Source organism: Eucalyptus grandis, chromosome 2 (genome assembly GCF_016545825.1).
Source record: "Eucalyptus grandis isolate ANBG69807.140 chromosome 2, ASM1654582v1, whole genome shotgun sequence".
In the NCBI taxonomy this organism is placed as follows: Eukaryota; Viridiplantae; Streptophyta; class Magnoliopsida; order Myrtales; family Myrtaceae; genus Eucalyptus; species Eucalyptus grandis.
In genome coordinates, this window is record NC_052613.1 from 44,618,539 (window position 1) to 44,690,376 (window position 71,838).

The 71,838-nt window shown below is 39.1% G+C and overlaps 4 protein-coding genes, 1 long non-coding RNA gene and 3 pseudogenes across 10 annotated transcripts; 5 read left to right on the forward strand and 3 right to left on the reverse strand.

Annotated features, from left to right (window-relative positions):
- Positions 1-5,707: 5,707 nt before the first annotated feature.
- On the forward strand, positions 5,708-13,186 carry LOC104434550 (putative disease resistance protein At3g14460). The gene is made up of 2 exons (XM_018862337.2): positions 5,708-5,988; positions 8,984-13,186. Exon 2 carries the CDS (start codon positions 8,999-9,001, stop codon positions 12,848-12,850), a length of 3,852 nt encoding a protein of 1,283 aa, XP_018717882.2. The 5' UTR covers positions 5,708-5,988; positions 8,984-8,998; the 3' UTR covers positions 12,851-13,186.
- A 1,854-nt stretch (positions 13,187-15,040) lies between these two features.
- On the forward strand, positions 15,041-17,007 carry LOC104434473. 4 transcript variants are annotated; one of them, XR_005547661.1, is made up of 5 exons: positions 15,041-15,056; positions 15,529-15,589; positions 15,743-16,046; positions 16,150-16,269; positions 16,484-17,007. It is a non-coding gene; the product is annotated as an uncharacterized LOC104434473 (long non-coding RNA). The 4 variants fall into 4 exon arrangements; XR_005547658.1 differs by having other exon boundaries at positions 15,812-16,046; XR_005547660.1 differs by lacking the exon at positions 15,041-15,056 and having other exon boundaries at positions 15,313-15,589.
- Positions 17,008-26,436: 9,429 nt separating this feature from the next.
- On the forward strand, positions 26,437-27,983 carry LOC104423136. The gene is made up of 7 exons (XM_039307745.1): positions 26,437-26,578; positions 26,655-26,720; positions 26,991-27,050; positions 27,138-27,177; positions 27,271-27,346; positions 27,443-27,582; positions 27,669-27,983. The coding sequence occupies exons 1-7, from the start codon at positions 26,499-26,501 to the stop codon at positions 27,789-27,791; spliced, it is 585 nt and encodes a 194-aa protein (XP_039163679.1). The 5' UTR covers positions 26,437-26,498; the 3' UTR covers positions 27,792-27,983.
- Positions 27,984-30,538: 2,555 nt separating this feature from the next.
- On the reverse strand, positions 30,539-33,667 carry LOC104423147 (annotated as a pseudogene).
- An 18,974-nt stretch (positions 33,668-52,641) lies between these two features.
- Positions 52,642-56,722, reverse strand: LOC108954011 (meiotic recombination protein DMC1 homolog). The gene is given in 9 exon segments (XM_039307744.1): positions 52,642-53,032; positions 53,282-53,360; positions 53,442-53,507; positions 53,586-53,678; positions 53,765-53,831; positions 53,949-54,010; positions 54,291-54,690; positions 55,415-55,874; positions 56,376-56,722. Coding segments are annotated over 7 exon segments (612 nt in total). The 5' UTR covers positions 54,327-54,690; positions 55,415-55,874; positions 56,376-56,722; the 3' UTR covers positions 52,642-52,823.
- A 281-nt stretch (positions 56,723-57,003) lies between these two features.
- LOC104423232 lies at positions 57,004-60,041 on the forward strand. 3 transcript variants are annotated; one of them, XM_039307910.1, is made up of 4 exons: positions 57,007-57,322; positions 58,010-58,190; positions 58,863-58,983; positions 59,036-59,253. In XM_039307910.1, the coding sequence occupies exons 1-4, from the start codon at positions 57,263-57,265 to the stop codon at positions 59,136-59,138; spliced, it is 465 nt and encodes a 154-aa protein (XP_039163844.1). In that variant the 5' UTR covers positions 57,007-57,262; the 3' UTR covers positions 59,139-59,253. The 3 variants fall into 3 exon arrangements, with proteins under 3 accessions (XP_039163845.1, XP_039163844.1, XP_039163843.1); XM_039307911.1 differs by lacking the exons at positions 58,863-58,983; positions 59,036-59,253 and adding an exon at positions 59,929-60,041 and having other exon boundaries at positions 57,004-57,322; XM_039307909.1 differs by having other exon boundaries at positions 58,863-59,252.
- On the reverse strand, positions 60,031-63,379 carry LOC120290976 (annotated as a pseudogene).
- A 3,352-nt stretch (positions 63,380-66,731) lies between these two features.
- Positions 66,732-68,997, forward strand: LOC104423222 (annotated as a pseudogene).
- Positions 68,998-71,838: the final 2,841 nt, after the last annotated feature.

Below are 71,838 nucleotides of genomic sequence, written 5' to 3' on the forward strand. Positions count from 1 at the left end.
TGTTTTACTAGAGTTGAAATTTTTCCACTGATGCCTTATAGAAATAAGAAGAGATATTGGTTTTGGTATGCCATAAGTCAATCCCCCTATATAATCTAACTAATAATAAAAAATTCTTCATTAATAATTTATAAAATCTTGTATTTTTTGGAGTATGTTAGGGCGTGATGACAACCATTCTGTTTTAAATAATTAGGAATGAACAAAATTTTTTATTTATATTTCTGTAAGAGTTCTAAGCAAAAATAACTAGTTTGATAACGATACCAAATTTTTACTCTAAAAATATAAAATTGTTTGATAATGACACAAAATTTCTTCCTTTCGGATGGCGGCGGCGACGATCGACGACCTTTAATATAAAAAATAAAAATAAAAATGATTTAGTAACAAAAAATAAAAAATAAAATAAAATAAATCATAAAAAAATAAAATAAAAATATCCTTAAAATAAATTTATTTTATTTTATTTATTTTATTTTATTTTACGAATAAATTTATTTTAAAATGAATAAAAATTAAAAATTAAAAAAATTATTTGGCAAAACACTCAAGGCAAATAAAAATAAATTTATTTTTAATAAAAATAAATTATTTATTTTTAATAAATTTATTTTTTATTTTTAAATGAATAAAATGAATATATTTATTTTTATTTTTAATAAAATGAGGAGAGTGCGAAGGAGGAGGAGGTAGAGACGTAGAGGAGATGAGGGGAGGACTCACCGAAATTAGGGTTTAATGGGAGAAATTATTTCTAATTTCTCTTCCAAATCAATTTCTGGAATATAAATTTATTCTAGAAATAGAAAAACTGAGTAAGTTTATCAAACATGTTTCTATTCCAAACAGTCTGAATAAAAAAATTATTTCAGAATAGAAATTTTGGTTATCATGCACCCCCTTATTATTAGATAGCAAGGCTACAGCTCAATAGAGATTTCCTCCATGATTATTTTCCTGATAATCTTTGTATATTTTCCATATATTATGCATATTTTCAGTATATTTTCAAACACTTGAAATTAAATTGATTGCTTGTCTCTTATTTCATTCACTGACATCGTGACCATGCCAATGATAGAAGGACTTAATCACATAACTTCATTGTGAAGTTGGAAGTTAGAATATCAAATTACGCAATCCCCACATGATTTACAATTTGAGTATTTTCATACTTCTTTTATTGCTTATGAGACCATAAATATATGTCTCACACACACACACACGCACGCGTGTCTTTCCATATATGGTTTCTTATACTAAATTGGATAAAATTCCACACGTCTTTCCATACATGGTTTCTTATACTAAATTGGATAAAATTCTTGCACTAAGTGAGATAATAGATGTATTCTTACAACTTAATCCATAGAATTTTTTTATTGTCGCTCATTTTTTTTCATGTTTAACTTGTTTTTTATTGTATGATAAAAAATTGTTTTTAATTTGTTAGTTATTTAAGGGAAATAATCGCTAAGAATATACTAGGTTGGGTATAAGTTAATTCTTGATCAGGTTGGATATAGATCGCTAAAATTGTATTTGATAAAAATTAAAAATGGATCAATTTGGGTTATACCCATTTTCAATCCACTCAAATCCAATCAAACTTCAAAACAAACAAAAGTCAATCTAATTTAACTCATTTGTTTGACAAGTCTAATGATTAGCAACAAACTTACACATTATTGATCGTCATGACCCAAATATCTTTATAAAGAGGTCTGTTTAGTTATAATCTTTTAGATTGCATTTGGTAACTATTATGTTCCTGAAAATAATTTCTACATATAAATAATTTTCTTAATTCTGCTCCATAGACAAATTTCTAAACATGTGAAGGCGTATGATAATTGAACATAAATTCTATTTCCTGAATAGAAATGCATTTAGTAGACCTCTTAAATTTTTTAGTGACTTATAATTTTTTTTAATTTTTAATAATTTTATTACATTTTTTATTTTTCTTTTTCCTTCTCTTCTTCTTTCTCTAGTCGAAAAAAGAAAAAAAGAAAATGATTTAGGCTTGACGCTAGAGTTGTTCTTGATAACAAAATTTTACTAATTGAATTTTCGTTCTTTTTTTTTTATTTCAAGAAAGAAAAGAACAAAAATAATTACTGTTTGGCAGATTATCAACAAGCCTTTAATGGGCTGCGATGACGGACTCATTTATCTTGGACCTACCCTCACGCGTAATCGCTAAGAACTAGGACATAAATTGGGGGAAATTTCTTACAACGGTAGCCTCACCTTCCTTTTTCACACAAGGGAAAAAAAAGTAAGAAACAACGAAATTCAAAAACAAGGACCCGTCGCGGGTTCGGTTCGGTCGACCGAGCCTTTCCCCAAAACGCCCTCACCAGAGCTCGAAATTCACGCCCTCCGCGCGCGCCGGCTAAGGTTTAAAGAGGAGGGCAGTTAGGACTTTTCGCAGAGAGCGCTGGCAATCGCTTTTCTTCTTTTTATCCCCCGGCTCCCTTTCGCTCCCGTTTCCTCTTTTGACCAAAAAGACGGCCACCACCACAGCCGACGTCGTCGTCTTCTAGGGTTTCCCCTCCTCCTCGCGAAACCTCCATCGCCGTCCCCTCCCCTTTCCCCCGCCCGCCGATTTCTTCGAAATTCTGGGCGTCGTTCCGAGAATCGTCCCCTTCCCCTCGGCGAAACCCCTCTTCAGTCCCGAAGTCTCGATTTTTCTTCTCGTCTTCTCATTCGAATCGAATCGATTCGAGGGTGGTCCGCCGCAATGCAAGGGGAGTGCGACGCCGCCCCTCCCGAGAACCCGGAGCCCCTGAGCCCGACCCCGCGATTCCGCTTCCGGCCAGGGCGGCGGCGGCGGTGCCGGTTCGGACGACGATTTATGCCTCGACGTGTCCGGGGAGAACCTGGAGTACCCGCTGCTGTCCCCGGCCTTGAAGGGACCTGTATTTGTATAAGAACGAGTTCAGTTTGCTCCCGAAGTGGGTCGGGGAGCTGCGGAGGCTGAAGACGCTGAAGTTCTTCGCGAACGAGGTCAACCTGTTCCCGCGCGAGCTGGGGAGCTTTGTGGGGCTGGAGCGCCTGCAGGTGAAGATGTCTCCGCCTCGGCCTGAACGGGCTCACGCTGCACAAGTTCGAAGGGTTGAAAGAGCTCGAGCCTCAAGAAGCTCGAGCTAATTTTAGTTTGGCGCTACAAATATATTGATCGTTAATAGGAATATTATAAAATAATAAAGTAATTGAATTTTAAAAGATTTAAATATGTATACAAGTCTGATATGAATGGATGGTCAATTTCACACTCGAAACTAGAATTTGGTATGGTGCTTAATGGTTTTAATCAATTGAAATTGGAAATCAAATTAGTCCTCATGAGAACTATTAGTTATGGGTTGGTCCGGTTCAATCTCCAGTGATTCTCGATTTTTTTACACAGCCCTACTAATAACCTAACCAAGACCTAATTATTCTTTAATTGGTCATTTTTCGAATTGTATATATTTATTTATGGTAAATGGGGACTCGGGTCCCTTGGGCCCGGTTGGAAATTGGGCCACATCTTTGGTCTCACAGGTTTTGGATCTTAAGCTTGGAACATTCCTGGGCTTCCATATCAAGCCCACTTCATTTTAAAAAGAACGTTCAAAGCCCAATTTCAGATACACTCCTGTTAAGCCCATCTTGAAAGACGACTTGCAATAAGCCCACCTTTTAGACGCATCAAGCCTACCTTAAGCCCAATTTTTGGATGGATTAAGCCCTAAACCCACGCTGGTTCTATTTTCCAATATAAAGCCCTATCGTCTTATTCTATATTCTTTGCCCTTCACTTTCTTCTTATGCTCAATTCGTTCACGGAACCATTCCCACAACATGGAAGATCCGAAACTACTACGAACACAAAAAAAAAAAAAAAAATCAGTGCCAATCATCGAGAAACAACTCGGATCTTAATTGATTTAGCAAAGTCAACATGGTTCGGCCTTTAATCTCGTCAAAACAGGGTAGATCAGAAACCGAGGTTCCGTGGTTTGTCACCTATGCTGGGAGAGCAACGAGCATACGAGTTGATGATTGAAGCTTTAACTATCGTCCATGAACGAAACTAGAACTAGCGGAGGAGATTCAGAGGAGATTTGGACTCTTCAGACCTTCCCAGCCAAAAACAGAGCCGAACAAGGTTGACACGGGAGCAGCTACTGACGATGGTTTACAGTGGAGAATAACGGCGAACGGTGCAGGAAATCACTAAAGAGTAACGAGGATAAGCTTTTCGTAAGATTCTCCATCCATTTTCCCTTCTCTCTGTGATTTTTTTTCTTTTCTCTATCGTCCTCTCGTCCTTCTCGCTCTATGTTAACCTCCCTCGAAGTGCTGGGAATTCTTTAATGGATGAAGATGGGCGGTGATGATCTACCGACGGGTGCTATAGTTGTTGATGATCGTGGATCACTTTGAGAGAGGAATTGTGGTCCTTTGAACAGAAAAAAGTTAGCCCAAAGTAACTTTTTGCTTAATGGATTAGTTGGTGATGTGACTCATTTTCTATTTGCACCGTAAGATAAAGCAACTTGCTCGGTGGATTAGTTGATGTGCCTAACTCTTTTTCTTGTTCTGCCCAAAGCACTGAATTTTTGTTCTTTTCATTAAACTGTCAAAATTAGCTATCTTTTTTTTGTTCTTTTTTCTTTTTTGGTAAAGGTAAAATTAGCTATCTTTGATGACTTGTAGATGTATGATAGCCATTGTTAGGTGAATCTCAACATTTATTTTAGTGGGTGCAAGTTTCTTAAAGATGCTTATTTGTTAGTCCTATTCATTGTGGTAAGCTTCATTCAACGCTAGACAAGTCGGAAAGTAACAATATATAATCTACTAAAAATTATACTCTAGGCATTACACTAATGAACAGGAAAATCGTGCAAAGGACCACAATTCTCCTATCAAGTGATTCCGATCATCAACTATTACCTCAGCATCCTTCATCAAATTATTAATGCATACCATGCTGTGAATTTTTAGCACATAACTACCACATAAAAGCCTGCATTGATGGCATTTTCACCAATAATGCATGAAACAAACACGTTGAAATCATAAGGTTACTAAGAATGTATGGATGCAAAAAAAAAAAAAAAAATGGCAACAAAACACTCATAAGTGATAAAAAATTTTATGATAATCTACGTGCACTCTAAGTGGTCATCGACAAAAAGTCACCTTTCGAAATCGTTTCAAATCAAGACTTTTGGCTTGTGTATGAAACATATGACCTTTTCTTGTCGCCATCCAAAAGAGAGGATAAGAGGTGATTTTTTTTCAATGATCAATTCCGAGCGCACACATATTTTCTCTATATAGGCTCAATATCCTTGTGATTTCAATGTCTTTGTTTTTGCTTTATTGGTGAAGATGCGATCAACGTAGGCTATTATGTGACAGTTATAGTGCTAAAGATTTGCATATGTTTAAGAAAATAATTTACTGAAATGATTTGTCTATATTGTGGAAATACAGGAAGTTCCTTGATTCCTCCTTCAATGTGGACAAATAGATAAAGTTAGCTTTGTCCTTATTGAACAAACAAAGTTAGCTGTCTATGATGACTTGTTGTATAACAAAAGTCTTGGTCTTCCTGAGTTTATGATTTATATATGATTGTGAAAACTATAGATAACTAAAGATAATCTCTAAACATTAGGAGACAAGCACCTGTTGACAAAAGACTTTAATTTTGATCCCTCTAACCACTTATGAGCATCCTTGAAAGTCTTGGTCTTTGTTTAATGTTTTTAGTAGGTGAAAGTTTTGGTCTTCTTGGACTTTATAGTTTTCTCTCTTCGTTAGCTCATTTTATCACTTTGCTTCACCATAACCCATGCTCGTCCCCCTGCTCAACCGTGTTCTACTCCTACTCATCCGAACCTAGCGTATGTGCTTGCTGGATTGCTGTGGTTGATACTAATCCCGTTCACCGGACTACTCCAAGAAGTCTACACTTAAAAGGTAAGAGACATCTTGCTTTCTTTTTCCCTCAAATTGATATAGCCAGAACTTCGCTACCTAAAGCATCTCGTGGGCATTTATTACACGAGGGCAACCGCCAATTCTTTCAAAAATCTTTCTATTAATGGAGCCAAAAGAAATATCTTGAGCAAAAGAAGAGGCGGCAGCAGCAACAGAAGTTTGGATCTTAAACTGATTTCATGCCTACCTATAGTCCTGATTGAAGTTGATGTGAAATACTTGATAAGTTTAATAACAAAGTTTAATAACAAAGAATTGTTATTTCAATTTTTGTTAGATAGTAATATTAGGATGTTAAGATTAATTTTTAATCTCTCTATCATTGTTCTTTTTACTAAACACACACTGATATGAAATAATTTTACACGATTAGAAGTACCAAGATCACAGTATTAATTTACAATGGAATCCGTATTGTTATTCTTCTCAGTGTAATTATTTCACATCATTAATATATTCGAATTTTAGTCCATGAAATTGGGGAAGTAACAATAAATATCGTAAGAGGATAGCTTCATTCCTCTTCCGCAAAGACTCTCGGGAAAGTCACGTTTGCCATAATTTGCTGCGTCAAACAAAATAAATAACTTTTGTTGTGTCTTTCACATATTCGCTCTTGTAATAAAATCTGACCAAAAGACTCTTATAATAAAAATTCATTATATAGATATAGTGGATTTACCATTAGCCGAAAGGGATAAGATGAATTAATAAGGTGATTGAGATTTAGGAGTCTCTTAACGTATACCAGTGTAGTCAATCGAGTTAAGTCAATACAGTCGCAGTTCAAACTTCATATTAGTTCTTGCCGAAGCCCTAAGGGTGCTGTGTGGGGACGACTTGTTTTACCAATGATAGTTCAGTGCATGAAATTAATCCATATATTTTCTTTCGAGATAAAGCAATGTATAGTTGTATGCAATAAAGAATTAAATTTTGAATTAGAAAATCAAAATTGTGCTTTGATAGAAAAGAACACGCATAGACTTGTGTTTTGTTCGGAAACAAAAAGGTATTTCTACATCAGAAAAGTTTTCGAGGTTTTTCATCTTTTATAATGTGCATTAATCTCGTATCAAACAGACTCCACATATTGTTCAACCCCAAAAAGCACAAGTTGTCCTTTTATATTGTACACTCCCAAAAGCCGGTCTTTTTTTATTTTAATTTTTGCAGGCGTCCAAAAGATGAAGTTATGATATAGAATCAATTGGTGCGGTTGTGAAGCCAAGAACACATCACTCAATTAATTTCTGCTCCATCTTTTTTCCTTCCTTTAAGCCCGAGAGGGAATGTAATGGGCAAATTAAGGGTTTAATACATGTTTTACAAAAAATTCATAAACAAGAGTGTGAATGAAAAGTAAATGTTTATCATCATGCATGCCCACTACGAGAAAGTAAATGATATGATACGGAGAACGGAGAGGCAAAAAAAAAAAAACAAAGTCAACACCTAAAAGAAGTGAAATGTTTAGACCCAAAAAAAATTCATATGATTAAACAGATAAATGTGGCTCTAACCTCCTTGTGAATTTTTCATTATGATGTTACCAAATTGTGGAAAAATCATCATTTTTTCTTAATCGTAGATCAATGAAAGACAAAAAGAAAAGAGGAACATGTGCTTTCACCCGCGGTAAACAGAAAAAACATTGCTGGGAGCAACCTTCTTGTTTGTTCTTCGTACCGATCATAATCATCAGATCACCATTGCCTATGAAGAAGGGTACGTGAATTCTGGGTGAAATGCACATCTTTCCAAATTATTCGGAATACAAAATGTTTAATGAATGCGTTCCTCTGCTGCACAAAAAGATCTAAGATAAACAAATGAAAAGGTTGGATGGAGAGAACACGCTTTTGGGTGGAAAGCACATGGTTTTTGAACGATTCCCGAATACATTGTCTAATGAACAAGTCTTCCTAGGTGAGTTGTCTATTGATTAATCCAATTTTAAAAGTTATTGTGACTTGGAGTAGTGCAATGCATTTCTTCTCGTTTCAATGGACCTCGCCCTCTAAATCAAGCCAATATCACCGACCAAAAAACAAAAAAGACAATATCATTGGGTTGTGCCGGTCATGGACAAAAAGAAAATGGCTAATCTTTATCTCTAGATGTCAGCCCTCTTGCCAAGGCCAATCTTCGATGGAGAGCACATGCGTTATGGTGGAGAGCACGTGGTCTTTGAATGATTATGAATCCCGTGATTATTAATGAAAAGAAGATGCCTTCTTGCTGCAACAAAAGATGTAGATAAACAAATGAAAAGACTGGATGAAAAGCACAAGCTTTCTGGGTGGAGAGCACACGCTCTCTAAGATTCCCCTCATTGATTGCATATTTTGTATTTGATTAAAGTAGGCTTTAAGTAGTAGTTACAATGCTGAAAATTCACAACAAGTTGGACTGCAATGATTTGCTGAAGGGTGCTGAGGTAGTAGGAAATAATCGGGAATTGCTTGACAGGAGAATCATGGTCCTTTTAAACAAAATTTTTCTGTTCATTAGTGTGATGCGTAAAGTATAATTTCCACTAGATTTTATATTGTTGTTTGGTATTTTTACTGGTTCACTATTTCTAGAGCAAAATAAAGCAACTTGCGTAATGGATTTGTTGGTATGCCTGACCCACCCTTTTTTAATTAGCCCAAAGCACATGCTTTGTTTTCTTATTTAACAAACAAAAAGGTAATCTTTAAACATTACAAGACAAAGACTTGCGGGCAAAAGGTATTTTATTTTGATTTCTCTAATTATTGATGTGCATCCATGAAAGTCTTGGTCTTTGTTTAATGTTTTTGCTAGATGAAAGTCTTGATCTTCCTAGACTTCAGTTTCCTCTTTCCTAACTCACAATCACTTTGCTTCACCACAACCCTTGTTCTCTACGGTGACTGATTCACCCATTTTCTCTCTCCATCAACTCATTATCACTTTGCTTCACCATATCCTGTGTTGTTCTCTACAGTTTACGAATTCACCCATGGCCATTGGGGAGATCCTTTTGAGTGCCTTCCTTCAAGTCTTGTTTGAGAAGTTGGCTTCACTGGGATTGCGCTATGCGCAAAGGGAAGGAGAACCACCCTTCTCTGGAATTAGTGTTGACCTACTCAATAAGTGGGAGAAGATGCTGGTTACAATTAATGCAGTGCTGGCTGATGCAGAGGACAAGCAACTAAGCAACAAAGGTCCAGTGAAGCTATGGCTAGATGATGTTAGGGACTTGGCCTACGACATGGAAGACTTGCTTGATGAGTTCGCTATTGAAGCCACCCAAGCCAAGTTGAAGGCAAAATCCAGCACAAGCGGAGGTCTAATGAAATGGAAGTTCCCTTTAATTACCCAATATAAATCCTCCACATCAAATCCAAACCTGCGCTCACTCGTCTCTGAAGCTAAGGTACAGAAGATCTCTGACAAGTTGGAAGAGATTGTCAAGAGGAAGGCTCATCTAAGCTTGATAGAGAATGCTATGAACAGATTTGACTACATCGACAAAAGGCTCCCCAGTAGTTCTCTACCAGAGCCTCGATTTTTTGGTAGGGAAAAGGAAGAAGCAGAAATATTTGAACTCTTGATTGATGAAGCCGAAAATGTCGATACCACATTGAGCATAGTCCCCATAGTTGGGATGGGTGGTATTGGAAAGACGGCCTTGGCTCAACGATTGTATAATGATGTCAAAGTGAGTAGCTGCTTCGAAATGAGAGCATGGGTTTGTGTTTCAGATGTTTTTAATGTTCCTGACATAACCAAGACTATTTTGCGGTCTATCACTGAGGTGTCTAATGAGGGTGAAGATCTTAACAGGCTTCAAGTTAAGTTGAAGGATAGTCTATCAGGGAAAAAGTTTCTTGTGGTTTTAGATGATGTTTGGAATGAAAACTACGAAGAATGGACTACCCTCTTAAAGCCATTTGGAGCTGGGGCTAAAGGAAGTAAGATCATCATAACGACTCGCAACTATACTGTTGTTTCCAAAACAGGAGCTTCATCATATCCTTTGAAGGAGTTGTCCCTTGATAATTGTACAAGCTTATTAGCCTTTCATGCTCTTAAAACGACAAATTTTGAGAGGCACCCAGATCTTGAAACAATAGGCAAGAAAATAGCCAAAAAATGTAAAGGTTCACCTTTGGCAGCAAAGGTATTGGGAGGTCTTCTACGTGATAAAGGGAATCCCGATCAATGGGAAGCTATCTTAAACAACAAAATGTGGGATCTTCCAATGGGAGAAAATGATGAGGTTATTCGAGTTTTGAAATTGAGCTATGTCCATCTTCCTTCTTATTTGAAGAGATGTTTTGTTTATTGTGCAATATTTCCCAAGGATTACGAAATTGAGAGGGATGAGCTGGTGCACTTATGGATAGCGGAGGGTTTTTTTGATGGAAGAAGATCAAAGGATAATATCTTGAAATGGGGACATACTCACTTCAATGAGTTAGTATCTAGATCATTTCTTCAACAATCAAGTGTCAACGCGTCTAAGTTTTCAATGCATGATCTTTTGAATGATCTAGCAAAGTCAATTGCGGGTGAGACATGCTTTAACTCTGCAGATAATGAAGATGATGCATCTCCTGGGAAAGTTCGTTATGCATCATTCACCTCGCCAGAGTATGTTTTATCAAAATGCATAAGAGCATATCATCAAATGAAGGTACTAAGGAGTTTAATATTCTTGTATGAGAGATCTAGTTGGGGTGACAAGTTTAGCATTTCCAACAAAGTGCTACATGACTTGCTAACAAAATTGAAGTACTTAAGGGGGTTCTCCTTAAGTCATTGTTACATCATAGAGGTTCCGGATTGTGTTGGTGATTTAAAATATCTTCGCTATCTCAATTTCTCGTACACAAATATAGAAAGGCTACCTGAGTCGATCGGCAACTTGTGCAAATTACAAGCTTTGATCTTGAAAGGTTGTCATCGGCTTTCTTTGTTGCCTCAAGGAATCACAAAATTGGTCAACTTACAGTTTCTTGATATTAGAGATACAGGGAGTCTAAAGGAGATGCCATTGAGCATCAGTAATTTGAAGAATCTTATGATCTTGTCCAAGTTTGTGGTAGGACCAGACGAAGGGTCACGGTTAAAGGAGTTAAAAAACTTGCCATACCTTCAAGGAGAATTGTTCATGTCAGAATTGCAAAAGGTGGAAGAAGTCACAGATGCAGTAGATGCTAATTTAATTGGAAAGAGAGGCCTTAGCAACTTATTCTTGCACTGGGGTGAAAATTTTGGAAATTTGCGGAATGGGAAGCGTGAAGCACTGGTGCTTCACTCTCTGCGACCTCACACTAATCTTGAACATCTTTCTATCTCACACTATGGTGGTGCAAGATTCCCCTCATGGTTAGATGGTCCATCTTATTCTAAGATAGTTTCGTTATGCTTACGGGATTGTCCTAATGTCGCATCGCTTCCACCACTTGGACAACTACCTTCACTTCGAGAATTATCTCTTAAAGGTCTACATGCAGTAAGCACGATAGGCCCTGAATTTTATGGAGGTAAAATGCCTTTTTCATCCTTAACAACTTTGAAGCTGGAAGAGATGTTGGCATGGAAGGATTGGTCTCGTTATGCTGGATGTCAAGAAGAAGACATCCCATTCTCTTGTCTTCAGCATCTAGTTTTCCGGGGATGTCATTCGTTGGTCGGGACATTGCCTGGTCAACTTGATCTTCTCGAGAAGCTAGAAATTCATTCATGCCCGTATTTAAATAGCTCAACCAATGTGGTTTGTCTCTCATCTCTTTGTGAGTTATCCCTTAAGGATTGTAACGAGGAGATCTTAAAAATCTTTGTAAACTTAACTTCTTTGACCGTTCTCATAATTGAGAATCTTGCAGAGCTTGTTTGCTTTGATCATGGGTTTACTAGCTACTTGGTTAAGCTAAAGAAGCTTTATATAGGGCAGTGTGACAAGCTAAACTACTTGTGGCAAAATGGAAATGAGATGCAAAATCTTGCTTGCCTTCAGAGTGTAGTCATTGATGGTTGTCCTCAATTCACATCTTTTGTGGCTGGAGACGGAGAAATGGAGCTATCTTGCAGCCTTGAAAAGATGGAATTGAGAAATTGCGCAAGTTTAGAAAAGCTTCCAAGCAAAATGTACACATTAAGACGTTTGTGGATTAGTAATTGTCCAAAAATCATGAGACTAATAATTTCTCAAGATGACCCCAGCAGCAATAACTCAATATCTCAACTTGAATATCTTAACATAAGTGGATGTGATTCTTTGATATCCTTTCTGTTTACTAAGGGTAGACTTGCTTTTCTAAAGGAGCTTTTTATTAAGGATTGTGAATGGGTTGAGATCACAACAGAATCGCTGGATTGGTTGATTATAGAAAGATGTAAGAATTTGGTGAGTCTACCACGGTGCCTTCACACGCTCTCCCATCTCACTTGGTTGAATCTACAAAGCTGTCCAGCATTGGAGATAGAGGACTTCCCTCCCCTTCCCATCACCCTGGTGATACTTGGACTTCATTCGATTCCTAAGATGAAGTCTTTACCAAAGGAGTGGCATCATCTTATGTCTCTCCGGGAGCTATCAATTTCGGGCTGTGAAAATATCAAATGCTTGCCCGAAGGAGGTTTGCCTCCCAATTTGTGGGAGTTTTTTATTACTGAGTGCGAGAATATGAAGCAACCGCTGATAGAATGGGGCTTACCCATGCTCACGTCCCTCGATTATCTGGGAATGGACGGAAGATGCATGGGTGGGGAGGGAGACAAGGTGTGGTTTCCTTCGGAGGAAGACAACGAGGATGCATGGAGTCTTCTCTTTCCTTCCTCTCTAACCGATCTTAGCATTTGAGCAATATGAGGAATGTGGAAAGACTATCAAGTGGCCTTCGCAACCATCTCTCCTCTCTCCAAGTGTTATGGATTTCCGATTGCCCGAAGTTGAGGGACTTGCCAGAGGATGGCCTCCCTCCCTCCCTCCACCAGTTGTCCACATATAAATGCGAGAATCTGAAAGATGGATGCTCAAAACACACCGGCGTCTATTGGCCCCTCATCAAAGAGATCCCGGTCATCGACATCCGATAAAATGATTCGTCCTGGGACAGTCGGGTTTTCTAGGGTTCGGGTAAGTTTACGGTCTTGAAGGCATCGGTTTCCATTCTGTTTCCTCAACTCGATGCTCAATGCAAATCGATACTTTCCTCGTGGAGATGCTCCGCATGAATTTCCGGAAATCCAAGAAATCCTCCACATCGGCATCGATTGGGTTCTCAGATCCGATGAAGTGAAATCGATCCACTTTCGCTTTCATTTGCTAACTGCTGCGATTCTATCCCTTCCATCTACGGTCGGATTTCTAAGGGTTCGGGTAAGTCCTTTCGTCTCAAATGCATCGATTTCGTGTTTCCGTTCTTCAGTTCGACGCTTAATTACGAAGTAATTTCTTCCGATGCGTGCAGACGTTTGCTTCTTGTGATGAAGTACTACTGAAATTCAGAGCTGAAAAATTGATGATTAGCTTGAATATAGAATATCTCCGATTGCAGAGTTGATGGTGATGATATTCTTGTATGCCACAGCTGCATCCATGTCCACTACCGCCTTGGGCTGGCTTTTCTCTTCAGCCACTGCAAAGCTCTTTCGAACAACAAGTAATTCAGCCCCCTCTGCAGGCAACCATCTCCCCTGTTTCAGTCCTGGCCTCAATCCCAACAATTTTTGTTCATATACAGATCGAGATTCTGAAAAATCGAGATGTTCAAACGTCACTGGCGACTATTGGCCTCTCATCCAAGAGATATCTTTCATCCAAGAGATATCTTTCGGATGCAATGAAGTAAAATCAATCATGCCAGCCATGATAAAAGATTTGTCTACATTGACTGCTTTTTATTAATAAGGTAATGCTTTAAACCTCTTTTATATTTTCGCTTTCATTTGTTAACTGTCGGGATTCATTTGTTGATGCAATGTAAGCTTTCTAGGTTTGGGTAGGTTTTTGGTTTTCAAGGCATCAATTTTGATTCTGCTCCCCTAATTTGATGCGTAATACACACTGATATTTTCCCATGGAGGTGTTTTCAGTTACCTTGCCATTGTCTTGCACTTATTGAACTTATCAGAATCTGGTCTTTACATCGAAAATACAATAGAACCATTCGGTTATTACAGCTACAGGGAGCCTCTGTCATCATACATCTAACTTATAATGGAATGGAAACCAATGTGAATGTTCCGACTTGCAAATTATTGGAAGAGAATAATTATGCTAGCCTGAATTACAGAAATTTATAATACCAAGTAGTTCCAATATCTGTGCCTATGGGCAATGTTGGGCTTTGCACATAATAAATGTGGAAATCTTTTTGTTTTTAAATGTGGACTTTAAGTTCTGCTTTAATGACCAGTGACTACTATAGCATTATGTTTGTGAATTGTCAGTTTCTTGTCTAAGGATAGATGAGTATGATTCTGTGTATATAACCATCCCCAACTGTAGGATTTGGATGCAGTTGAGGCACTCATTCAAGGTCTGGTCTTGTTCCAAGGAGTAATTCTGATGGTGAGATTGATTTTTCTTGCGAACATACTTTAATTTGACCAATGATGGATCGTCTTTACAGCTAAAAGCCATCTTTTCACCTTGATTTGCAGGTTAGTCATGATGAGCATCTAATATCTGGAAGCGTGGATGAGCTCTGGGTGATTTCTCAAGGCAAGGTGGCGCCTTTCCGTGGGAATTTCCAGGATCATAAGAAGATACTTAAGTCCTCATTGAACCAGGCATGTTTAGCTCTTGTCATCAACCAAGAGTGTTTCAACAGGATCACATCACATCACCTTACAAAACATAAAATGAGGCTTTGTTACAGAGAGAAAGCAAAAAATGATGAAGAGAGGATTGCTTTGATATACGGGGATGTACTCACGGTTACGGTGGCCCTCGTCTGTCATTTTGATTAGGGCTCATGGAAGGATGAGTCTTAAGTTTTTACATTGAATATGCAGTATCATTTGCCAACAGCTTAAAAACCGAGTCCTGGATTGCGGTCCTGGTAATAATTTATGACCCCTTGCCCATTTTTATCTTAGCAATGAGGTTCGTTTGTTGTGCCCATGGAAGTTTGACATGGAAGTGCTTTTTATTTTGCGTTAATATTAACTTTCATTTTCTTCTTTTTTGTCCTTGTGTTTTTTTAATCCTAAACTCTTGAAACTTTCGCACAAATGCACAATGTTGACATATGAATTCACATATTTATTTTCCATATATATATATATATTAATTTTAAATTTGTATAAGGTTGTTAATTTTGACACGAACAGAAAAGCTTCTTTTACTTGAACTTAACTCTAGACAACCGAGTCCTTTGATTTGCCAGAGCAACCTAGGGGATAATTCTTTTATCGTGTGCTGCATGTTATATTCTTTTATTCTTTTACAACATGCCACCTTTGTATTTCTTTGCATTTTCCCAGCATCTTCTTCCTTGTGCCCTTAGCTCATTCACTGTGGTTGTTTTGCAGATACCATGGTGATCTGTATTGGCAAAATCTCTTGGGAGGATCACATGCGAATGTTGCTGAGGTCGGATTAATATAGTCAATTATATGTGTCATTTTTCCAAATTAAAAAACACGAAAAACAAGCTTTTAATTATCATTTGGTGCACTCATATGTTCTAAATTATCTTCTAGTGAATATGATCTAACTAAGAATAATATCTTTCAACATGTTCAGGTCAATATTCGAAATAAGAAGCTTTCTTTCTTCTGGTTATGTATGGAGACGTGTTACCCCCTGTGGCAGCATTGCTCGCTGTTGTGGATGACATCTTCTGCTCGTTTCAAGCACACCCAGAGGGTGTTGCTCTTCTCAAGCAGCAATATGGATTGAACGAGACCACTAATGAGGTCACCGCTGTCATAGAAGCTCATAGAACTCCAAGAGATCGGAGGCCTTATGCTGCCGATCGAGTTATGAAAGACATCAGTGGAAAGTTTGCGTTTGTGCTCTTGCACAGCCCTCCAGAATTCTAGTTGCTGTAAGTAACAATAATTTTCATGGTTTCATTCGAGGGATATCTCTCTCTGTCTCTCCCTCCACCTACGATCTGTCTAATCCTTTATGTCCTCTTAATCGTGCAGGATGTTGGTGGAAGTGTCCCTTTCTTCTGGGGAAGTGATTGCGAAGGCGATCTTGTTCCCTCGGACGATGCAGGAGTCATAAACAAGGGCTGTGGGAAACTGTTGCACCATTCCCTAAAGGTAATTTATCTTCACGGATCATAAATGTAGTGTCACTGGAGTTTACTCCGAGCATTGGAACGTGAAAAGTAAGGATGGATGAGCTCTGCTGATAGGAAAATGTTATGTTGTTGGATACCATCATATTGGAAGAGCAACATTGTAGGTTAAAATGCACATTTCAAAACGCGCATACATTGTAAGGTTAAATCACCATTGAACACTTTGAACTCAGGATGCTTCTTCATCAGCTCTGGAGGTTTGTGGAGTTACAAGCACCCACCAAATGAGGTGAAGTGAGTTCCTGGGGTGGATAGCTTGGGCCGAGTGCGCGGTGCCACATTCGAAGTGGTGCAGAGACTAAGAAGGAGTCTAACATGCCTAGAGTTAGGAGTGCTAGCAAACTGGTCCTCGCACTACCTAGTCATATGGTTTGTGGCCCTTTCTTGGCCAGGCCATTAGCTATTGAATGGCCTTCTGTTGCTTATGATCCAGTCACCCTTATACATCGACAATTTTCAGCTCTAATGGTCGATTGCTTCATGTTATGAGTTTGAGATGATGTTGTTTTATGCGGCTGTATCTGTTGCTTATAAAACCAAGCCTTTCCAGAACCTGATCATGCTATTTACAATAATATCATTCTGGCAATTCATTAAGCCATCGTGCAGAGTTCATTCAATGTAATGTTTTTTCGCTTAGATGTCTATTATGTAACTGTAATCTACCAGTAATGATTAGAAAGATTCTTGATATCCACTTCTTTTTGTTTATTTCCTCTGCACAAAATTCGCATACATGTTCATGGATCTCCATGCAACATCAAGTATACTGTGAATATCATGCTTAAATCAGGTCTATGTAGACTTAGTATTGACTTTCTCATAGATTTTGACAGGGACTTCTAGATATTTTATTTAGTCTCCATAGTATGATCTGGTAAGTTCCAATGAAGTATGTAACTAGAGGAAGATATGGCGCAAAAAGGATATAGCTTCAGCTTCAGGTAGATTTGGGCATCAAACACCTTACAGACACGCTTCTCCCATGTTGTCGTGCATCCATTAGAAGATTTTATACAATTTAGCCTTTTGATGGTTGCACGTTGAAAAATAGCAATTTGGGGATAGCACTATGCTCATACTAGTTCTTGTATATCTCAAGAGCCAACCGTTTGGTGTAGTCCATACAGCAGCTGCAGTCCATGTACACTGCCACATTAAATTCCTCAGCTATCTTAAGTAAGCGTGAGAGCATTTGTGCCAATTTTTGCTGCAATTCGGAATCTATTAGTGTCAAACAAGATGAGCTGAAAAATCACAACTCGCATGATTTGACAGTTTCAATGGACCCGGCGCTCTCCAAGTTCTCCCCTTCTAGTAACTCCACTTGAAACAGAGCAATCACTGAATCCACAATTCTGAAAGATATTGCTCACCTAAGGTCAACCATCCACACCTCACAAAATCTGTGCAGTTTGATTCTCGAGCAGTCTTACCAATAATTTAAATGGTTCTTCGGACATTGTGGCAGCCAAACCTAGAAGCAAGTTGTATTGATGCTCATAAGTATGGGACAGGCATAAATGATCTACAAATTCATGGAAAGACTAGATTACAGCAAGTACACTAGCAGGAAAGAAGGAAGAGTTGCTATCAGTGTAGGAAGCATTGCTTACTTTATCTAGGACTGCACCAGGATCCATGCCAAATCTCTCAGGTATTGGTACAATACGATCAGGGCAACTGCAGGTGTACAAAGTCAAGAAAGTGCATGTGCACTTACATGGACGTAAGCCGAGTATGAAACAAAAGCAGCTTTTTCTAGGTTAAGAAAATGACCGACAGATTATATTAGGATATAAAGTTCCATCTGTGTCGACGTAAGCTGCCTTGCCGTTCCCCCTCTCACGTGAGTAAGCAGCTGGAAAAATTGTTAGGATCATGGAATCCAGAAACCATAAATAAAGAGTGATGGAAAGAGGGGAAATACTGTTGTAGGCTTCTAATGGTTATGACAAAAGTACGTTCTCCTAGCCTCTTCCCTACTTGGTTTGAACCACTGTATATCATGCTTTCCAATGTACTGACTGTAGATTCCAGAAAATGACAGTGCTATTCTCCCAGAATCACCTGATACATGCGTTCTGATGCCAAGATCAACCACAGCTGCATTTCTTTATGAGAAATTCAATCACCGGGTTACTATTTCCGTTGCTCATCTAGGAAACATAAAATGCAACAGAAGTTAATGCCGGAAACCTAATATGCAACTCAGACCAACCTGAGCAGAAACACACAGGGTATGTGCAAGCTGAGTTTTCCCAGACCTGAAGTGACGTTAGCAGCATTTTCTGAGAAAACCAACTAACAAAAGGTCTTACTTATCTCCTTATGCTGACGCACGTGGACTCCAAGCTGGATCAAAAGAATTCGATGAGAGGGCCTGTGCCGTGATGCATGAGTTACTTAGCTTCACAATGGAAAAGAGATTGGTAACCAATCACCTCATCCACTTTCGACAAGAATTCATGATGCCTCGGAAGCTGATGAGACTCCTGTTGAAGCATTTTGGCATTTGCTATGTCTCTCAGAGGGGGAAAAGGTTTAGTGTGTTCTTGACAGGAGCTTATGAAGGTGCGGAGCTGATTCAGAAATCTCTGCTGATTATTTGGAAGGAAAAGGTCCTAAGCCTTGATGGTTATAGAGGGAGGAAGAAAAAGATAGAAACCTTTACAGATTTATCAGATATGGAAGATACTGATTTCCATGAGGGTAGCTTTGAAAATGAAGGCATCCTAATGCAGCTTGAACATGCTGAGGCCATAAGTGAATTGGAGGATATTGTAGGTGGAGACAGCTACTTCATGGATATTAATGAAATTGACCAAGCATAAAAGCCTCATGATTCAATTTAAGGTCAAATGTTCTTGTTCGAGCTGTCAAGATAACTTGCTTTTTCAGTCTTTTTCTTCACAAGTTTGAAGTTTTGAGTATCTGCTATATAGATTTAATTAGACAAACTCCCATTTGCATTTGTAAACTGAACCAATAGTAGGCTGATCCAGCTTATTCTTCATTTGTCCTAAATATTACCTTTGAAAATAGGAAGACTCATTCTTTAGTTTGAACGATAGATGGCTTTCCACAGCTTTTGGCGGTTCTTTCTTATACCTCATTGATAACATAAATTGTGTTCATGATATGTTACATGGGCTAGCATCCGCTGGACACCATTTTACAAGAGAGTTCTTTTACTTATCAAAAGAAAATTATTGCGAACTCAATGGAGATGATGTTGGGTAATCAGCTTTCAAATATTGTGATTAGATTTCTTCTTGGCCTCATAAAAATCACGATATCCACAAACTGTTAGCCTTAAACCAAACTGCTATTATGTGTAGTTAAAAAACATATTGCACTGGATAATGTTATGTTTTTTTCTTCATGACCACCGTGGTTGATAAATTTCATTCCATTTGAAGTTTTTCGAAATAACACTAAATAACCTTCCGTTAGTTACATCTCTTTTCAAGCCTGATGAAGTCCTATGACCTTTCCATAGCATGCCATGCTCAATTAAGTTTCTTAGAGCATATAAGGCTGTATTATATAAATTCGATTGGTTAAACATAAATAGAAGCAGCAGAAAGGATACTCAGGCCTTACCCTTACGATATATTTTGCAATTGATACACAAAGGTGACAATGTAGTTGACAAATATTTTGGGTCAGCATAGAGAAAGTATCTCATGTCATTCCATGAATGGTTTGTTGTCAAGCACAAGAAACTTAAGGACAAGCTATGACAAGGGTGACGAAGTGTCCATTGCTGAGTGAGGAAATGAAGTGCTTGGGAGCTCATTATATGCCTCTAGCTGTCAATACAATGAGTAACATCAAATTGCAGATTAACAAAAGAAAGCATTTTGCCTGCCTTCCTTGTTGGAGAGACTTCTTTAGTCCTTCACATCGGCGATGCCTCCTGGTGTTATCTAAAAAACATGTGTTTGTCAAGTCTAACATATATGGAATATCTCGGTCTCATCCTATTGACAGATGAGCTCTTGCTAAACTTTCTGACAAAATTGAGCGATGGTCTTGATAAATGTGCATCGTCTACATAACAGTGGAGCTAATAATAATATACCAGTCCTACTGAGGAAAATTATCAATATCCGCTTCGTTTTGTTTAATTCCTCTGCACAAAATTTGTATTCAACATGTTTATGGATCTCCAGGCAACGTCAACCATACTGTGAGTATCATGCTTAAATCAGGTATCCACCAATCCCTATATAGATGCAGTATCAACTTTCTCACAGATTTTGATATAGACTTCTAGATATTTTACTTAGTATCTGCAGTATGATGTGATAAGTTTCAATATTATATATAAACAGAGGAAGATTTGGTACAAAAAGGATATAGCTTCAGCTTCAGGTACGTTTGGGGCATCAAACACCTTAGGAATTGTGATAACAATAATTCATGCTTGATCAAGAAAATTGATTCCTCCCGAAGGAATTGTGATAACAATAATTCATGCTTGATCAAGAAAATTGAAGTGCTGCAAACTGGGTAAAAAGAGAGATAGAGAAAAAATTGATATATTTGCCAATCCATAATGGATTTTTTTCTTTTGATTTTTCCCCGGATTCAATTCGGGCTCTCCTTCCTGACCCATCCTCACCCCCCTCCCTTCCTCGTGGAGTGATGTCGGGGGTAGCACGACCCCTCTCTATTCTCCTGCCTGTGATTTTGCACTGATAAGTGGGTAAACCCCTCAATTCTGTTGCATGTCATGAATAACATCATTGTTAGAGCTTTCCAGATATCTTTTATTTGTATTTTTCACAAAGGTTGATATTTTTCATGTGACTTCAAGTTGAGTGTTATGAACAAGACGATTGATGAGAATTTGCAACAAATAATTTGGATGATGCCTACATGTGTGGCATGTGCATGGGTGAAAAACTTGTCAATTGGCAGCTGCTAAGCACATGATCAGGCGGTAGGGGAACGGACGGGGAAGGAGACCCGAAATCGAATTTCGGGAAAAATAAAATAATAAACTTATCGATCCCCAAACATATCGATTCTCTCTCTCTCTCTCTCTCTTCACCCAGTTTTTAACACTCAATCAGGTTCAAAGAAAAATGAGAATTCTTTTGAAGCTCCGTTCAAGTAATTATCCATCTTTGTGCTCATTTAAATTTCCAATTATGAATACATACATATGGGGTATTTTAAGCTAGATCAAATTGTTAATTATTAAGGCACGTTGCTATGCAATCTACCAAGATTATAAAGACACCACTGATATTTTAAGCTAGATTGCATGCCTATTATCTTCTAGGCAACTATACTTCGATCTCTTTCCACTTTGTTTGTGTATGGGTGTTCATTTTGAGTATTTGAATTAAGTCAAATTCGATTATATGATTTTGTCCACTTAATTCCACTTGATTTCAACCTATTTCAAGGACTCCGTTGTGATATACTGATATAAGGGCATATCTGCCTTTGCAAGTTTCTTGACCTCCAACAACAAGGTGAGGTGCTGAGAAGTTTATACTGAAGAACCTCATACACTAAATTCCAAAGCAAAATGAGCAACTAATAATTGGGTTGGAGTATAAATTATTAGTCAGAGATGCAGCAAAGTGAGGTTATTTGGCAAGTCATTCAGCACAACCATTGTAGTTGTATGGCCAAGTGAGTCGATTAACCCTAAGTGATCTCACCTTATCATATTACTTCTCCTTGACAATTTGGGCAGGAATTACCTTTATTTGTTTGTAATTTGATCTTGCAGGATTACCACTAGAATATTTTGTTGAAATGAATACAATGTAACAGGGATTTGTAATAGGGGTTCCTGCCCTCTAGATAACTGCGGTTATGCTACTATCCATGACCATGATGGTACTATGTCCTAACTGTTATCATGACAGTGCTTTTTCCTTTTTTCTTTTTTCTTAAGTTCTGCCATGTCTTTCAAAATCCCTAATAGTAAATGGTATCAGCAAACTGATTTTGACGTGAGATTTGCAGTTCCAAAGTTATTTTGATAGCTTCAGGTCACCAACTGATTGCATTCCGTTTTGATTTTAAAGTAATCTCCAAGTATATGTTTTTTTTTTCCTACTATGCAGATGTCTTTTACTTGTATCTGAAATCAATAGATAGGGCTCAGATGCCTGACAAATTGCGGGAAAGAGTGAGGTTGCCGAGAAATTGTGAGAAGGCCCTTGAGATTATTGGTAAGCATCTGGTATTGGCAATTTAGCTTTGCAGTGAAACAGGTTGCTTTGCTTTGTTCTGGCATTTCACTGATTGCTTCAAATCCTCCATTGGCAGATGTATTGGCCGAAGTTTCTTGTTCATAAGACCAAGCAAAGGTTGACCAAAATGACTCAAATGTGCATCCGAATGAGGAAGCTTGCTCTGAAAACTAGGTTCAAAACCCTTCATGCATTCAGCTGCTCTATCATAGAACGTGTTTTCATGATAAACTTTATCTCTTAATTTTCTGTTTTGCTATTTGATGGCACTTCTCAATTTAATCGGTAATATGGCGATTATAGTGGTCATCTAGAATTTGTCATTGCTCTTTACTTTTAACTCTGGATGTTGTCGCCTCAGATGTGAATGTAAAAGAACTATTTGTTCAAGTGAATGCTTTTGTGTCAGATTTGGCAATATAAGTTTCTTGTGAAACAATTTTATCCTAGCAGCAAATATTTCTAGGTTTCTCTATAGTTTTCTTAGTATGTTTTCACTACAGCTCTCTTATGTCGATTTCAGCAGTATGTTTATTTTCTCTGAAGTTTCTGTGCGGTACCTATCTTATGTATGTGTATCATGATTGTAAAATCGCAATTCACAAGGTCATTGCATTTGTATTGTGAAACCTCCTTGTTCAAGAACACACAGTGGACATTGGTATGACTGATATCTGGACTGGTCCTTTGGGGCATCTCCTCTTTTTCAGCTTTATACTTCAACGTGCCTTTCTTTTATAATAGGGAAAAGATCATGACGACACCGAGGAAATAAAAGAAGAGAGAGGCTAGAAGGGAGGAAAAAGCAGAAAAGGCGGCAGTTTTGGATAAGGTTTGTTGGGTTCACCTTTACGACCTTGGAAGTGCTTCAGCCATTATATCACCCAAGATTTTTGGCTCTGCTGCAGAGTGTTGATAAAGAGCTATTAGAACGCCTAAGGAAAGGAGTGTACGGTGATATCTACGATTACCTCGTCAAAGAGTACGAAAAAGTCCTTGAGATGGAGACGTTGCAGGCTACCTATGAAGATGAAGAGGAGTTATACTATATGGACCCATGTTACTTTTGTTGTTTGAAAAGGAACACGTGGCTCTGTTAGAACGTATTTCTCTATGAAATATGTAGAAGTTTTGCTTCTTGCTAGAGTTCATCGATTGATGATTTTATGCTATCGTTATCCTGGAATTAGCAGGAACCTCAGATAAAGTATGTGGAAGGTTACGATGAACTTGAGGAAGAACTAGAAGATGATATTGAAGATTTTGATGGTCTTGATATGAATAGAGTTCGTGCAATATTGGCGACAATGGGGAAGGTTCTTTCTATGCATAGACACATTTTTCAAGAGCCGTATTATTTTTTTTTTCCCGTTCTTTATGGTTTCTTGCTGCATTTACATTTTGCTTTTCTTCATTCCCTTAAAAATCACGCGAGACGAGAAGCTCCTAGAGGACTTATGTGCTTCCTGGATCCAAGAAGTGGAGCAAATTAGTTTTGGTTCAGATGCGAGACGAGAAGCCCCTAGAGGACTTATATGCTTCCTGGATCCAAGAAGTGGAGCTAATTAGTTTTGGTTCAGATGAAGACGCTGACGGTGATGAAGACGATGATGCCGAGCTGATCAGAGGGTACTTTAATACCCCTTTCATGTGTGAACGCAATTGAGAACGGTGTGTAAAATTGATGTTGGGGAGCCTCACATGTGGAATAAATATGGGGTGAAACCTGTCTCTAATGCTATGTTAGAATATCAAACCTACAAGCTTAAGCCAATAAGGTGGAAGGAGACGACATGACTATAAGACCATATGCACTCCATAGACAAGTGACGTGAGATACTTTAATAATAGGATTAGAACTACTAAAAATGACATTACCTCCCTTTGTGAATGAACTGGTAAAACTAGTTCTGGTAAAACTAGTTCGATTGCAATTTTAGGGATTCTTTGGCCTCACTACCATAAGTTTTCTTGCAATCGTCAAAGTGTTAATATTACACTCATAGCTTATGATCATGCAGTTGTTTAGATATTTAAAATTTAGTCCACTATGGATTTACTACTTAGATTCTCTAAAGTTTCAATAATGAGCTCTCTGATGTTCTTTGCACGATTCTGTCTTGTTCTATCATAGCGAACGAAATTTCAAAAATTATAACTTTGAACAAATGGCCAGACAATGTATAATTGGATTAATTTTCTATCGTGCAACATAGGTGTATGAGACACTGATCGGTGTCAAAGTCCAAGGGAAACTTCCTATGCTTATGAAAGAAGTCATTTTGCAATCTCTTCCACCTGAGTGGCTAGTTGATCCAGTTGATGACATACAGAGACTCAATCGTAACAGTTCAAAGACCGTGGTTGTTCTGGATGATGATCATACTGGAACATAGACTGTTCATGATATTGAGTATTGACAGAATGGTAAGCTTCAGCATGTGCTTGCTACCTTCTTCTTTTCTGATATGTTTGAAGAGTGTCTGTTATGATACTTTTTGGTTCTCTTTCTACATAACCGAGCAGTGTGCATGTTGCTCACTCATTCTACTGTAAATAATAAGTTTTTAAATTTAAAAGGGTTTGTAGCTAATAAGCCCCTCAAAAGATAAGGTGGATGATTCTTTGTGGGACGGTCGAGTCACTTGTTGAGCAGTTCAAGATTTTCGTGATTTTCTAAATTCGACTTTTACTTGATAGTGTGGAATTTGTGTACGATGTCGTATTAGTCCGGGTAAAGCATCCGATTTTCTAATTCGATTCTATTATTTAATAACTAAGAGATTAACAAAGAGGATGGCATATCGGGCTGCTTTCCCACGTGCTCTTCATCTCGATCTAAGATTTATATTGAGGAGTTCTCGAGCAACATTTCGCCTTGTTGGCTCATCACATGTGAAAATCTAATTTTTTTTTCATGCATTTGAATAAAATAGAGAAAGGATTCTTATTGAATTCCATGAACCCGGCCATCACTATCTAAACACGGGCCGTGACAATTAAGATGGCGTGGGTTGATTAAAATCTTTATTTAAACGATAAAGGAATAATTTGCGAAAGTGCTACCAATCAGTTGATATATTTGCTGAGTCGGTCGCGACGTAATTACATGCATAATTAGATTAGAACCGAGGGGTTTGCCTTCTGTGCGGTGTTGGTGAACCTAGCAATTAACTCTATTGGTGGGCCAAATCTCATTGATCAGGCTCAAATTGTTCCGAAATCGACAAGCTTGGACCGCGTCAGCCCACGAACACAACCCTCTTCTTCTTCATCTCCCTCCGTCCCAGTTCCAAAAGAAACCGTCTAGAATCAAGTGATTTAATTCAGTCCAATCCGTCCGGCCCGGTATCGATGAAGAGGGCCCATGGGCCGGACACCGCAGTGCCCGTCGCCCCCCTGAAGTTGAAATTGACAAAGACGCCACCACTTTCGACGGAGGCGAATAAACCCAGAACGACGGAATAGAAGCCTCAGCAAAATCGCGAAATACCGCTCTAGTTCGGACTTTGGAGGGCCGCTCCCTCTTCGATCGCCACCATCACAATTCACCGCCGGCGATTCGTGTCGCGGTACCTCTTCTGTTGATTCGCATGCATAAACTTGCTCCTTCGAAATTCAAATCGCGCAAACCCTAAAGTGCGGTTTCAGGTGTTTCAAAGCTGTCTTCGAGTGTTGGAATTCACTGATCGCCTCCTCATTCGTTTAGGTTGCTCGCATTCATGATTTTGGGTTGCTCTTTATTTGTTACACTGCTTTATGTCTTCTAGATTTTGTCTTATGATGACACCATTTTCTGTTGCTCATTCGTTTAGGGTTGCTTGCATTCACTGATTTTGGGTTGAGCTGTTACGTTGCTTTATGTCTTCTATCTCAAGGCTTTGTCTTTGATGATTTGAGTTACTCATGGAAATGAGTCGCTAATCGATATGTTGTTTTGGAATGAAAAGCTCATGTGATAACAATGTCTCAAGATGAGTTCACCATCCCGCACCGATTCATCGATCATGACCATTACATGAGGGTAGTAAAGAGGATGAAGATGTGAGTGATTTGAATATCTTTAAGTCGATTGAATTATAATTGCTGATTTAAACTTTCGATCTCGTGTGGTGTGCAGTAATGCAAAAAACACAGCAGAGGCATGCCGACGATATCTACTTAAAATAGATGAGCAACTTTCGAGGTAATTGGACTTCTTTCTTTTTTTTATATGTTTTCATGATTTTGTTCAATACGTCAAGCTCTTAGATGAGTGAAATTCGTTAAGAGTAATAATTTTTCCGTGCATCCATGTTATTTCGTAATCCTATATTGCACAACTTACTAGACTATTTATCGTTTATATAACTGAATAACGTTGGAATATCAATATTTAATCAAGATGAATTCGTTTAATTAATTAAGTTGATTCATGTTCTATTTTATTGTTTTATTGAACTCTCTCATTTTGCAGTGAGATGGCTGATCTTAAGGCCAAGATTGATCAAGTGGGCTCGGAGATTGAGTCGAACGGGTAAATTTAACAAGTGATACATGTAACCACTTTTGCTTCAATATAATGTTTATATATGATGAATAGGGTTTTTTTTTTTTCCTTTAGACAACAAATGCTGGAGGAATTTCGACACCGTGCTACAGAGGTAAGCGATGAATTGTATTGAATTAGTTAACTTCAATAATATCGTGATTTTATTTGATTTAATGATGTTATACAATACGAGAACAAATTGAAGAACGAGGGCGGGAATCTCAACAAACTATATCAAGATTTATGCAATTACAAAACCTCTGGTGATGAGATTTATGGAGGTAACTTTATTTATTAGTCTCTTAAGTTTATGAGTTTTTCCCAATAAGCTAGTGGTACAATTGATTTAGTTATGTTGATCATCTATTTTTGTATAGATGAGTTTCGTAAGTTCCAAGCCGAGAAGCAAAATTTCATGACACAGCTTGTCGAATTAAGAAAGAAGGAGAAGGATAAGCTGGCAACAATTCCTGATCAAATTGAGCGATTGAATGACAATGTCAAAAAGAAGATGATGGTAATTTAATAGTTCTAGATATGGCTAGTGCTTTTGGAGTTGCTCGATACGTAACATGTGGACATTTTTTTTTCCACAAAATACAGGTCTTGGAGGATTGTAGGACTTTGGTGACGTTTGAAGCGTCAGATGAAGAAAGGCATCGGGCATCAATGTTTGTGGAAGAAGGGGGTCAAGATCGCACAATCACAACTACAACAGCATCTTAAGTTCTGCCCTCATTACTGATGTAAAGCTGGTTAGTTGTTAATTTAAGGGAACCATTCGGCTTCATTTTGATTGGGTTGTAAATACCCTTGCCTCTGATTTCTACTTGTTTTTGGAACATTTAGACGATCTGGCCTATGCCATGACTTCTTTAGCTTGTCTAAAGATTTGATTCCTACTCAAAACACAATCTTTTGTTTGATGACTTTGTTATGGTTATTGTGAAAGTGGAATTCAAATTTGCCTGTATAAACTCAAGGTTCAATTAGAGTAGTAATTTTTATTTGGGGATTGAGGGTTGGTCAAGGGCTCAAAGTGGAAAATAAAACCAATTGCTACACGTGCGAGATCGTAGTGTTCCTAAAGCCTTCCACATTCATTCTATAGGTTCACAAGAGATAACCAAATATATCTTTGGGCTTATTGGTAGGAGCTTGTACAGGCAACGCTGCCCAGTGCTTGCGACACCAAACACTTTAGTTCCAAAAGGAGTTGGATCTTCGGATGCCTCTGCATACACTTGCTTGTACGCATTTTCTTGCAAGAGAGAATTTGCTTGGGCAAAAATCACTCGCGCCAATGATTTTTAATATTCCTACTTATATCACAGCCGGCAACCACCAAGAGTCGGATCTTCGAATGCTTCTGCATACACTTGCTTGTACGCATTTTCTTGCAAGAGAGAATTTGCTTGGGCAAAAATTACTCGCCAATGATTTTTAATATTCCTACTTATAGCCACCAGTTAAGTCACGCAACATGACGAGTAGCAACATGACGAGTCAGGAAATCGAACCCTGGCCTTTCGTGGGCCTTTCGTGTGGCCAGTGTGTGCCCTAACCAACTCGCCCACCATGGTGTGGGTATGTCACAGGGAGTGTTAGATATTGACTAAAAGTAATGTTTGAAATGCTAACAAAGGAAAAGGTTAAGTAAAATCACAAAAAATCATAACTTTATCTTAATGTACATTTTTAATCGGAATAGAATTATTGGTTTAAATGTACAGCGTAGGTATTCACTATGCATCTTTCCTTTAGAAAGTCGTCAATAGTGGAAAAGAGGCCACTGGTTTGATGACGCAGAGTTTTTCTAATTGGACTATCTGCAAATAGCAATGTCACGGAAGTCCAAAATAACAAAGCTCTTTCCAACAAGAGAATCAATCATTTCAGAAAAAGAGAGGCACCAAATCGAACCCGAACTCAAACTTTCACCGACAATTACTCAATTATCGAAAGTAATTGTGTTATTGTCAAGAAAATTATTAATTTTTTTTAATCCAAAATACTTTGAGCAAAGTGGTAATGTCTCCCCCACATTGATTGATGGTCATCAATATAGACATTACTTCTTTTTTTTTATCGGTCATACTCTAATCCTACTCTAACATTCACTCTCAGACTTTTGCCTTACCTCTTTGCAGGAGTCGAAACCCACTCCTAAAATGAAATCATCCCCATTCCAATATCTCCTGAGAAGATGGAGATTTGAATCCCCACATTCTCTTTCCAAGTTGGAAAGGTGGCCACTGGGGCAATATATGCATCACTTGCCTAGTATCAATAGGCTTCCATAACCGTTCATGGGACCAATTACCCCCGTTAAGATGGGGAATTCGTGTTCGCACGTTAATTTATAAGGTAATATCTTGATAAAATGCTGTCTTTTGGTAGGGAATCACATCAATCTGGTTCTTACACTCATTGTTTGAAATTCAGTAACGTCCTTGTCAATTTATTTTCTTTTGATTCAAGACAATCCTCGTATTTCTTAGGGAAAATTCGTCAAGTTATTTCATGAGTGCGACATGGATACAAAATGCTTATTTGGACAAACAGTATACTGGTTTCCTTGTCCACTACTTCAGTTCTAGATTTGATGATTCTGTCGCAGAAAATGTACATGGAACTTTTTTCGGTATGGGGACTCATTTAACTTCTTAGATTAGAACATGAACTATTTCAATCCCTTCCACAAATACAAAATACTACTTAACGACAAAACTAACATCCTTATGTCCACATCAACGAATTCATTTTGTCGAAATGGTCGGAGGACGTTCATTGCATCTTTCTAAATTACTGTGATAGTTCTCAACCTATCTAATTGAATTCAGATAAAATGCGCAAGACTGATTTTGAACAGAAGGTCAAGAGAAAAGGAACAGCATAGTTCTCAACCGATCTAATTGAAGCCAAGGGGAAAAAACGTAGGTCAGTAGGAAACTATCGCCGCAACATGCGTCCACTGGATGCTGGTTCTCAGAACATTGTGGTAACTTTTTATGTGTCACCCGTGAAAAGCATGATATACACTTTCGAAGACGAGACAGCCACCCCCATCTGGCTTACCAAGCGAAACAAAGCAAAACGGAACGGTGCAAGTCCTCTGTGAACTGCAATTTGTCTTTCATTAGCCTTCTCATGCTCAACCCGCCAATCAAAAGAATGGGTTTCAGACACTAATATCGGCATGATAATTTTCTAGAAATGGTGCAAAGGATAATATAAAGCACAAGCACAGAAATAATATTCAGTTTTTGTTATTATTGTCGTTGTTGTCGTTTGAAAGAATATGCATTGTGAAATGTCAGGCAGAAATCTCAAAGAAGTCAGAAAAATTAATTAAATGCTGCGTGGGCATTTACTGCTTACAGTGGGGTTAGTATTCCTGGACCAACACCGCACCAATTCAATACGAACCCTGAAAGGAACATGCCATTTCCATGATGAACTGAAGAAAACAATTTCCCATCCAAGTCAGATAACCATAACTATAATCATTTTACTATTCTGACCACATGGTATGTGCTTAACCGCCCCCCTTTCTCTCCTTCGTTTCTCATCCCCCTCAAAACTCCAAATGGAGAGCCCCACCTGCGCTGGTTCGTGCAATGGGAAAACATCCTAAGATATGTGAATTGTGCCATCCCAGCCCACCAGATGAGATCGAAGGAGACCCCAGCGTAAAACGTCACAACATGCACCTCTCAATAGCCTAATCAAAGTTACTACAGCCTAATCAAAGTCAACTTGACCAGAAATTCTGCTACTGCACCATAAACTATCAAAGCTATTTTTGCACAGAACAGTAGTAAGCACCATCCCTCGCATCCTTCACTAGACGTCAGCATTGAAAAAGTAGCCCATCCAGTCACATGTGCATGGCATGATCCTATCAAGACAGTCTCGAAGGAGTGGGTTTAAGTCCCTTTGCCACTTCGGTCCTCAGGAAAGAGGATGTCATCAAAATTATTGGAATCATAACCTGAAAAGCTTTCATTTCTGCTAAAGAAGGAGACAACACAGAAAAAAACGAAGACTCAACCACAATCATGATGTGTATATGACTGATGAGAAAGCATCGGAAGAGGATGTAGGTTGGTCACGGCACGATGCCACTCTAGTATTCAAGACTACCCACCACTTCTGCACAAAGTGATTTCCATGTATAAAACAAGGCTGAACTATAAATTTGTCAATACTAATAGAAAATTCTCATTCCTTCCTTTGCAAAGCTGAATTTGTCACTACTAATACACAGCACATGCTTATCACACGCAAAGTTCATATTGACAGCAGATCTGAAAATTTAAAATCATGTACTCACCTCAATGAGAACCTTGGCTCTTTTCTTGGGCTTAGAACCTGCATCACCTTTCTCAACATTTCTCAAAGCCAAGGAGGATTCCTTTCTTCCTCTCTTCCGATCAGCTTCCACGTCATCATCTTCATCACCATCACTGTCACCGTCTTCATCTGAACCAAAACTCATTAGCTCCACTACTTGGATCCAGGAAGCACATAAGTCCTCTAGAAGCTTCTTGTCTCGCGTGATTTTAAAGGGAATGAAGAAAAGCATAACGTAAATACAGCAAGAAACCATAAAGAACGGAAAAACAAGTTAACAGCTCATATGTGTCTATGTACAGAAAGAACCTTCATCATTGTCACCAATTGCACAAACTCTATTCATATCAAGACCATAAAAATCTTGAATATCATCTTCTAGTTCTTCCTCAAGTTCAACGTAACCTTCCACATACTCTATCTGAGGCTCCTTCTAATTCCAGAATCAAGATTGCATAAAATCATCAGATGATGAACTCTAGCAAGAAGCAAAACTTCTACATATTTCATACAGAAATACTGTTCTAGCAGAGCCACATGTTCCTCCTCAAACAACAGAAATAACATGGGTTCATTTAGTATACCTCCTCTTCATCTTCATAGGCAGCCTGCAACGTATCCATCTCAAGGACTTTTCCATACTCTTTGATGGACAATTGTAGATATCACCACACACTCCTTTCCTTAGGCATTCTAATAGCTCTTTATCAACACTCTGCAGCAGAGCCAACACTAAGTAAAAATCTTGGATGATATAATGGGTGAAGCATTTCCATGGTTGTAAAGGTGAACCCAACAAACCTTATGCAAAACTGCTGCCTTTTCTGCTTTTTCCTCCTTCTAGCCTCTCTCTTCTTTTCCTTTCCTCGGTGTCATCATGATCTTTTCCCTATTATAAAAGAAAGGCACGTTTAAGTATAAAGCTGAAACAGAGGAGATGCCCTGAAGGACCAGTCCAGACATTGGTCATGATAGCAATGTCCAGTGCGTGTTCTTGAACAAGGAGGTTTCACAAATGCAAATGCTATGACATTGTGAATTGCGATTTTACAATCATGATACACATAAGCCAACACATAAGATATGAACAGTATAGAAACTTTGGAGAAAATAAACATACTGCTGAAATCAACTTAAGAGAGTTGTAGTGAAACCTTACTAAGGGAACTATAGAGGAACCTAGAGATATTTGCTGCTAAGATAAAATTGTTTGACAAGAGATTCATATTCCCAAATCTAACACAAAAGCATTCACCTGAACAAATAGTTCTTTTACATTCACATCTGAGGCAACAACATCCAAAGGTAAAAGCAAAGAGCAACGGCAAATTCTAGATGACACAACTATAATCGCCATGTTACTGATCAAACTGACAAGTGCCATCAAATAGCAAAACAGAAGATTAAGAGATAAGGTTTATCATGAAAACACGTTGTATGATAGAGCAGCTGAATGCATGAAGGGTTTTGAACCTAGTTTTCAGAGCAACCTTCCTCATTCGGATGCGCATTTGAGTCTTTTTGGTCAACCTTTGCTTGGTCTCATGAACAAGAAACTTTGGCCAATACATCTGCCAACAGAGGATTTGAAGCAATTAGTGAAATGCCAGAACAAAGCAAAGTAACCTTTTTCACTGCAAAGCTAAATTGCCAATACTAGATGCTCATCAATAATCTCAAGGACCTTCTCATAATTTCTCGGCAGCCTCACTCTTTCCCACAATTCGTCAGGCATCTGAGCCCTTTCTATTGATTTCATATACCAAGTAAAAGACATCTGCATAGTAGACAAAGAAAACATATACTTGGAATTACTTTAAAATCAAAACAGAATGCAATAAATTGCTGACCCGAAGCTATTAAAATAACTTTGGAACTGGAAATCTCATGTCAAAATCAGTTTGTTGATACCATTTACTGTTAGGGATTTTGATAGACATGGCAGAACTGAAAAAAAGAAAAAGAAAAAAAAAAGCACTGTCATGATAACAGTTAGAACATAGTATCATAACGGCTGTTAGCTAGAGGGCAGGAGTTCCTATTACAAATCCCCGTTACGTTGTATTCATTTCAACAAAATATTCCAGTGGTAATCCTACAAGACCAAATTAAGGTAATTCTTGCCCAAATTGTCAAGGAGAAGTAATATGATATGGTTAGATCACTTCCGGTTAATCGACTCACTTGGCCATATATCTACAATGGTTGTGCCGAATGACTTGCCAAATAACCTCATCATGCTGCATTTCTGACTAATAATTCTTCTCCAATCCAATTATTTAGTTGCTCGTTTTGCTTTGGAATTTAGTGTATGAGGTTCTTCAGTATAAACTTCTTAGCACCTCACCTTGTTGTTGCGTCAAGAAACCTGCAACGGCAGATATGCCCTTCTATCAGTGGATCACAATGGAGTCCTTCAAATAGGTTAAAATCAAGTCGAGTTGAGTGGACAAAATCAGATAATCGAACTTGACTCGATTCAAATACTCAAATTGAACACCCATACACACACAAACAAAGAGAAAAGAGAGCAAAGTACAGTTGCCTAGAAGATAATGGGCAAGCAATCTAACTTAAAATATCAGTGGTGTCTTTATAGTTTTGGTAGATTGCATAAACTTGCCGTAAAAATTAACAATTTGATCTAGCTTAAGATACCCATATGTATGTATTCATGACTGGAAAGTTAAATGAGCACAAAGATGGATAATTACTCGAACGGAACTTCAACAGAATTCTCATTTTTCTTTGAACCTGATCAAGTGTTGCAAACTGGGTGAAAAGAGAGAGAGAGAGAATCACGATGTCTGGGGATCGATAAGTTTTTTATTTTATTTTTCTCGAAATTTGATTTTGGGTCACCTTCCTCGCCTGTACCCCTACCGCCTAATCATGTGCTTAGTGGCTGCCAATTGACAAGTTTTTTACACATGCACATAACACACGTGTAGGCGTCATTTAAGTTATGTGTTGCACATTCTCATCAATCGTCTTGTTTCTAACACTCAATTTGAAGTCACATGAAAAAAATCAACCAATGTGAAAAATACAAATAGAAGATGTCTGGAAAGCTCTAACAATGATGTTATTCATGACATGCAACAGAATTGAGGGGTTTACCCACTTATGAGACAAATTCATAGGCAGCAGAATGGAGAGGGGTCGTGCTACCCTCAACATCACTCCACGCGCGCGTGCGGGGGTTGTTGGGGGCCGGGGGAGGATGGGCCAGGAAGGAGAGCCTGAATTGAATATGGGGAAAAATCAAAAGAAAAAAATCCCTTATGGATTGGCAAACTTATCAATTTTTACTCTATCTCTTCACCCAGTTTGCAGCACTTCAATTTGCTTGATCAAGCATGAATTATTGTTATCATAATTCCTTTGGGAGGAAGGCGGGTTTCAAACAACCCCACTTGTTCTGTTACTTGCAAAACGACATACAATGAAGACGACGCGATTCTATTCAATTACTTTCAAACGATTCGAGTAAGGCATGAATCTCTCTCTCCTTCAAAAGATAATTTTATTTACCCTCCTAAAAAGAGAAGGAAGTGAGCAAAATTTTATTCACCTCCCTTCCCTAGTTTCATGTTTGCTTCTTCAATGACTTTACTCTATTTTGAGATTGAGCAAAGTAGCTTCAATCCTTGTGAAAATGGAATTTAATGCCCGGGCAAGTCCAGGACTATTTTAACCCTAATTCTCAACTTGTGAAATATCTATGAATGGTGTTGCTTGGAAAATAAATTGGGCGACATGCAATGTTAAAATGTTTGATGCCATAATTATAAGCGATCAATTTCATATCGAAACTTTATGAATAACCCTTTATAGGGCCAACACCTTTTTATGCAGGTTGATTAAGTGACTTGGGCGAGCCTTCTATTATCAAAATAATCCCACATTATTCGGGCAACCTAAATCATGGAAGTGAGTTAAAGAATAGTTTTTTAGGAGTTGTGTCGTTTAATCGATCTTTGGAAAGGAAAATTCGAATCAAAGTAGATGTCGTACAACACGGCGTTGGCATTGATATCCATCAAATCAAGAGACTATACTAGAAATCCTAGAAAATATCTTATCACCAGCTCAGCTTTAAGTGAGGAAGCAAATCAACAAGAGGAAAATAATGAGTTTAGGCAAACACTTACTTTTATAATATTCTAATTCTGATTATTATATATCATCTCAATAATGTACACGTCTCAATAAAATGGAAATCTCTACTAAGAACTCGAGCGCACGCACAACCCTGCAACCGCCTGACGTCATCTTCGAGATCGTTGCCGACGCCGGTAGCCTCACCAGGAAGCTCCTCGCTGCCGGTGAGTTTGTTCTCACTGTCGAATTGGACCCTCCTGCACCAGTTCTAGGGTACGCCTTACTCGAATCGTTTGAAGGTAATTGAATTGAATCGCGTCGTCTTCTCTTCCTTGTCTTCGACAAGGTTTTGGATTTTTTCGACGATGGGTTCATCGTGAGCGTTTGTCACTTGTGCGGTCGGTCATTTAGTATGGGATTTTGCGAGACTTTGAGGAGCTGTAGGAGTTTGATGGCGTATGAATTGATTATAGCTGAGTCTGCTGTATTGCGACTGTTGTACAAGGTAGAGGAAATGGAAGTGAGAGACTAAATATTTTTTCTTGAACTCTCATGTAAGAGTAGAGAGCATCATACTACAGTGTTTAGCTGCTGTTGTAATTGCTTTTGGAGAAGTATTAGAATTAAGAAAATGATAAAAATGTGGTAGATTCCATGTCTTCTGCACTGTGAAAAGTTCTACACTTTTTATATCTGCTGCGCTGTAACCTTACTCGGTTGTTACATAATCGAAAAGTAAATGTACAGCAGGTTATTCAAGCATAACCAGTACCACTAGTCTTTGCGTTTGTAAAAAGGTGTAAACTAAATCCTCGGGCCGGGTGCAGCTGAAGAGCTTGTGTCTTGATCCCCTTGCAAATCCTGAAATGTGTGTGTACTAATCAAACAGAGTGAGCTGCGGAGATTATAAGGCTGTCCGGTTCTTGGTGTTGTGCATGCTCTGCATGTCTTGCTTTGTGTTCCTAGAGTAGTCGTATTTAAGAGGCGGGTCAAAAGGATTGTAATTTACTTCAGATCTTTGAGTGGTCATACTCAGGTGATGCTTGTGTTTTTGCTGTAAACAAAATGCTCTTCAAGCCACACCAGGCAAATACGTGCAAGTGCAGTCCCTGCCTTAAGGACGCTCTGTGCTTTGTTCGATAGGGCTTGTGCTTATCTGTATTTGATCGGTCCATGCTGTTGTTTTCTTTCTTTTTTGAAAAGAACAGAGAACACGTAGACAGCAAAAAGAACTGAAAAAGGAGTTTACAGCAGAAGCAGAGAACAAGTTTACAGCAGAAGCAGAGCGTCGTGTACAGCTGAAAAAAAAAAAAGAAGTTCAAAAATACATACTAGAACGTAACCACAAACCCACGTCGCCGACTAACGGCTTGCTTGATCCACAAAATCAGCAACAGATCAGAATATCTAAGATACGTGCAGCTAACTGCTCCTAGGAGATAACATTGACTAACCAACTCCTAAAAAACAGGACACCAACAAACTGACTAAACAAAACAAAAAAGAGAAAAACAGCACGTGCAGTCTTGATACATCAATACTCTCCTCCTGGATCAAGTACTGCACACTCCTAGCTTTGCCCTGAGAAGTTCAAATCGACCAACATGAAATGACGTCGTGAATATATCTGCAATCTGGTTTTCTGAATTGCAGTACACCAGTTTCACCTCTTCAGCCTTTTGCACTTCTCTCAAGAAGTAAAACTTGACCTTAAAATGCTTTGTTCTTCCATGAAATACCGGATTTTGTGAAATGGCTAAAGTAGCTTGATTATCCACAAACACTTCTATATCTTCTTCTTGCTGCATATGTAGATCATCCATTAGCTTCTTCAACCATAATGCTTGATTCACAGCTGTAGTAGCTGCAATGAACTCAGCTTTTGCAGTTGATTGAGCCACTATTTCATGCTTTGAATACCAAGAAAAACATGCCGACCCAAATGTAAAGCAATAACCTGAAGTGCTCCTCATATCATCCATTGATCCTGCCCAGTTACTATCAGAATACCCCTACAATTTAAACTCCTGAACTTTACAAAACTTAATCCCATATGAAAGAGTACCTCTCAAGTACCTCAATACCCTCTTTGCAGCTACCATATGCAACTCACTTGCACAATTGAGAAATCTAGATAAGACACTTACAGGAAACATGATGTCTGGCCTAGTTGCAGTGAGATACATAAGATAGCCAATCAAACTTCTATAAACTCTTTCATTTGCAGGTGCTGATCCATCCTCCTTTTGAAGCTTTTCCTTATGACCCATTGGAGTACTCACACTCTTGCACTCCTCCATGTTGAATCTCCTTAGGATCTCCTTCAAATACTTCTTTTGACAGATAAAAAATTCATTCTGAGTCTGCCTAACTTCCATTCCTAAAAAATATGACATCTCACCAAGATCAGTCACTTCGAACATCTTTATCATCTCTTGCTTAAATGCAGTAATCTGAGCACTATTACTCCCCGTCACCAGCATATCATCCACATAAAGAGACACCACCACTAAGTCAGATACTAACTTCTTGACATATAGAGTGGATTCACTAAGACTTTTCTTGAAACCTAAACTCAACAAGTGCCCATCCATCTTACTATACCATGCTCTGGGAGCTTGCCTCAAGCCATAGAGAGCCTTTCTCGCAAATAAACTTTCTCCTCCTGGCCTGGTGTGACAAAGCCTTCTGGCTGCTCAACATAAATCTCCACCTGCAACACTCCATTCAACAATGCAGATTTCACATCTAACTGATATACCTTCCATCCTTTGTTGAGCTGCCAAAGCAAGAATCATTCTAATTGTATCAAGTCTTGCCACGGGGAGCAAAGGTTTCTAAGAAATCAACTCCCAAACTCGTGCATATCCCTTCACCACCAACCTGGCCTTATGCTTATTCACCGAGCCATCGGGATTAAATTTGGTATTGAAAACCCATTTTACTCCAATCACCTTCCTATCTTCAGGCCTCTCCAATAGCTCCCATGTTCGGTTCTTTTCTATCATAGCCAACTCTTCCTTCATTGCATTCATCCACCTCTGATCGCTTTTAGCTTCCTGATAACCTGCAGGTTCCAAAACAGCCACACTACACCTTTGATATATATCAGTCAAAGATCTGGTACCTCTAACTGGAACATCATCCACCAGTTCGTCACGTTCCAATGAGACCTCTTTGTGCTTGCCTTGTGGCTCATTTGTCCAATCCCATTTCTCATCTTCTAGGAACTGAACATCCCTGTTAGTGATCACCTTCCCTGTCTGTGGTTGATAGATCCTGTAAGCTTTTGATACTAAGCGTAGCCAACAAAGATCCCAGGTTCAGCTTTCTCTCCCAACTTGTCTCTCTTGACATGTGGAATATGAGAAAAACACAAACAGCCAAACACCTTCAAATTTCTTAGAATTGACTTGACATCAAACCAGGCTTCAAAGGGTGTCTTCATCTCCAATACCCTCGTAGGTAATCTATTCAGTAGAAAAACTGTTGTGCTTGCTGCTTCTGCCCAAAACTCTTTTGGTAGACTCTTCTCATAAAGCAAACACCTAGTCATCTCCATAATGGTTCTATTCTTCCTCTCTAACTCCATTTTTGCTGTGGAGAGTAAGGAGCAAAGTAAGCGATGCTCAATTCCAGCCTCTTCACGAAAGATTTAAACTCGTGAAGTGTATTTTGTTCCATTATCAGATCTAATGACCTGAATCTTGCAGCCACTTTGGTTCTCAACCCATCTCTTAAACTTCTAAAATACCTCAGCAACTTCTGACTTCTGCTTCATAATGTAAATCCAGCACATTCTAGTATAATCATCAATGAAAATAATGAAATACCTGCTGCCATTTAGTGAAGGAGTCACTTGTGGACCACATAGATCCGTATGAATCAGCTGCAGCTTCTCTATCGCTCTCCAAATGGATTTCTTGAGGGGAAGTCTTGTCTGCTTGCCTAGCAAACAAGCTTTGCACCTTGTGATCTGCTCCTCCAAGTTTGGTAACCCGGTTGCCATTTTATTCCTCTGCATGAACAACACGTCTTTATGATGAAAGTGCCCCAACCTCTTGTGTCATAATTCTAAATCATTAGCCCGACACTTGAATGCTATTTGCTCCTTCTCAAGAGGATTCAAAGAAAAACTTTTATGTTGCATTTTTATCTTGAACAACTCTTGACCATTGGAGTCAAAGATCAAACACTTCTCCTCTTCAAATATCACATTAAATCCATTTTCTACGAACTGCCCCACACTCAGCAAATTCTGATCAATTTTAGGCACATACATCACATCAGAAATCAGCTTAGTTCCAGCACAACTCTCCATTGCTACAGTCCCTTTACCTTTCACTTCTAAGTACTCCCCATTCCCAATCCTCACTCTTGACTTCAACGACTTGTCAAGGTTTATAAACAGCGTTTCATCACTTGTCATATGATTTGTGCAACCACTATCAACAAGCCAACTATCACATGGAGTACTAGAGGAGAAACAAGAGGCAACAAACAGTTGATCTACCTCTTGCTGAACTACGGCATGTGCCTCACCCCGCTCGCTGATCTCTCTTCTCTTTGCGTAACTTCTCAATGTGTCCAAGCTTATGACACTTTCTGCACCTTACATCGGTCTCTTCCAACACCTAAAATGTGGATGATTCTTTTTCCACAATGTTGACATGAGGAATATCTTCCCCAATTGTTCTTGGAATTGCTCGCACTATTCTCTCCCGCAGAGCTTCGAACCACTACGCCAATTCCTTTCATCCCTTTCCACTTGTTAACTTTTCCTCCTACATTCTGCTGTTCTTTGGCCGGCAAAGCTCCTTCTATACTTCCTTCCACCCTCATTAACCTCCTCGCTCTTGTGCTTGCAAAGCACTTAGCAATTCCCGCCAACTTGATCTCGAGACAAATCTTTAGTATTCTCCAAAGAGGCAATGGTTGCCTCAAACCTTTCGGGCAAGGAGACAAGAATCTTCGCAGACGGCCTATTATCGAGAGGTCGGTGCCTAGAACTCTTGCCTGATTTGCAATGCTTATCAACTTACCGAATACTCCTTAATTGTCTCGAGACTCCTTCATGCAGTCTCTCGAATTTTCGTGATCAGATTTAGCCCCTTCATGCTTCGATCCTCTCATCTCCTTGATACTCAACTTTGAGGAAGTCCCAAATAGCTTTGGCTGATTCACAAGCCATAATTCTGCTGAAAATGGCAAACGAGACAGCAGCATAAAAACAAGACTTTGCCTTTGCTTTCCTTGTCGTCCTCTCCTTGTGAAACTTGATTTGATTGATGGTTGGATTGTCGGGAAGGGGAGCAACTTCATAATCTTGTTCCACAGCTTCCCAAAAATTACAACCCTCTAGATAGGCTCGCATTCTCACTGCCCAGGCTTGATAATTTTCTTCATCAAACGCTGGCGGAGCCATTGCTGAAAAACCACTCGATCCTGCCTTCATCTTGCTTTTAACTTCTATGGATGCAGACACACCTCTCAATCAATCTCACAAGTCACTCATAGCCCCTTAAGATCAAGAGGGCTCTGATACCAGTGTTGTTTTCTTTTCTTTTTTTGAAAAGAATAGAGAACACGTAGACAGCAAAAAGAACTGAAAAAGGAGTTTACAGCAGAAGCAGAGAACAAGTTTACAAAAAGAGAAGCGGAGCGTCGTGTACAGAAAAACTGAAAAAAAAAAAAAGGTTCAAAAATACATACTAGAACGTAACCACAAACCCACGTCGCCGACTAACGGCTTGCTTGATCCACAAAATCAGCAACATATCAGAATATCTAAGATACGTGTAGCTAACTGCTCCTAGGAGATAACATTGACTAACCAACTCCTAAAAAACAGGACACCAACAAACTGACTAAACAAAACAAAAAAGAGAAAAACAGCACGTGCAGTCTTGATACATCAACACATGCGATGGGCTGGAAGGTTTATATCAATTCAATGTATGTCGTTTTGCAAGTAACATAACAAGTGGGGTTGTTTGAAACCTGCCTTCCTCCCAAAGGAATTGTGATAACAATAATGCATGCTTGATAAAAAAAAAATTGAAGTGCTGCAAAATGGGTGAAAAGAGAGAGAGAGAAAAAAAATTGATATGTTTTGCAATCCATAAGGGATTTCTTTCTTTTGATTTGTCCCCATATTCAATTCAGGCTCTCTTTCCTAGCCCATTCTCTCCCCCCTCCCCTCCTCGTGGAGTGATGTCGAGAGCAGCATGACCCCTCTCTATTCTCTTGCTTGTGATTTTGCGCCCCTCAATTCTGTTGCATGTTATGAATAACATCATTGTTAGAGCTTTCGAGACTTCTTCTATTTGTATTTTTCATAATGGTTCTCTCTCTCTCTCTCTCTCTCTAATTCTTTTGAAGCTTTGTTCGAGTAATTATCCATCTTTGTGCTCATTTAAATTTCCAGTTATGAATACATACATATGGGGTATTTTAAGCTAGATCAAATTGTTAATTATTAAGGCAGGTTGCTATGCAATCTACCAAGACTATAAAGACACCACTGATATTTTAAGCTAGATTGCATGCCTGTTATCTTCTAGGCAACTATACTTCACTCTCTTTACACTTTGTTTGTTTATGAGCGTTCATTTTGAGTATTTGAATTGAGTCAAATTTGATTATCTGATTTTGCCCACTTAATTCCACTTGATTTCAACCTATTTCAAGGACGCCGTTGTGATCTACTGATAGAAGCGCATATTTGCTATTGCAAGTTTCTTGACCTCCAACAACAAGGTGAGGTGCTGAGAAGTTTATACTGAAGAACCTCATCAAAATGAGCAATTAATGATTGGGTTGGAGAATAAATTAGTAGTCAGAGATGCAGCACAGTGAGGTTATATAAACCGATATGTGATTATCTCTCTTTGTGATCTACTAATAGAAGGGCATATTTGCCATTGCAAATTTCTTGACCTCCAACAACAAGGTGAGGTGCTAAGAAGTTTATACTGAAGAACGTCATACACTAAATTTCAAAGCAAAATGATTGGGTTGGAGAATAAATTAGTAGTTAGAGATACAGCACAGTGAGGTTATATAAACCGATATGTGATTATCTCTCTCTCTCTCTGAAGACCAAAAACAAAAATAAGAAGAAAAAAAACTTGAGAAAGAAAAAAATCATTGGCGCAAGTGAATTTTGCCCAAGAAAATTCTCTCATACAGAAAATGCGTACAAGCAAGTGTATATTAATGTTAAGTAGAATGAAATCACATCCAGCGCACATGGATCATCAATTGGATTACTTATAATTATAAGTAGAGGCATCCGAAGATTCGACTCCTTTTGGAATTAAAGTGTTTGGTTCCACAAGCACTAGACATCGTCGCCTGTGCAAGCTCCTGCTAGTAAGCCCAAAGACACATTTAGTTATCTCTCGCGTGAACTTATAGAACGAATGTGAAAGGCTTTTAAGAACACTACAATTTTGCACATGTAAGAATTGATTTTGTTTCCCACTTTGAGCCCTTAACCAAGTCTCGTTTACACAGGTAAATTCGCATTCCACTTTCACAACAACCATAATAAAGTCATCAAACAAAAAATTGTATTTTAGTAGAAATCAAATCCTTACACAAGCTAAAGTAGTCATGGCATATGCCAAATCGTCTAAATGTTCTAAAAACAAGCAAAAATCAGAGGCGATGGCATTTACAACCTGATCAAAATGAAGCCGAACGGTTCTCTTAAATCAACAACTAATCAGCTTTACACCATGAGCAGTGAGAGCGAGACTTAAGATGATGTCGTTGTTGTGGTTGTGCGATCTTGACCCTCTTCTTCCACAAACATTAATGCCCGATGCCTTTCTTCATCTGACATTGTCGCCTGCAACGTCACCAAAGTCCTACAATCGTCAAGGACCTGCATTTTGGGATAAAAAAAATGTCCAAATGTTACGCATCAAGCAACTCCAAAAGTGCTAGCCATATCTAGAACCATTAAATTACCATTATCTTCCTTTTGACATTCTCATTCAATCGCTCAATTTAATCATGAATTATTGCCAGCTTATCATTCTCCTTCGTTCTTAATTCGACAAGTTATGCCATGAAATTTTGCTTCTTGGCTCGGAACTTACGAAACTCATCTATGCAAAAATAGATTACCAACATAACCAAATCAATTGTACCACTAGCTTATTGAAAAATACTCAAAAACTTAAGGGACTAACAAATAAAGTTACCTTCATAAATCTAATCACGAGAGGTTTTGTAATTACATAAATCCTGATATAGTTTGTTGAGGTTCTCGCTCTCGTTCTTCAATTTGTTCTCATATTGCATAATATCGTCAAATAAAATAAAATCCCATATTATCAAAGTCGACTAATGTAATACAATTACTTGCTTATATTGAAGTAAAAGTTAACAATGCTACTTACATGTAAGTAATTAATTGTATTGCATTAGTCGACTTTAATAATATATGATTTTATTTGATTTAACAATATTATACAGTACGAGAACAAATTGAAGAACGAGAGCGAGAACCTCAACAAACTATATCAGGATTTATGCAATTACAAAACCTCTCATGATGAGATTTATGGAGGTAACTTTATTTGTTAGTCCCTTTAAGTTTTTGAATATTTCCCAATAAGCTAATGGTACAATTGATTTGATTATGTTGGTTATCTATTTTTGCATAGATGAGTTTCGTAAATTCCAAGCCAAGAAGCAAAATTTCATGGCATAGCTTGTCGGATTAAGAACGAAGGAGAAAGATAAGCAGGTAACAATTCATGATCAAATTGAGCGATTGAATGACAATGTCAAAAGGAAAAAAAATTGGTAATTTAATGGTTCTAGATTTGGCTAGCATTTTTGGAGTTGCTTAATGCGTAACATGTGGACATTTTTTTATCCTAAAATGCAGGTCATTGACGATTGCAAGACTTTGGTGACGTTGCAGGCGACAATGTCAAATGAAGAAAGGCATTGGGCATTAATGTCTGTGGAAGAAGGGGGTCAAGATCGCATAACCACAACAACGACAGCATCTTAAGTCCCGCCCTCACTGCTCAGAGTGTAAAGCTGATTAGTTGTTGATTTAAGAGAACCGTTCGGCTTCATTTTGATCGGGTTGTAAATGCCATCGCCTCTGATTTTTGCTTGTTTTTGGAACATTTAGACAATCTGGCATATGACATGACTACTTTGGCTTGTCTAAGAATTTGATTCCTACTCAAACACAATCTTTTGTCTGATGACTTTGTTATAGTTGTTGTGAAAGTGGAATGTGAATTTGCCTGTATAAATGAGGCTTGATCAAGGGCTCAAAGTGGGAAACAAAATCAATTGCTACATGTGCGAAATTATAGTGTTCCTAAAGCCTTCCACATTTGTTCTATAAGTTCACGAGAGAGATAACCAAATGTGTCTTCGGGCTTATTAGTAGGAGCTTGCACAGACAACGATGTCCAGTGCTTGTGGAACCAAACACTTTAGTTCCAAAAGGAGTCGGATTTTCAGATGCCTCTGCTCATAGTTATAAGTAATCCAATTGATGATCCATGTGTGCTGGATGTGATTTCATTCTTCTTAACATTAATATACACTTGCTTGTACGCATTTTCTGCAGGAGAGAATTTGCTTGGGCAAAATTCACTCGCGCCAATGATTTTTTTCTTCCTAATTTTTCTTTTCTCATTTTCGTTCTTGGTCTTCAGAGAGAGAGAGAGAGAGTTAGTCAGTCTTTCAGCTGAAGTTTGATTACCCAACTAAAGTTTTATTTCACTTCCATTGTCATGCTATGCGTGCAAAGTCAAAAAACCACTTAGGTTTAGCTGCTCAAGTCATAAAATGCATGTCAAATACAAAGAAATCAAACTATTATGCATAAATTTCCACAATCACATGGCGACCGTCTCCAAACCATCCTGTAGCGAAAAACTCAGTCCTGGTCTTTCACGAGTTGAAAATCATCGTCAATTTCCTCATATATTCATAGCCTTGCATTTCGAAAAAAAAGAATGTTCACACATGAACATGCAACAAGACTCTAAAAATACAAGTTTCTTGAAACATTAAATAATCATTCTTATGTATTAATTGGCTTCATTAATGTTTTCCCCAATTACTGCTACCAAGCCTTTTCCTTCTCTTTTGATTCCTTTAACTAGTGCTGGCAACTTTTCCTTTTCCTCTTCAAATTTAACGAAAGCATCTATGGAAAGATAAGTACATTACCGAAGTAACCAAATGAGTCATGACACTAACTAAGAACTTTATAATAAGAAAAATTTATCCAACTAACGTCGGTAATTGTTAATCTTCTCATAGATTTTTTGAAACTTCTTATTCTCATCTTTTAAACTATTTTCATACTGCATATCACGTCAAATCAAGTTAAATTGAACAAAATCACATTATCGAGATCAATAATACTATAGGTTCCTCACTTAGATCTTTTTTCAATGTATCTATCAAATTTTTTCTATAGAAGAAAAATTTGTCAAATAAAATCATTGTACTCAAGCATAGGTTAACATTATTGCACGTGTAATTTATTAATTTACCCATTTGTCTCAAGATCTGACTGCAATTGATCCATACTCAACTGCATTTCAGCCATCTCCCTACAAGACAAGAATACAAATAAGGAAATAAAGTTTAATATATATATATATATATATATATATATGTATATAAAAGAAAAAGAAAAAGAAGTCGAACCACCTCTGTAGTTGCTCATCGACCATTATAATGTATGACACACTGTCATCTCTTCGGGATTATGCTTGACTACACGATTCGTGAGATTAAAAGTGAAAATCGGAAACTATTTCAATCGGCTTGGAGATGTCTAAATCTACTCACATCTCGCCCTTTTCTGCTCCCTTCATGAACAATTTTTCTTCCCTTGCTCACTTCGCAGCTCTAGACATTGTGCACGCCAAAAGAGAAGACGATACGATTCTATTCAATTGCCTTCAAACGATTCCAGTAAAAAAAACATGCACAATGTCCAGAGCTATGAAGCGAGCAAGGGAAGAAGAATTGTTCATGAATAGAGCAGAAGAGGGTGAGATGTGAGTAGATTTAGACATCTCCAAGCTGATTGAAATAGTTTCCGATTTTCACTTTTGATCTCACGAATCGTGTAGTCAAGCATAATCCCGAAGAGATGATAGTGTGCAATACATTATAATAGTAATAAGCAACAACAAGAGGTGATTCGACTTCTTTTTTTCTTCTTATATATATAATATTATATATATATATATTAAACTTTATTTCCTTTATATTATACTCTTGTTTTACATGGAGATGCCTGAAATGAAGTTAAGCATGAATTAATTGCGATCATATGTTGAGGCAAATGGGTAAATTAATAAGTTAGATATACAATAATGTTAATCTTATGCTTGAGTACAATAATTTTATCTAATGAATTTTTTCTTTCTGTAGAAAAAATTTGGTAAAGACACTAAAAAAAATCTAAAGAAGTAACCGAGGAACCTATAGTATTATTTATCGAATATGATTTTGTTCAATTTAACTTGATTTGACGTGATATGCAGTATGAAAATAGTTAGAAAGATGATAATAAGAAGTTTGAAAAAATTAACAATTACCGAGACAAATGCAAAGGTACATAACTTGGGTAAATTTTTCCCATTATAAAGTTTTTGGTTAGTGTCATGACTCATTTTGTTACTTTAGTAATGTATTTATATTTCTATAGATGCTTTCATTAAATTTGAAGAGGAAAATGAAAAGTTGTCAGCACTTAAAAGAATAGATAGAAAATGAAAAGGCTTTGATGGTAGTAATTGGGGAAAATATTAATGAAGCCAATGAATATATAAGAATGAGGAAATGAGTGATTTAATGTTTCAAGAAATTTGTGTTTTTGGAGTCTTGATGCATGTTCACATGTGGACATTCTTTTTTCTGAAATATAGGGCCATAAATATATGAAGAAATTGACGAAGATTTTCAACTCGTGAAAGATTAGGACTGAATTTTTCACTAGATGATGGTTTGGAGATGGTCGCCATGTGATTGTGGAAATTGCGGAACATAGTGATTTGATTTCTCTATATTTGACTTGCATTTTATGACCTAAGAAGCTAAACCTAATGATTTTCCGACTTCGCGTGCATAGCATGATGGATGTGAAATAAAACTTTATATAGGTAATCAAACTTCAGTTGAAAGGCTGACTAATATAGTGGGTTAGGAGGACAAATACTATGATATACTATTGTCATACCCGTCATTATGGTGTGAGGAAGTTCATTGGATGAGTATGACGGCATTTCATTTTAGGGAATTTATTATTTACTATAGAGCAATTGCCACATGAAATTGTTAACTATGTTAATATTGCATCAGCTAACCAAAGTTTAGTCCAAATAGTTAATTTATAATAGTATCTGAGCAGCGAGAAATGCTGAAGAATAAGTGATTAGGTTCGCGTAACTTCTTGCCAGGTCGGTTAAATCTTAGAATGCCATAGATTGACTGGTTATGATATGGTGTTTTGGGTGATTCTATTGCAAGTAGATGGTCAAGCAACATTGGCCTTGTCCACTTAAAAGCACAATCAAGGAAGCAGTTTATCTACATTCTACCGTGTTGGGATCATGACCGTTGTTGCGACCTATCCTCCGAGGGAGGAAACATGTTTAGGGTATTACCTAAGAGACGGATCTAAAGCCCATAATCAGGCACATGCTCTCCTAAGCCCATACATTTCATGACATTGGGGTATTTTTGAAAATTTTGCAAAAGGGAGTGGTCACTAGCTTATTGGGGTTGGCTAGAAACCAAGTGAGGTATGTAAGTGTATCTCACTTCCTACGCAACAAGAGAATTAAGAGTTATGGACTTAATTACACTAATTGACCAATTAATACCATTTCGTTACCTAATCTTGTTCATTTAAAAAGAAAATATTTTTGTCAGGCAGTTTGGATTGATTTTATACCTATCTACTAACATGTGAAATGATCATGAGAATATGAATAATTAACAACTAAGGAAAGCATTTAAATAAATTGCATGGGAGAGCAAAGATTTTACATCAAAGAAAGAATAAATATTAATCCTAACTAGACTAAAAGGGAAGCCAAAATCAATATACCAAAATTGCGCAATAATAGGTATTCGTCTTTAAGGACAACTAAAACCCCTAAGGTAAAGCCCTAAAGGCTTAATCGATTTAAGTATAATTCTAAATTGGAATACTTCCATTTTTAGGGAAAAAATAACCCAAGAGATTGATTTTAACCTTTTTGAAGATTTTTTTTTAATTTTTTTAGAATTTTTCCGAATTTTTCGGTTTTTTAATTAAAAAAGGAATTTTCAAATTTCCCAAAAAAACAACTAGATCTTACAATATTTTGATTTTTTTAAAATTTCGAATTTTTTTATGTTTTCTGAATTTTAGAATTTTCGGAGGAGTTTTTGAATTTGTATTATTTTTCGATTTTTTTATTTTTTAATTTGAAATTTGAAATTTTTAATTTTTTTGAAATTTTTTAAATATTATAATATTCGAGGGGGCGGGTTCGGACCGGATGAGCCCGGTCCGACCCGCTGACCCGGCCTAAAACCGGATTCGACCCAGTCGGACAAAAAGATATTTTTTTCTAATTTCTTAGATTTTTTTTCAATCTTTTAAATTATATTTTTTTTTTACGCCATTTGTCTTCTTCCCTATTTCGTCTTCTTCTACTGCACTTTCCTTTCCGCCACTCCTCCTTCCCGAAGCAACTTTTGCTTGCTTTTTCTCTTCTTTTTTTTAACTTTTGGCTGCACTTTTTCTCTTGCTTTTTCTTTTGTTTTTTATTTGCCTCTTCCCCTTTTTAACACCAACAATTCTTTGGCCGCCGACTGATATTCTACACAGGGCATCGACGACGGAAGTCCAGCGACAACATCGGGTTTGGCCCGCTGACCCATCTCGCGACCTGCTGCTTCGCAACGGACCAGTCGCGACGGAGGTGGTGCTGTAGCAAGATGCCGCGTTTCTGAGTCCAACCGAGGCGTTGACGGCACCGCCTTGACCAAGCCGAGCCTAATGCTCAGCTCTCGTCCGACCGGAGGCGACTCGATGGCCACAAGAGCGGCCGTCTGTGCCCCGGAACAAAAGAGATCCGCGGCCTTCGTGCGTCGCAACAAGAGCGGTCGCGGGTCGAGTGGCGTGGCTATGTTTGGAACGCTAAAAAATCACATGAAAACCTCGACTCCGGTTCAAAACGACGAGACAAGACTAGATCTCATTCAGACATTTTACCGAACAGGTGGAGTGCGCTCCCGAATCGCACGGTTTCTAGCTCAACCAGGACCCGAACCCAAACCGAGACTCTCACCAACAAACAATAAGACATACAACAACCAGAGAGGAAGTGGACGGGGCCGGAGTTCACGCAAACCAGTCGATCGCAAACTCCGGCCCGGGATGCACAGAACAGGGTGGAAACAGGGCGCGAGAAGGACCTACCGGATTCGACTTGAGGACGTTGGCCGAGGACTCGTCCGGCGGGGCTCGCACGCAGCTGAAGCGACAGCTGAAGCTCCCTTGCTCTCCCTTAGTCGCTTCCTCGCTCGGACTTATTCTCCCTCTCCCTCTCTCTCTCACGGTGCTTCTGTTCTTCCTCCCTCTCCCGGTGTTTCTCTCTGTGCTTGGTGATTGTGTTGTTGTTTCTCTCTCGCTCGCTCTCCTCTTGGTGTTTCTGTGGTGCCCATTCTCCTTTTTTCCTGCTGGTCTTCGCCCTCTCCTTTTTCTTCCTGTTTCTTTCCCTTTTTTGCTCTCCTTTTCTTCTGCAGGACCTCGCGCGAAGACCACGGCTGTGCCAGTTGCCGGCCAAGCATGCCCGACCCGCGGATCACGCTGCCATCCCGATCTCCCTGCTCCTCCATCGCTGCTCCTTCTGCTCTCTGCTGCTGATCTGTTTTCTGTTCTTCCTTGCAGATCCTGCAGCGAAGACCGGCTGGAGGGAGGAAAAACGAGCGCGGGCCGAGCCGAAGGAGAAAGGAGGCTTGGGCCGAGCTCTCCTCCTTTCTCTCCTCTTGGTGTTTCTGTGGTGCCCGTTCTCCTTTTTTCCTGCTGGTCTTCGCCCTCTCCTTTTTCTTCCCGTTTCTTTCCCTTTTTTGCTCTCCTTTTCTTCTGCAGGACCTCGCGCGAAGACCACGGCTGTGCCAGTTGCCGGCCAAGCATGCCCGACCCGCGGATCACGCTGCCATCCCGATCTCCCTGCTCCTCCATCGCTGTTCCTTCTGCTCTCTGCTGCTGATCTGTTTTCTGTTCTTCCTTGCAGGTCCTGCAGCGAAGACCGGCTGGAGGGAGGAAAAACGAGCGCGGGCCGGGCCGAAGGAGAAAGGAGGCTTGGGCCGGCCCAGCGCGCGGGAGGAAGAGAAAAGAAAAGGGGTGGGTCGGGCCAAAGCCGGATCCGGCCCGACCCGACCATTTTCGATCTTTTTTTTTAAAACTTTTTTTGTGACTAATTCCTAACATTTAATGTCATTTCAAATTAATTAATTTATGTGAAACTTAGGTGTCAACGGACAGGAGCTTGTGAAGGTGCAGAGCTGATTCAGAAATCCCTGCTAATTATTTGGAAGGAAAAGGTCCGAAGCCTTAACAGAGGGAGGAAGAAAAAGATAGAAACCTTTAGAGACTTATTAGATATGGAAGATAACGATTTCCATGAGGGTAGCCCTAAGGATGAAGGCATCCCAATGCAGCTTGAACAAGCTGAAGCCATAAGTGAATTGGAGGATATTGCGGTGGAGAGGCTACTTAATGGATATTAGTGAAATTGAGCAAGCATAAAAGCCTCATGATTCAATTTAAGGTCAAATGTTCTTGTTCGAGCTGTCAAGATTACTTGCTTTTTCAGTCTTTTTCTTCACAAGTTTGAAGTTTTAAGTATTTGCTATATAGAATTAATTAGACAAACTCCCATTTGCATCGTAAATTAAACCAATAGTCGGTGATCCGACTTATTCCTCATTTGTCCTAACTATCACCTTTGAAAATAGGAAGACTCGTTCTTTAGTTTGAATGATAGATGGCTTTCCTCAGCTTTTGGCGGTTCTTTCGTATACCTCATTGATAGCATAAATTGTGTTCATGACTTGTTACATGGACTAGCATCTCGCTAGACGCCATTTTGCAAGAAAGTTCTTTTACTTGTCAAAAGAAAATTATTGCGAACTCAATGGAGATGATGTTGGGTAATTAGCTTTCAAATATTGGGATTAGATTTCTTCTTGGCCTCATAATAACCACGATATCCACAAATGTTAGCCTCAAACCAAACTGATATCATGTGTAGTTAAAAACATATTGCACCGGATAATTTTATGTTTTTTTTTCTTTATGACAAAACACCGTGGTTGATAAATTTCATTTCATCTAAAGTTATTCGAAATGACACTGAATAACTTTCTTTTGGTTACATCTCTTTTCAAGCCTGATGAAGTCCTATGACCTTTCCATACATGCTATGCTCGATTAAGTTCCTTAGAGCATATGAGGCTGTATTATATAAAACCGATTGGCTAAACATAAATAGAAGCAGCAGAAAGGATACTTAGGCCTTACCCTTCCCATATATATTTGCAATTGGTACACAAAGATGACAATGCAGTTGACAAATTTTTGGGCCACCATAGAGAGTATCTCATGTCATTCCATGAATGGTTTGTTGTCGAGCACAAGAAACTTAAGGACAAGCTATGACAAGGGCGACAAAGTGTCCACTGCAGAGAAAGGAAATGAAGAAGTGTTTGGGAGCTAATTATATGCCTCTAGCTGTCAATACGATGACTAACATCAAATTGCAGATTAACAAAAGCAAGCATTTCGCCTGCCTTCCTGGTTGGAGAGACTTCTTTAGTCCTTCACATCGGCGATGCCTCCTAGTGTTATCTAAAAAACTTGTGTTTGTCAAGTCCAACATATATGGAATATCTCGGTCTCATCTCATTGACAGATGAGCTCTTGCTAAATTTTCTGACAAAATTGAGCGATGGTCTTGATAGATGTGCATCGTCTACGTAACAATAGAGCTAATAATAATATACCAGTCCTGCTGAGGAAGATTATCAATATCCACTTCTTTTTGTTTAATTCCTTTGCACAAAATTTGTATTCAAAATGTTCATGGATCTCCAGGCAACATCAACTATACTGTGAGTATCATGCTTAAATCAGGTATCCACCAATCCCTAGACGCAGTATCAACTTTCTCACAGATTTGATATAGACTTCTAGATATTCTACTTAGTATCTGCAGTATGATGTGATAAGTTTCAATCAATTATATAATCAGAGGAAGATTTGGCACAAAAAGTACATAGCTTCAGCGTCAGTACATTTGGGGCATCAAACACCTTGGAGACATGCTGCACCCTTCTGACTTTCCTAAACATCAACCTAACCATGGCTGCACGAGCCAGAACATGCCCGCCTGCAGGTTTCATTGGGTCTGATGACACACCTCTGCCTGGATCAGCTACAACTGAAACAAATAAATCAAAGACAGTCATTAAAAAAAATAAAATCCTTTTCCTATGTCATGGACTGCAGCTACTGTATGCTTCACCATTTACACCAAATAGCTGGTTCTTGAGATTTACAAGAATTAGTTTGAGCTTAGTCAAGTCCCCAAAATGCTATTTGTCAGTGTGCAACCATCGAAGGGCTAAATCGAATAAGAACTTTGAATGGATGGAGGACTACGTGGGAGAAATGAGATGTGATGCAGTACCTTGATTGGTCATGTACCCTGCCACGTTAGATTCCTCAGCTATCTTAATAAAACATGAGAGCATTTGTGCCAATTTTTGCTGCAATTCGGAATTCATAAGTCTCAAACCAGATAAGCTGCAGAATAACGACTTGCATGATTTGATGGTTACAGGATCAACCTGGCGCTCTGCAAGTTCTCTTCCAGTAAAATCCACTTGGAAGAGAGCAATCACCAAATGCACAATCTGAAAAAGGCACTCACACGGGTCAACCATCCACACCTCAGAAAATCTGTAGGGTTTGATTCTCAAGCAGTGCCTTACCAGTAATTTGAATGGTTCTTCAGACATTTTGGCGGCCAAACCAAGAAGCAAGTTGTACTGATGCTCAGAAGTAGTGGCATGGGCATAAATGATCTTCAAATTCATGGAAAGACTAGATTACAGCAAGTACACCAGCCAGAAAAGTAAGAGTTGCCACCAGTACAGAAAGCATTGCCTACATTATCTAGGACCGCACCAGGATCCATGCCAAATCTCTCAGCAGTTGGTACGATTCAATCAGGGTGACTGCAGGTGTACTAAGCTAAGAAAGTGCACATGTGCTTACATGGACAGACGACATTTATGAAACACAAGCAGCTTTGCCGAGGTCAAGAAAAATACAGACAGATTATCATAGGATACAAAGTTCACTGTGTGTCAATACAAGCTACCTTGCCATTTCCTCCTCTCATGTGAGTTGGCAGCTGAAAATTTTTTACGAACATGGAATCCACAAGCCATTAATAAAGAACGATTGAAAACAGGGTATATACTGTAGTAGGATTTGCAAATAAGTAGAGTATCTTCAAGCATGACATTCGACTAATGATCAACCCAAGCTCGAGTCTGACAATAATTAAGGCTTTTACTCAGTTTTGACACGGTACAAACTCTTCTGGCCTTTTCCTGCTTGGTTTTGTAAATGCGTTCCAGTATACTGACTGCAGATTACAGAAAATGAGGGTACCATATTCCCAGAATCACCTGATACACACGTTCTGATGCCAAGATCGCCCACATATTTACTCTTCATAGAAATTCAGTCATTATGTTACTATTTGGCATTGTTTATCTGAACAACAAAGGCAACAGAAGTTAACGACAGAAACCTAATATCCAATTCAGACCAACCTGAGTAGTAACACAGGGTATATGCAAGCTATGTTTTCCCAGACCTGAAGTGACGTTAGCAGCATTTTCTGAGAAAGCTAATTAACAAAAGCAACTAAAAGTTCATCAAAGGTAATGTCTTTGGACTGTCATCTTCACCCTGATTCGCCAAATGCTTCTGTAATTGCCAGAATTTTAATACCACCTGTTTAACATCGCCAAACTGGTGAAATTTGCTTTTGTTGAAATGCATGAAGAATAAGACACGCGCGGCCTGCAAAAGAAAGTCTGTTACCGCCTAAAAGCTTATTGAGGGCTTGGCTTCCAATTGTGATGCAACAACCAACTTTCTCTGGAAATAAAGACATTAAAAGTACTTTGAGCAGCACATGCTAATTTGCAGGCTTTATTTCAAGGGTCAATAACTCATTGAGGTATTCCGAAGATGCTTATAGAAGTTCAAATTGATTGGAGCCACCATCTCAGGTCAAGAAGAATTTAGAATCTAACCACTATTTTTCCAGCTGCTTCGCATGTTTTGTCAACTCTTGCCTCAGATAATCCTCTTATTCTAGTTAAGTGCTACCAAAAGAAAAAGCAACTTCAACTTAATTCTCAGGACTAAAGATCAGATAAGCCTTCTTTTTATGCAATAATCAAGCCATCGCAAGTGGAGATTCATTATTAATCCATCTATGCCATAATTGCGCGGAAAATAGATGTGCCGATGGTGCAATTACTATGTGATGCAACATAACAAAGGCCAAATTGCTCTTGCATGATTTAGAAGACATATGTCAAATAGGTGATTTAGACGTGTTGGATTCAAGTAGTAGCGGAAATTACTCCTCGTCAATTAAGGAAAAAAACTAAACCTATGGTCTGCACAGAAAATCACAACAAGTTCAAGAGGAAGTCGAATGGAAACTCAGTATCATTCTCGGCAATCACATCATGAAAAGGAAATGAATTGCAATCTGCAGAGCTCATGAACTCACTGGAGAGCTGAAATGAAGAGGTTTCTACTGAGTCACAGGCTCCAGCCTTAACATGAACAGCTTTTCCATCATCCTATGTATGCGCTAAGTTGGACATTTCACTTTTTTCCCCTGAAGATTTACCTTCAAATCTTTCGCTATGATTTTCTCTTACCCCTGGTGCTTCTTGTTCAAAAGAATCAAGAATAGAAGGAATTCCTTTAAATAACATATTCATTCCATTGCCTGACCCCCGTGGCTTTCCATCCTCTCACCTTGAGCTTCTTGGCAAGCTTCCTTTCCAATTCCAGATCCTCCTCGGCAGACATGGCAGCTTTCCGCATAACACGCTCGAGATACTCTTCGATCTTAGTCTTTGACTTTCTCTTCACATTATTCTTCACTTTGCTGCATTTCAGCGAACCAGAATCATCCTCCAACGAAGACTCAAGCTTAACCATCGTGTTAAACTCCAAGTTTTCTGGTGAATGTAGAATGTCAGGACAAAAGTATTTCCTAGATGATCAATGACAAGCTAGCTTTCCAACAGTGATTATTGATGAATTTAGCTTAGGACATTCGTTATTAATCCAGCTATGTCACCAATACATGGAAAATAAGACATACAATGGTGCAATCCCAATGTCGCATAACATAACAAAGGCTGGAATTGCTCTTGTATATGATCAGAAGACAAAAACTACAAACTATCTCACGCGCAGGAAATCACGACAAGTTGAAGAGAAAGGTCGAGACGTAAAAACACTAACGGATTCACGGTGATGTTCCAGGAAAAATCGAGCAAAACCGAGCAACCAAACCGAAATCGAGCTCATCCGGTTGGCAGTTCTCAGAGTCACTTAATATCGACATTCAAAGAGATTCACACTCATAGCTCCATCGAACCATTTGCATCTTGCTTTTGACTTCAGAACAGAGACGATAAAATCACGTTGATCATCTCGGAATCAAACGACCGTACCGAAACATCAACGAGAAAACGAAGGCGATGTGATGAACAGAGAGCTCAGAATCGTCACCGGCGATTGCATCGGCGGAAATGGACGTGAACTGAAATCAAGCGGAGCTTCGTGAGACTCCTACTTGAGAGATGAAAGCATCTTCGACGACGATGGAGCGCAACGATCGGCCATGAAGTTCGGCTCGTCTGCGCAGGGAGAAAATATTCAGTGGTTCGTGCGCGCCACGTCATCCGCTGACGTGGCGCGCACATACCACTCAGGTACCGACACCTGTCCCGAGCGGGACCCCCTGGAAAATGAGAAAAGGGCTGGTATTCGGCTGGCTCGGCTCGGCTCGGCTCCACCTGCAGAAAGGAAAGGACGGTCGGCGTATTCCTCCCGCTCAAAATTTCTCTCTCTCTCCTCACTTGAATAGGCCGGTTCTCTCTCTCTCCTCGTAAAAGAACCGAGAACGCTCAGAGCCTTCCTCTGTTTCCTTCTCCGCGCATCCCACCTCCTCCGCCTCCGCCTGCCCAAAAGCCTCGCTGGTCATCTCGGTCTCGTTCCCGAGCGGCACCAGGCTCCCGCCGCTGACCGGGCGCTGTCCCTGACGCTAGCCCGCTCGGTCGCGAGGAGATCTCGGCGGACTTGGGCGGGGTCGACGGCGAGGCGAAGAAGGAGAGGCCTGCTGCATTTTCTCTCTCTTCTTTTCAACGGAGCGCGCGCTATTTCTTCCCGCTTCTGCCTCTCTCTTCCTCAAGCACTCCTCTCCTCTCTGTCCCGAGTCCTCTCACTCACCCCAAGCGCCCCCCTCCTCTCTGTCTCGAGCCCTCTCACTCACCCTAAGCGCTTCCCTCCTCGCCTCGTTCTTGGTCGATGATGGCGGAGCTCTGCTTGATGGCTTCGCATGGTTATCCGCCGAGCCTCGTTCTTGGTCAGGAGCAAGGGCGCGAGCAGAGTCGTCAGGGTGAGTCTCGACTTCTCTCGGTTCCTCTCGATTCCGTCCGTCGCGGATTCGAATCGGAACGAACTGGGTTTCGTGCCTAGGAATTGCCGAAGCGCTTTGGATAGCTTCCGTCGGTTGATTCTTGTGCGGTGTTGTCGATTTTGTTCTGTTGTCGTGGTGCTTGCTGCTTGGCGTTCAGTCTTTGATTGGGTCGTGTGGTGTTTTAGCTCTGTAGCTCGTCGTTAGCTGCGGCTTTTGTGAGTTTCGATGCTGCACTGTGCACGTCGTTGACTGGGCCTCTGATGTGTTGCAGAACTCTGGTTCTCTTGGAGATTCATCTATGTAAGATCTCTTGATCACGAGTTTTTTGTTTTTTCACCACTTTTGTCTAAAAGATTGAAATTTTACAACTCCATCTTGACCTCCGTGGCTTGATGCTCCAAGCTTGGTGATTTCGGGTTTAAAGAGTGCTGCGAAGTTGCAATTAAATTTTGCTTTTCATTGGTGCTTGCACGTTGCGAAGCTTTGTCTTTGTTGATTCTGACCTCCTCAATTGTTTAGGGTGGTTTATATCTATGTGCAGTGATGTTTGCTAGGGATTTTCTTTTTGTTCTATGTTAGATTATAGAAATGGCTAATGTTGGTCAGGTGTCGGTTCCTTGTTATTTTGCATCCTGCATTCGGGAAATCTAATTATGGAAAGTGCAGGATCTTCAGCCAATTTTGCCTGCTGCTAGGACAAGACAAGACATTATAAGATTGGGATCCATGACCCTCAGTCCTAATCAATTCAAGGAGGCAGTGGAACCCCTATATGTACTGTTAGCAGCAAAGCAGTGTGTGCAGATTGATTCTGTGGAGAAAGATCCCATGATTCTAGATTTGCAAGGTATGCACGTAATACTCAGTTGAAGATCTCTCTCTCTCTTTTATTTTTTTTTATTTTTTTTAAATCAATTCACGTTATATGTCAGCTTGTCCAAAAGGAGAGACGTTGAAATAAAGTGCTCGCATTCCTTCTGGGTATAATTTATTTCTCATGTAAATTTGTTAATTACAAGCTTCAAGTCATTGATTTCATTTGATGAAAATCTCACCCTTCATGCCACAGAGATAATGAAATTTTTGGGGCCATTATTATTTATCACCCTTACAGTTTTAAATCATCTTACCACAAAACTACTTAAGAATATGAATTTGTATCCTTTTGCAAGTGCTTGATGGTATAAGCAATTCTATTAGGCCACACGAATTTGTAGAATCATACGCTTAATGGAAACTGAAACTAGCAATTTATTCATGGCACTTGCATTTGTATGGTCAGAAAATTCATGGAAACTGAATTTCAACAACAAATGGGGGATTACTGTTGAGGTTGGTAGAACTGGCTAAAGTGCTGAACCATCTATATAGGTTTAGGAGATCACTGAAACCAAGATCTGCTTCTAAAGAAAACAATATAGCTTTTGTAGGGCATGTGTTGCAGTGCTCTTTGCAGTTAAACAGGTTACTTGTCGTGAGAGGGGATGGTCAAGTAATGGTTTATTTATTATGATTGCAGATGTCCACTCAACTACTGGGCCCCTAGGCACCGGAATTGCTGAACAATCCACCATGCAGAGAGAAGTCTTTGAGTTTAGCATGTCTGGATTGAGTTGTGCTGAAAAGGCTGGACTAGATATGTCTCTAGTATCTGATTTAAAGGGTCTTCACTCAGTGGAAACTGACATGCATCGCCTGCCCATCATTCCTTCTCTCGTCTACCCTAACTTTCAATTTTCCACTCAGAGCGCTCTCTCAGATTTCATGGGAGATTTGGTCCGAAATTCAAAAATAACCATTAACTCCGATGGTAGTCTTGATCGCAGCTAGTGGGGCTGAGATGAAGGATCTCCTCTCAATTGTAGCGGAGTTTTACCTATTGAGGAACTTAACTCAAGGAGAAAGCTTTCGATGCCAGTTCCTTATGACAACAACCACCTCATATGCTTAGTGGGTCATCGCCTTAAACCGTTATTAAATTGAGCGTATCTGTTTGTAGATGAACATGCAATTGAGAAATGCCAAATTGTTGCCCTGTTATATTTGTGTATGCGCTAGGCCAGTCTTTAGCACTTTATGGAACTGTATATCTACCTCAATAAACTTATTCGCTTCTTAACAGATCTAACTGAGTGAGAACCTTAGTTGTAAGTATAACATGTGGGAAGTAAACACAAAACCACCCCATGTGCATCAACTTAGTTGCTTGACATTAGAGAAGCATGACCTTTGGAAGGAAATTAAGCTTAAAGGCTACAATAAGCAGGTGGGTTGAGATGACATCTGGCATTTCGCCATACTGCTGGGGATGTTTGTGCTCAGAAATTTGCATGCTTTTGATGAACTTCAAATAGTGTTATTACATATTACATGGCTTCTGCCTTATGTATGTGAGAGCCTCTGACCCAAGCGTTATAGAATCTTCGTTCAACAGTATATTAAGTCAATTGTTTCGTTTTATATGTTCCTGTTTATATTCTTCTTCTTATTTATATTACTGCTGCAAATGTGTACTTTTGGAAATAGACTGCTCATATCCTTATGTCACACTAATTTTCTGCATTATGGTTCTTGATCATTTCCAGGAAACTGCAAAAGAGGAGGTAGACAAAATTGTGGTTACTGATGCACCACTTCTCTTTCCTCTTTTCCTTTCTTCTTTTTTCAATTTTCCTTTTTTTGTACATATACCCTTCAAGGAGCCTTCTCATTGATGAATCCCACCGCCAATTGCAAAAGGGTGCCCTCCTCTTCGAGTCTTCAACCAATGAACAAAATCAAGTGCAAAATACAGCAACAAAATTTCTACAGGTAAATTTTTTAGTGACTACAACATTCCAGCTCACCTAATCCTAGTTGCAATCCAATCCACACACCTCTAGTACAATGCTGTCCTTGGAAATGAAAGGGTTTATTCGGACCCATAAAAGAGTTAAAATCGAGGCAAGAAGAATTGCCCAAACAATTATGATTGTAGGTAACCGATCTTGTTTTCCCATGAATCCCTTGAGGAAGGGATACAGATGAACAATGACCCACAAAGCAAAGAAAAGTTTACCAAACAGTGGACCCCAAGATTCGTAGCCATTAGTGATGGCATCTGAAACGCCGACAATGACTCCAATTTTGTTTAGGATGAGCAGAGTCAAGGGAGGGATTAACAGTGATGTCCACTTAAAGAGGTATAGCTCAGAGAATTCTCCATCATCTCCGGCTTTGGACGTGACCGTGAAATTTGTGCTGACTCCAGCCAAAACTTTTAGTAGATCCTGGAAGAGAGCAAACAGGTGACAGGAGACCCCACCAATTACCCAGAACTGCTCATTTCTCCACCAGTCGTGGATGCCGACACCACCCCACCGCATCTCAAGGATGCCTGTAGCCGCAATAGATATAAAGAGTGCCATGAAAATGAGACTAGCATAGTTGCTCATCTGCAACAATGTTGAAAAGGTAAAGTCAGCAATGGTCTTGTTGCAATCAAGCAAAATCAATTGCTCGAGAAAGCACAGAACTCCTGGAAGTGTGGTGGAACTTACCTCAGGGACAATAAACTTTCCTGTTAGAAGACAAACAGCTGGAAGAGTACAATATGCGATCAAGGGAATGGAAGTCAAAGGATAGACGACCGAGTTGATCTAAGAAAACCGCTCTAACCATTTTAAGCCACAGCCATACCCATACCATATCGGACAATGCCTGCTCAAAAGGATCTCAACCTTTCCAAGAGCCCAACGGAGAACCTGATGCAGGCGATCTGATAGGTTTACTGGAGCTGAACCCTTGAAAGCGGGCCGCTTAGGCACGCAGTATACAGATCGCCAGCCATGACAATGCATCTTGAAGCCCGTTAGAATATCCTCTGTAACGGAGCCATATATCCAGCCCACCTAAGGGATAGTTACAAGTAGACAATAAGCGCAATGCAAAGTAGACAATCTCGATACAGTATCAAAAGCAGTGACTTCTGCTGAAATTGTACGATCTTTACCTCTTTTCCCCATTCCGTTTTGTCCTCATAACCACAGCTAATGACATGAATGGCTTCTTTCAAAAGTGATGCAGTAGTGGCTCCCTTTGGGGCACCACCTTCTTCCATCAGGGTTGTAGCTATAAAAACTGGGGATTGACCGAATTTCTTCTCGAACTTTACTCGGGACATTAGTGATGATTTTCATTGTCTATACCTGAAATATAGTTCCAAAAAGTACGTATCATTTTGCATCTATCCATTTCTATTATAAAATAACAAGCAAGCGCCATAAGACTACTATGTGAAATCACAATCGTAGAATTGAATGCAGCGTAAAAAATGAAGATTTCAGATAAAGCATATATTTGGAAAATCAACTACTTGATACAAGTGGAACAACATGCAAGTCCAAAGATTAATTTAAATAGAAAATGGGCACCTTCAATTCCCTCTTCAATATTTTCCAGTGCATGAATCTGCTTTGAAGCCTCCCTGTTCCTCCCTGTCTTCTTTTGCTCATCGGACTTCATTTTCCTACCTCTTTTTCTAGATCCACAACACAAGCAGCACCATTTTGGCCAACAGTTACATGTTTTCCCGAGAGGTTTCTTTTTTATTGGGGTATCATATCCATACAAAGCCTGCCTCCGGAAGACACAACCAGTTCCGACATAAATTGGTCCTTGTTTACCATCCAAACCCTTCATATTTATCTGGATTCAACAGTATAGACATAAGTATATATGAATAATTTGCTTTTTTTCTGAAAAAAGGAAAGGAAGAACATTACGATATTAATGAGGCCTATATATATATGTTTACTTACATAAAAAAAATACTACATTACGATTTGAGTATCTATCATGACAATCTATCCCGTCAAATCTCTGTGGAAATTGCACATAACATATCTTCTTGCCCGAAATTGGATCCATCATGAAGCACATGGCTTCTCGAAGAGCCTTGCTGTTGTTTATATAATGATCACAATCCACGTTCAGCAAATAAGGGGCATTTGTGATGACTGCTGAGACCCGCACCTTGATTAACGACTCACAAAATAGCAGGTAATTCAGCAACTTGAGAGAGATGATATAAACAGCTGAGAAAGTAAGTCCAGACTTTGAAAGGTACTTCGGGTAGACAGGGATTCATACCAGAGCATTCATGGCACCAGCTTTCTTGTGATGATCAAAACCAGGTCTCTTCTCGCGAGAGACATAAACTAGCCGAGGTAATTCATTTCCTTCAACATCACGGTCACCATTTTGGCCAAGGAAAACCTGCATAAAGATGATTAAATGAAAGACGACTTTAAATTCTCTGAATGTAAGCCAACTTCATAAATCTTATGCCACAAATAATAGAAAAATTCCCGAAAGCAGCATCCACCTGGATCATTCCAGGATGATCTCTGACATTGTTCCCAGGCCACGGAGTGCCATCCTGCATTGTCCAACCCTCTTCAGGAACTTTCTGTGCCATTGCCACCAACCCATTTATCCGAACTTTGAACTCTTCATATTCTCTCTGCAACAATAAAGGTGAGAGAGCCAATATAAGACATCTAGAAACAAGCAGTCTCCTTGATTATGTAAAAGGCAAAGACGCCACATTGGCTTTCACACACAAGAGTAGATAAAAGTCACACAACAAACTTGAAAAGGTTAAAAGCTGAAGACCTTCATGGCGCGGCGTTCTCTCACAAATTCAGGATTCACTTTGTCCTTCAAATAGTCAACCTTCTGAGAAAAATACCATTCTGGGGCCCTAGGCTCAATATTGAATCTCTTACAGAATGGGACCCACTTCATTGCAAACTCTGATGTCTCGGAAAGGGCTTCAAAGGTGAGCATCGCTGCCCCGTCATCTGAGACATAGCATGCTACTTTGTCGACTGGGTAATCTACAGCAAGTATGGACAGAACAGTGTTTGCAGTTATAAGAGGAGGTTCTTTCATGGGATCCGCTGTACTCACAAATATCCACTTGAGGTGCTTTTGAAGTCGCCACATTGGGTGCCTGCCCAGGCAACTCCAGTGCTTTTGAGAACACTAGTGACACCTAAACAGAACAATCGATCTCACTTCAACTCATAAACGAGACCTAGCACTTAGTGGCTTATTGTGGCAGAAGATGCTTGAAGGCCTAGATTATTTTCTCTTTGCAAATTGAACCTAATGCATCGATCAACCCCCAAATAACTCAAGGTTGCAATATTAATGACTTAAGTGGCAATGGTTGAATCAAAACTAAGTCAACATGTCATTACATTTAAGTAGTTATTTATTATTTTCCCTTAACATCAATATACACACTTCATATTTATACATGGAACTCACATTACAAAGAAGAGTGTATGAAGAAACCAAGATATCTCTTTGAATCATAGATAACAGGGAACACAGGTGAGTTCTCTATTATGTGGAAGAACTTCTTCAATTTCAAATCTGACTGCAACAAAGTAGCGAAAACAGGTAAACCAACATGGCAAAAATGACGAACTATTACATAATTCTTCATTTACAGGAAGATATCAACTAGCACACTGAATAAGCAAGTTCCAAGCATAAGATATATGTAACAAAACAAATATGACAGTTATAAAAAGACCATTAAAAGGAGCAGCTATTGAGGACCCACCTTCTAAAATTCCATTAGTTCATCAGCTCTGAAATTCTTCACCTAATATCAGAACAGAAACTAAGGCGCGATCAGCCAACACATCAATCACAGTTGGTAGAGAAAACAAAACACATATATAAATGAAAGCAATCTCATGAACTCAAAAGTGGCATTGACATGTTAAGCATACTTAATTTGGAATAATTCACTTTGCAAAATAGTAATTAGAAATAACACGCTAATGCATTGGAAACTACAAAATTTCCTTTTTAGTTACTTAGTAAGTCTCCTTAGAGCACTTTGTTAACAAAAGGGCACTTGTTAAGCATACTTACTTAATATGATTCACTTTCCAAAGAAAAATTACAAACACCACAAGAACAATCTGTGCATCCAATTGAAAACCATAAAAATTTCTTAATCAACTACTTAAGAATTGCCCCTAGAGAACAGTTAACAAAATCCTTACAAATACATAGATCTTCACTACAGATCAGACTCATGGCACATGCATGAACAGTCATCATGAAACTACCTGCTTCAAGGGGATGAAACTTATACTGGAAGGCGGCAAAGCCTGAGACCAAAGGAAAAGGAACATGACTCGGTGATACGCTGCACTTCTCGTAACATTTTATCATACTTTGCTCTAAGAAACATTTAGCCGTAGCAGATATATAACTTGACATATTAAGAAGAAACATTTAGCTGTAGCAAATATATGACTCATACATATTAAGCTAAACCAAATGTGCAATTCCTTGTCATGTCTGTTTACGTCTATGCTTTATCTAGTAGATGAACACTCCTGATAGGGAAACATAATACTATGAATTTTTGGGATCAAAATAGAGTATCTCGGATATATATAGTAATACCATCCTCTGGGACAAGCTCCGAGGATGACAAAACTTGAACTGGTCAAAGCTTGTCTAGCTAGCTGCAACTCCTCGAAAACATGTAATAGATGCTGAGGCAAAGTGTGGGGTAGAAAGAATCTTCAAGAGGGAATCCTTCAGGCATTTAAATATATAGAGAGAAAAAAAAAGGAAAGAATAGGTGAGCACAAGCTTCCAGCCCGGATAACACTCTATCATGACAAGATCCATTATGCCAAAGCAATCTGAAAATCTTCCATTTAAGTTCTAGCTGGGCCTTAGCTTCAAGCGAGGATAGTAGGACATGTGCAGAATTCTTCATTTTAGATTCTAGTTTAGGCGATTAGTTCAAACACACACCTCATAGCTGGAGGGGCCTTCTAGCGTATCCAAGTCATGAGTCCCAATTGCAACCAGTGTTCTTCGCCTAAAATATCGAGAGAATCCGAGCATGTCAATCCAAGCATAACATTTTGAGGATCTAGCATAAGCACAAGTATCTGTTGTACTAAGTGGAGGGATTGAGGGGCTGGGCATCTATTACATGCAAATAAAATATCAAATTGAATATAGATCTCGAGAATGAAAACTAGTTCAACCAACATATCTATCATCACCACTTCACCAAATTATTCAAAACAACTCAGCGGAGTCCTCTCTTCACATCCAGGCATTTCTCACAATTTAAAGCCCTCCTAAGGGTAATAATATATATGGCCCCTACGAGCACATAGAGCATAAGCAACAGTGAAGCCATGACTTATTTAAAAAAAATAAAAATAAATAATGCTTCCCTCACATCTTTAATTTATAAAGTAACATTATTGTATCACACTAAAATGCACGCTTGCAAAGACAATTGGCTGCATGCTGGAAATTTTTAAAACCATTGCTCTGGACAAGCCATATAGGACGTTGCATCTCAATGTAAGATCACGGTCGCTCTTCTTTACATTTAAGGTTCAAATGAACACAGTAAAAGCTTCCCAAAAATGTGTTGTCCTCCCACCACTCCCTCTCAAACCTGAAATCTTGAAATAGAGAAGGAAAACAGGTATTATGCTGCATGTTAAAGATCCAAAAATTAATACCGACAAATGTTCTGATGGAGCTTGTCTTGAAGATCAATGAAGCTGTTATAACTAGCTTCATCAAATGTTATCCCTCTTAAGACAGCAGAAACAACGTATGGACGGATTTGTGAGGTCTGCAACACATAAATGGTCACTCAAGTAATAAATGATTCCAGCATAGATCAATCTAGACAGATCAATCCTCACATATCAGTACCTCTGGTTTTACATGCATCTTAAGCATTGATCCCCGGCTGATGTTACGAAGACTGTATTGAGGTGTCTCTTCCTGCTTATTGAATACACGAAGGGCCTGAGCAAGCCCTTCGAGGCAAAGCAAGTCGTATCTGTGCATTTCCTAGAGGATACCTTATTATTATAATAGTATAGTCATTTCTACACTACATGCAGGAATTTATCAAGAAGAATAATCATTAATTACCAATACGAGACTAAAATGATGATAAACCCATCATCTCTTTGAAAAACTTGACTTATAACTAAATAATGAAGTTTCTAGATGACATGATTCAAAATAAAGCCAACAGCATTAAGGAGTCAATATCTCAACCTGCTGACCAAATCTAAAAAGGCTTGTTACGTTTCTTGCCGACAATAATACCTATAAAATTTGGGGATTGACCCATCTAGCATGACAAAATGTTGAACATAAACTAAATTCAAGATCAACCCTTTTAGGACCATTATCATGAACCGGGAATCCCAAGGGTCAGAATATCAACTCGCTTCCCTAGAATTCTTCAGGTCAGCGGATGATCTGGCGCGCATGAACCACTTAATATTTTCTCCTATCACAATCACAGGGAGAAACGCAAAAACGACGAGCCGTTCCGTCTCTACCGCCCATTCCCTCTTCTTCGCGCCTCGCTTCTTCTCCCCGCCTGAAATCCCAACCGGCTTCTGTCGAAGTCGAAACTGATGCTGATCGAGCGATCCAAGAGAGGTGTTATAATCTCGCATTCACGGCGATCTTCTCGAAAACTTTCGTCTCGGGTTCCTGTTGTTCCTTGTTCCGTTGCACGTAAGGTGTTTGATGTTTGTCTTGGGTGAGAGACGTTTGCTTTTCTTGGGCTTGTTTCTTGAATTTTGAGCGAGACACTAGCATCTTGAGATGACCCGTCTTCGAATCATTGGTAAAACCGTAGCTTCCTCGAATGAATGGGGCGCAGCAAGAGAGTTCGGTTGCTTTCTTGCCTCACCAGTGCGTTCGCCCACCCTGAGAAGAAACTGGAGTTTTGGCCAGGTTTTACTTACGTGGCCGCGGCATAGATTCATGACCACCAGCAAAAGAGTGCAAGATAGGAGCAAGGACAAGAGGGTCCATGATCTCGAAATCATCACCGAGAAGCATAAAGTGCTTTCGAAGGTGTTGGTTCTGATGGAAATGTTGAAGAAGGAACCTGAGATGACAATCCCTGTGAGGTCGCTGGATCGATGCCGGAATCAGATTAATTTGCCCAAGCCACACAGTATAGTGGATTTTATTCGGAAGTCGCCAAAACTGTTTGAGTTGTGTAAGGATCGGAAGGGGGTATTGTGGTGTGGAATGACTAAAGAAGCTGAAGACTTGTTAGAGGAAGAGGAGAAATTGATTAGGGAACACTCTGGCAAGGCTGCTGAATACGTGACTAGGATGCTGATGATGTAAGTCGATAAAGGGCTTCCACTGGACAAAATTGCTCATTTCAGGAGAGAGTTTGGTTTGCCAGCTGATTTTAGGAGCAAGTGGGTACACGAGTATCCACAGCACTTCAAAGTGGTTAAATCTCAGGATGAAGTTGATTATCTTGAGCTCGTAGAGTGGAATCCTGCTTGGGCCATCACACAGTTGGAAAAAGCTGTATTTGGGGTATCAGAATTTGCCTCTCATACTCCAGGGTTGCTTTCCCTATCTTTCCCCTTGAAGTTTCCTGCCAGTTATAAGAAGGTGTATAGATATGGAGGGAAGATTGAGCACTCTCAGAAAAGGTCTTACTTATCTCCTTATGCTGATGCACATGGCCTCCAACCTGGATCGAAATAATTCGATAAGAGGGCCATTGCGGTGATGCATGAGTTACTGAGCTTCACAATGGAAAAGAGGTTGGTAACCGATCACCTCACCCACTTTCAACAAGAATTTGTGATGCCTCAGAAGCTGATGAGACTCTTGTTGAAGCATTTGGGCATTTTCTATGTCTCTGAGAGAGGGAAGAGGTTTAGCGTGTTCTTGACAGGAGCTTATGAAGGTGTGGAGCTGATTCAGAAATGTCCGCTGGTTATTTGGAAGGAAAAGGTCTTAAGCCTTATTGGTTATAGAGGGACGAAGAAAAGGATAGAAACTTTTACGGACTTATCGGATGTGGAAGATAATGAATTTCTTGGGGGTAGCTCTGAGGATGGAGGCACCGCTATGCAGCTTGACCAAATAGAAGTTATCAGTGAATTGGAGGATGTTGCAGTTGGGGACAGCTCCTTCATGGATATACATGAAATTGACAATGAATACAAGCCTCACGATTCATTGTAAGGTCATGTGTTTTTATTCGAGCTGTCAAGATACTTGCTTTCCAGTCTTCTTCGCAAGTTCAAAGTTTCATGTATTTGTACAGATTGAATCAGACAAACTCTGCTTACATCTATAAACCAAATTAACGAATGGCGGACTGATCCATGTTATTCCTCGTTGGTCCTAAACATTGCCACTGGAACTCCTGAAATCAATGGTTCAGAAACGCTCTCAGCTCGCCTTGGTGCCACCAAGTACATCAGAAGCAATCTATGTATGGTGACCGGTTCATTCTCAGTTATTGGCCTGACTTAATGAGTGCTGCAATACCAATCCGCTATTCTGAAAATGAACTTGCCACCCTGCATTTGGATCTCAATTGTTGGGTCAAAGAGATGATTGGGTAGTAGCTGTCAGGGAGAACATAGCCTATCTTCCACTATGATAATCGACATTCTCTCTCTTGTTGTTACAAATTAGATGCCGAGCTCAGTTTTGTACCCGTAGGACTCAAAAACTGGGTGGATCTAATTTTGAAAAAGGGTCTGTTTCGCTGATCTAGCGATTGAACTGGAGGTCAAACTGGTTTAATCTGATATTAGCAAAGACTGTCCATGCGTGTACAGCCAGATTGACCTACTTGTGCTTTCTTTGACAAGTAACCGATCGTTTTTACTGTGAATCCTTGATCTCAATCTATTGTTGATGAAGTAACTGCACTTTCTTAAGTCATCGAGACTAAGATGCCAGAAAAGAAAAGGATGTACCGAATTTCTTTGCAATCAACCAATCTCCAGTAAAAGAAAGGTGCAGTGTAAGCAAACGATCACTCAAGCGAGGAAATCCCTCAACATTGTTGTCTGTCCATCCTTAAAGAGTGTGTCCTTGTCAAGGGACGTGGATCTTCTTCTTCAACATGGAGACCTTCGGGGTCAGGAGCATGTTCTTCTCGCTGAACTACTTCACCTCCTCCCTCATGAGGTCACTTTCGTGGAACACTTTCAGCAGTATCCCCCTGAGGACACCCATCTCCTTCCAAGAGTCTTGCAGGTCGTTCTCAAACTTGCTTATTATCTTCTCGTCCTTCTTCAGCATCGGTGTTTTTTCTTTTTTTTGCTCTTCTTTTTTGTGTGGTTCCTATGATGAAGTCTTTCGGGAAGTAAAGCAAATGCTCAAGAGTGACAAACAGGCCATCTTGCAATGAGATGCGGCTGTTTTTATCATTCACACAGATTGTCTTCAAAGAGTATGGAATACCTGAAGTTCCATGTCCGTTTAACTTGTGGACAACGCAAGAAAGATTGCCCAGTGCGTTCTGAACCTAGTGTTTGACAATATCAGCGCTTCTTACTGCCGTTGCAAGTTCGGCACAGCGCTGCTCAACTTGCAGCCCTATAGACCAGAGCTTCTCTCTCAATAAGCTCGTCATTAAACTCTCTGCTTCAATCTCTGATTTGAAAGTATCATGTGGCAGAACGCAAAAATTCATGAGGATCCTCTATGGGGATGTTGTGGAGCAATAGTGATTTGTGTCCATGGAGAGTAAGAACCTTCAAGTTAGTGTCTTCGAAAACAGACACTGTCAGCTGCATATTCAAACTAAAGTTGAATCTTGAGCATTGGGCATGAGCACGTGTGCAACATGCATAACATCATCTGTAGACCCAACAGAAAGCTTTAAAATGTGCAGGGAAGGGACAAATCAGAGCAAACTAAATGGATGATGGAGAAGAAAGTATCTTACCGCAGGAGAAAATGAACAGAGTCGAAAAGAGCATGCGACACGATCACATGAGACTAAGTTCATTAGAAGAAGAAAAAGAACAGCAAAGTATTAAAAATCACATAATGAGAAAAGCATGACTAAATTTATCAGTAAAGGCAATCTTGCTGTTGTGTTTTGCAAAGGCCAAGTAAGCGGCAGATTACTCGGTGCATGTAAGATTTCTACCACGTTCCATTGAGTTTTGGCTGTAATGAATAAATTGTGAGAGACAAAGTGACTAGTGGGTGATGGGAAAGGGCCTGCAAGTGGCCCGGCAGCAAGTTGATGTTGCTACTGTCCTTTGATTTCAGTAACAGAAGACATACAGAGCAACCAAATTCTCTCTAAGTTCATCTAAATATGAAAAGTCTTGCAGTTTCTTAACTAGATTTTTTGTTTTTCCCCTTTTTGGTAACTTTTTCTTGACTCTTTTGGATAGGTTTTTCCTTTTGATGAAAAAGACACTCAGTTAGTAATAATAAAATCCATTTTATTAGTAAGTAGAGTTTCTCTAGAATTACAAATAGAAAGAAGAAAATACTAAAGTAAATAGATTTCGAGCTCCATTTTTTGCTAAAAATCTCCACGAAATACACAATTTTTGTTAATACATATATCTCACCGATATAGACTTAAAAATGGACAACACAATTTAAAATAGTCAAGATAATTGTCAACTCAATCCCATAAATATCTTATAACCAGATATTGAATTAGAATTTCTCACATCTTACACTCATTCAATTTTCCTAAATGAATTTGCACCTTTAGACAGTTATCTTGCACAACAATCATTTATATATATTTTTATTTGTTTTAGATACACATAAGTACATGCTATTTAGCTAGTATGTAACAGTACAATTGTAAGTCTATGTAAAGCACGTGCAACAACAATATTCTTATGAAGTCAATTGTATTGCATAGTCTTTCTTGAACTTATACATGTTAAAGAGGTAGATCGGGTTGATTTGGGTCTAATCGAAAATGATCTAACCCACGTCAAGTTGTTTAACTCATACTGACCCATTTTTGTGCAATATAATTTTCAACAGCTTATACCCAACCCAACCCATATCTACATAACTTATATTCCAATTTTCAGCAATATAATTAAAGTGGGTACATTTCAAACTCGTGCAATGTGCATACCCATATTGCCACCTCTACTCAAAGTGTGTAGTCCTAGTTTGGGCTTTGGAATTTGTTTTAATGGTCGAATTTGGCTAGTCGAATGTAAAGAGCTAAGTCAACTTGAGCTTTCATAAGGAACGTGGCCCTCCCTCCTCCTTGGCAGCAACCAATTTGCTTGTTTTCTTCATTAAAAAGTTCCGTTTTCTAGCACCATCTTTTGATTGGTGAGGTTTCCCTATTCTTCTACTCTCATAAAGTTTTCAAACTTCTCTCAACTTTGCATTCGCATTTTCATCGCCCTGCTTTCTACATCTTTTCCATACTCGACATTATCGTCCTCCGAAAGATCTCAATGTACTATTCATTTATTTAAAAACAAGACTGTATCGATTTGAGGTTTAAATGCTAAAATTGCCATTTCATCCTTAATAAGTCCATCTTGAGCTTTTTCCCATGTCATACATGTGATTAGTAGAGATGGCAAATTGGGTCACACACCTGTATTTTAATTCATATGGATGATCTACAGATTGCTTAA

Excerpts from the sequence above, each read along its gene's own strand:
- LOC104434550 (XM_018862337.2), top strand. The coding sequence starts at position 8,999 with ATGGCCATTGGGGAGATCCTTTTGAGTGCCTTCCTTCAAGTCTTGTTT.
- LOC104423232 (XM_039307909.1), top strand. The coding sequence starts at position 57,263 with ATGGTTATCCGCCGAGCCTCGTTCTTGGTCAGGAGCAAGGGCGCGAGC. Across the intron at positions 57,323-58,009 it reads GCGCGAGCAGAGTCGTCAGG|GATCTTCAGCCAATTTTGCC; the intron begins GTGAGTCTCGAC and ends TGGAAAGTGCAG. Across the intron at positions 58,191-58,862 it reads CATGATTCTAGATTTGCAAG|ATGTCCACTCAACTACTGGG; the intron begins GTATGCACGTAA and ends TTATGATTGCAG.
- LOC104423136 (XM_039307745.1), top strand. The coding sequence starts at position 26,499 with ATGTCTCAAGATGAGTTCACCATCCCGCACCGATTCATCGATCATGAC. Across the intron at positions 26,579-26,654 it reads GTAGTAAAGAGGATGAAGAT|TAATGCAAAAAACACAGCAG; the intron begins GTGAGTGATTTG and ends TGTGGTGTGCAG. Across the intron at positions 27,583-27,668 it reads ATGTCAAAAAGAAGATGATG|GTCTTGGAGGATTGTAGGAC; the intron begins GTAATTTAATAG and ends CACAAAATACAG.